The 56,139-nt window shown below is 41.7% G+C and overlaps 1 protein-coding gene across 2 annotated transcripts; it reads right to left on the reverse strand.

Moving 5' to 3' along the window:
* Nucleotides 1-7,123: 7,123 nt before the first annotated feature.
* Nucleotides 7,124-37,117, reverse strand: LOC115655807 (interleukin-5 receptor subunit alpha-like). Of its 2 annotated transcripts, none has more exons than XM_030571701.1 (12): nucleotides 36,699-37,117; nucleotides 35,511-35,672; nucleotides 24,881-25,029; nucleotides 24,568-24,715; nucleotides 23,585-23,693; nucleotides 23,316-23,503; nucleotides 21,846-21,982; nucleotides 15,362-15,506; nucleotides 10,772-10,871; nucleotides 9,927-10,017; nucleotides 8,670-8,736; nucleotides 7,124-8,071 (listed from the first exon to the last, which is right to left on the reverse strand). In XM_030571701.1, exons 2-12 carry the CDS (start codon nucleotides 35,581-35,583, stop codon nucleotides 7,989-7,991), a joined length of 1,290 nt encoding a protein of 429 aa, XP_030427561.1. In that variant the 5' UTR covers nucleotides 35,584-35,672; nucleotides 36,699-37,117; the 3' UTR covers nucleotides 7,124-7,988. The 2 variants fall into 2 exon arrangements, with proteins under 2 accessions (XP_030427561.1, XP_030427552.1); XM_030571692.1 differs by having other exon boundaries at nucleotides 8,670-8,739.
* Between the last annotated feature and the right edge of the window lie 19,022 nt (nucleotides 37,118-56,139).

Genomic DNA, 56,139 nt, shown 5'->3' on the forward strand with positions numbered 1-56,139 from the left:
TTAACTGAGAGTTAGACACATACTTAAGTGTCTTCCTGAATCAGGGCCCAGGAGATGAAAGAGCGAACATGACAATTCCTAATATTTCATAGGGCTTTATAATGTTAAGGATAATTTTTGCATCCACTGCCCAATATCATTAATGGGATTGATGTTTCTGCATAAATGGAGGGAAACATAAATTCTCATATGCTGTGTGCACTACAAAAGCTTTTAAGAAGTCCCTGCCACTTGAGGGCTAGATTTTGGAATCTTTACTCATGCTGGTGACCATTTTACTCACAGGAACATCCTCACTGACTTGACCGAGACTAAACAGATACCTAAATGCTCATCAACGTGAGTAAAGGTTGTACAGGCTGTAAGTAAATTATGTGTTATAATAATGTGGACAACTAAATACATCCCTGCAGCATAACAACAGCTCTGAAGAAACTTTTGTAGGCTCACAGAGTATTAATACTAGAACTGGATGCAATTATTTGGTCAATACATTTTTTTGGCCAAAACAAATGAGTTTTGGTAACACCAAAACAGTTTGCAAACTCCTGTAAATTTTGTAGAATTTTTCATTTTGAAAAAATAAAATAAAATAAAATAATAGATTAATTATTATTTGCTATAAATAAATACATACATAAATTTAAAATGTGTTTTGATGTTTTTGATCTAACCAAAAATTATTTTGTTTACTTTTTGAAATGGGCAACAAACTGAAAAAATCTATTATTCACTTATCTCTAATTAACACCAATTTAATGTATAGCAGAACCACTACTTTCAGATACTAAAAATGTATTGAGTATCTAATGGACATTTTAAAACTATACACATATAAATTGGCCTTCTTGTTTGCAAAATAAATTATACTGTTTTATAACCTTCTAAGAAAAAGTTATTTAAAGGTGTGTTAAACATGCTAGTTTGAAATTGAAATGTTCTATCTCAATAACAGGTACAATGAGCAGAGAAACAGCAGCAGGAAAATAGCCCTTACACAGTCCTGCCAATGTCCCTCAGCCCTGGACTGGGCTTTTTGGCTGAGAATGCCATAGAGGGTGCTGATGTGACTAAGTAAATGTCTCACAGAGTACAGGCGGTGCTCTACAAGTTTCCTTTACAAAGCTTTTTGCACCTATTTGAACAAAATAGGCTTAAAATGAGACCATTCAAGACAGAGTAACTTTGATTTTACAAACTGGTCATTCAGTTTATTGTCCAGTAATGATGACACACTATTTTCACTTGTATAAACACCATGTGTCACTTTAAATCGCAACACCAGTTGTGAGCTAAGGCCATGGCTACACTAGAGAGTTGCAGCGCTGGTGAGGGGGTTACAGCGCTGCAAATTAGGATGTGGCCACACTTGCAAAGCACGGCCAGCGCTGCAACTCCCTGGTTGCAGCGCTGGCTGTACACCCGGTCGAGCCTCGGGTGTAGGGATTCCAGTGCTGGTGATCCAGCGCTGGTCAGCAAGTGTGGACGCCCACCAGCGCTTTTATTGACCTCCGAGGTATAAGGAGGTATCCCAGAATTCCTGTCCACAACAAACTGGAAGAAAGGGAGAGCTCGGAGTTCAGCCAAACTGCTTATTTAAAAAACAAACACAGCTCCTGTTTGCTGAGCGAGCGGAGGCAGGCAGGGGAATTACTTTGGAATGTTCACAGCTGTTTGCTTGAAGAGAGAAACAGCACTCTCACACGGCAGAGGGGGAGGGGGAAGTCCGTGCTGAGCAGTTGCTTATCTGGTCTGACGGGTATTTAGCAGTACATAATTTGCATTTAGTGAATGAGAGAGGAGTGGGGGAAGGGAGTTAGAACTTTTAAAATGATTGAAGGTAGGCACTGTGTATCTTCCAGTCCTTAGAACTTGCAAGGCAGGGAGCTGAGAACAGTGTCAACTCCAAAAATCCATTCTGTCTGTCTCCTCCACGCTCCCTGTCACATTCCACCCCACTCCCCTCTTTTGAAAAGCATGTTGCAGCCACTTGAATGCTGGGATAGCTGCCCACAATGCACCACTCCCAACAGCGCTGCAAGTGCTGCAAATGTGGCCATACTGCAGCCCTGGTAGCTGTCAGTGTGCCCACACTGCAGCGCTGGCCCTACACAGCTGTACGAACACAGCTGTAACTACCAGCGCTGCAAAACTGTAAGTGTAGACATGGCCTAAGACTCTTTCAGGCCAAAAAATATTATTCCATGCTCACTGTTGCCTGATTCACCGTTTGAAGTCTGGACTCCAGAAGTCCTTCGCTATTGTGTAGTATTTGTTTACTTCAGCTGCATTCCTGCTATTTTAACACTTCCACCTTATCAACTCTATATCTTCAACTGCAGAGAAAGCCTGTGAATTAAGGGCTCTTGTTTCTAAAATACCTCCTCTGGTGGTTTGAGTTGGAGAAGTGACACCTTCACCTCATGCCGTGTAGCACTGAAAGTGTAGAATGGCTGCCATGTCCAGCCACAGAGTTAGCCACATTTCTGAGCTATCGCTAGGACTACACCCAGTAGAGTACTTTGGGTGTCTGACCTTCTGAGTGAAAGATAAATGTGTTGGTAATGGTACCTTTCATTTACAATTAAGAAACAAAAGCAGTTGCAATGACGATCTGAAACAGGATTTGATGTGTAATAACTAATGGGCATTTCATAGAGTACAGGTTGATAGCTGCAGGTGGGGGAGCACTGGCATGCTTACCTGACACAAAAACTTCATGCCATAGAGACAAGTAACAATAGCCAGGATGCTGTAGATCATTTGCCACTCTCAGCGGTTGCTATGGGCCTGACCCTGTGCTTACCAAAGTCAGTGGGAATCTTTTATTTATTTCATTGGGCACTGGATCAGGCTTTATGGTTGTCAGCACCCATTCTTAGTATTCTTTGTGGAGAAAGACTGCAGCCTTCTCGATGACTGTTCACACAAACTATTACCTGACTTTGCAAGTCCAGGGTATTTTGTTCCCTCTCAAGGATCAGCCAGTGACTGCCCCAGCTAGCTGTTCAGAGAGCCGACTTACTATGTTTTCCTCAGAATAAACTCTTACTGCTGCCAATTGTATGGAAATGGAGAGAAAAAGCTCTTTAAAAGATAGGAAAAAATAAACAGCCCTAGATGGACAGCATAGAACTGCCACTCAGTTATAAAAATATTGAAAAATAACCTACAGGATAGCAGAAAATATCCTCCTTTCTCCTCTTACTCCCTAAAGCTGTCTCCCTTTGCTAGCACTTTGTTCTGGCAATTCAGAAAATTGCATGACTAGAAACTCTTTGCTCCAAAATCTGCTCAGCTTTGATGTGTAACCTTCTACCAGGTGGATTCGGCAGCAACTAGGGCCAGGTTCAATATCTAGGGGTTCCTTTTCAATGATACTACACAGAACCGATTGAGCCCCCACCCAGTAACTTGGGACAATTTCACACCACCCCTGGCACGTCTGAGAGGCAATACTTCCCCACTCCCAAGCACAGAGTCTGAGTGTAGAAAACAAACTTTTAATGAAAGGACAGAAGACAACTGATATTAATTAGGGAAAATGCCACAAGCAGGATTCATAATCATAAAACTCTGAGCTGGACACCCACCCCAGCGTGCATGGGGCAGAGTCATCTGTCTCATGTTTTTGAGTTCTACAACTAGCAGTTGCTTTTCTGTGCCCCTCTCTGCTTCCTCACCATGCCCCACTCACTCCATGAGGACGCAGGGTTGAGAGGTGCATCTGTGTGAGTTCACCTCCCACCTTGGGAAGAAGGCATCTGGCTTACTCCGTCATCTGAACACTTGCTCTGGTTGGCTACCCTGCCAGCCATGGTTCCTCATCGCTGGTGGCCTCGCCAGCCACTTGTTCGGCTTGCCACCTGTCTCTCTGTTGTGACCTATGAACATCAGTCTCTTAGTGATATTCAGCTCTTTGCAGGCTGGGAAGAAACACTGCCTTACCATAAATTGTTTCAGCTCTCATCTGAGCTTGTTAACATTACAAAAGGCTCTTAATAAAGCCTATTTAGCTCTCTCTTTGAACAGTGGGGAAGAGCAGATTAAACCAGACTGGGGACTGTCCATGCCTCATAGTTGGGATACCTGTTCCCACCCCTTTTACTGTCCCAGAGGTCTGGCATTCAAGCCCCTGGCTTAGCAAGTTCCTTTCAGCTGAGGGTGACCACTCAGTTGCGACAAGTTCAGCACAGTTCTGCTCCTCTTTAGTCATACAATGAAGATAACATTTTTCACTACCCCTGCATTCAATGCTAAAGTGATTTGTAACCCAACACCAGCCAAAGCTGATCACTTGGAGCTACACAACTCCTGTCTGCTAGATACCTATGCAGAGTAGGTGTTCCTGTAAATACAGTTTGCTCCTGAAGTCTCTCCCCCTCCCAAACTAGCTGTCAGGGCATAGTTCATTCAGACTTTGCTTACAGATGTCTGTAAGTGGACATGCCTGTTCTGTAGTGCCCCTTTCCGGTTAAGTAAATATAGCTCTTCTGCCACGTGGAGTTGGCAGCAACCAGTGCTGGGTTCAATATCTAGGGGTTCTTTTCCAACAGTACAACACAGAAGTGGCTCGAGCCCCCTCCCAGTAACCTGCGACAATTACACACCACCCCTCAGTGCCTCTAAGAGGCAATATTTCCCCACACGCAAGCACAGAGCATGAGTATAGAAGATAAAATTTTAATGAAAGGAGGGCAGTTACCCAACATTAATTAGGGAAAATGCCAGAATCAGGTTTAATAAGCATAAATCTGTGAGCAAAACATCCACCCCAGATGCATGGGGCAGTGTCTTCTGTCTCGAGATCTTAAGTTCTACACCAAAAGTTCCCTTTCCATGCCCCTCTCTGCTCTCTCACCACACCTCACTCACAGTGGTTGTCCTTGGTCAGTGTGCACCCAGAGTTCAGAGGTGCATCTATTTGAGGTCACCTCCTACTGGTTATGGGGGGTGAAGGGCACCTTGCTTGCTCCACCATCCTAGCATTTGGTCTGGTTTCACTTCCTTGCTGGCCAACCACTGCTCCGCTGGCCGCCTCGCCAGCCGCTCCCTGTTATGCTGGCTGCTCCACCAGCTGCCACTTCACTGGCCGGCTGTCACTCCACCAGTCGCTGCTCTGTCAGCCACCTTCCTGCAAGCTACAGTTCTACTCCACTGGCCACCTTTCCAGCTGCTGCACTACACACAGTCACCTTCTGCTGCCCGCTACCTCTCTGTTGTGATCGCTGCAGGTCAATCTCTTGAGGTTCACCTCAGTGATTGTCATCTCTTAATGGGGGAGTTTGGCTGCTGAAGCAAGCTGGACAGAAATGCTGTCCCAGAACAAGTGATTTAAGCTCTAGTGATCACTTAACAAAACAAAAGACTCACTTAGCTCTATGGTTGAACAGTGGAGAGAGGCAGATTAAACTGTGCCTGGGGCTTTGAAATAGAGTCTACACCTTCTGGCAGGGACACCTATCCCCACCTCCTCCTACTTTCACACTGGTCTGGCATTCAAGTCCCTGGCTTAGTGAGTTCATGTCATTTGAGGGTGACCTTAGCACAGTTCTGCTGCCCTTTACTCATACAATAAAGATAACAACATTTAACTATCCCTGAATTACGTACTAAAGACATTTGTAACCCAACACCAGCCAAAGTTGATCACTTGAAGCTACATAGCTCCGGTCCGCTGGATACCTAGGTAGAGTGGATGTGTTCACGTAAATACAGTCTGGTCCTGAAGTCTTTTCCCTTCCCCAGCTAGCTATCAGTGGAAAGCTCATTCAGACCCTCCTTTCATAAGTCTCTGCTGCAGCCTGCCTCGGTTTTCCCTTTTGATGAGGTAACAATGAGGTCACTTTAACAGCCCCATCAAAAAGAAGCCAAACTCTCTAATTAATGTCAGCGTATCTCCATTTAATAAAGTAATCTGAAAGGAACAGTGGAAATGAGTTAAAAGGTCTACCCTCTGAGCCCAGACAAAACATAAGAGTCCCCACACAAAAGTTTCTGGATTCCAGCAACAGATTCTTCTGCTGTAAGGCCTTAGCTTCTCCCCTGCCTGGAGAGCCCTGCATTCCTTCTCCTGCTTGCTCAGGGTTTCTCTCTGCCTGGAGAGCCCTGCATTCCTTCTCTCGCTTGCTCAGTGACTCTCCCTGCCTGGAGAACTTTGAAGTCCCAGCTTTCTGTTTCTTCAGAGTCTCTCTGACTTTACGGCTTCCTGCTGCTCTTTTATAGATAGGCTTAGTAGAACTCCATTTTTTTCCCTCTCTCATGTGTGACCCATAAACTATCTAGCTGGGTGTTATAAACAGATAGCTAAGGGTTAATGTCTCTTTCACCTGAAAAAAAAAGTAACCTGAAGCACCTGACCAGAGGACCAATCAGGAAACAGGATTTTTTCAACTCTGGGTGGAGGGAAGTTTGTGTGGGAGTCCTTTGTTCTTTGGTCTTCTGCTTGTATGCTCTCTCGGCTATGAGGAGTGATTTCTATTTCCTGCTTTCTAATCTTCTGTTTCCAAGTTGTGAGTACAAAGATCAGATAGTAATTTATATATTTTCTTTTGTATTTACATAGGTATAGTTGCTGGCGTGCTTTAAATTGTATTCTTTTTTAATAATATTCAAATATTCAATATTCTTTTAAGCAAATGACCCTGTATGTGTCACTTTAATACAGAGAGACCATTTTGATGTATTTTTCTTTCTTTTTATATAAAGCTTTCTTTTTAAGACCTGTTGGAGTTTTTCTTTAGTGGGGAATTCCAGGGAAATTGAGTCTGTACTCACCAGGGAATTGGTGGGAGGAAGAAGTCGGGGGAAATCTGTGTGTGTTAGATTAACTAGCCTGACTTTGCATACCCTCTGGGTGAAGAGGGAAGTAATTCTGTTTTCCAGGACTGTGAACGGGGAGGGTGGAGTCCCTCTGTTTAGACTCATGGAGTTTGCTTCTGTGTATCTCTCCAGGAACACCTGGAGGGGGGAAGGGAAAAGGTTTATTTCCGTTTGTTGTGAGACTCAAGGGATTTGGGTCTTGGGGTCCCCAGGGAAGGTTTTTGTGGGGACCAGAGTGCCCCAAAACACTCTAATTTTTTGGGTGGTGGCAACTTTACCAGGTCCAAGCTGGTAACTAAGCTTGGAGGTTTTCATGCTAACCCACATATTTTGGACGCTAAGGTCCAAATCTGGGACTAGGTTACTGACACTGGGACTGGCCACCTCCAGGTCTTTGGCTTCTAAATGGGCAGGCTACCCCGTTATAATGTCCAAAAGCCAGCTCTTCATTAGCATTAACGGATCTTACATCTTTATACAAGGCTATTATTTCTTTGCTGATGTCTGCTTATCAACAATATGATTGCTTATACAGGTTATCAGATTATACATGTCTCAAAGTTCTATATAGTTGTTACCTCCAGGAATGTTATAAGAAACAGTCATCGCCCACAATTCATCTTGCCCATAAATCAGTCAGGTGTTTAACAACTACCCATTGATCTTGTAAAAACAGCTGATCTTGTTCTTCTGGCCACAATCTCATGTGATAACAGTGCTATGAAATGAAAACCCAAATACTATCCCTGATTTGACTTTCAACTCTAATCCAAAATCCTAGTTTAATTTGCATCCAAAAACCATCTCATGTTATTTCACCTGAACAGGCTCTAACTCTCTATTATGTCATTATAATAGTGTTGTGGTTAAGAGGAGGAGGATGAGTAAAAGACAAACTGCAAGCTGTCTCTGGTGTCTGCTTTTGTGACCCAAATACACATTTCAGGAATCTCATAATGTCACTGTTAGAACCTTTTTGAGATCTGTCAAATTGCTGGGCTCATACTGGTTCCTGGCTCAGACCTATTTGGATTCAGCAGGAGTATCTCCACAAGATAATTCAGCACAGAAAACATAACCCACTCACACAGCAATGAGGATTATCATCCCTCAGGATATATATGCCAGTACATGTAGGCTGTTTTCCAGATGCTTAAGAATCTTCATTAGCTAATCCTCTTGTGTTTGTTCTTTTCCAGAGGGACCAACATGATCTCGGAGTTCACTTCACTTGTGTCGAAACTTAGTTCTGTTGAGTAAAATTTTATTACACACAAATGCATTCACTCAGTGGTGTAGCAAACGAGATCAGATTCTGAGTTCTGTTACCTATGTGCAAATCATGTGTCATGTACAGGGTTGGGATAGATTACTGGAGCAAAGTGGGAAACAGAGATTACATTTTCAGAGTGGTAGCCATGTTAATCTGTATCACCAAAAACAACAAGGAGTCCTTGTGGAACCTTAGAGACTAACAAATTTACTCCTTGCCCCAGCCAACTCCCTCTCTGAATCCCAATATGGTCTGTGGTCTGCTCCTGGGGTAGTGTAACTATGCAACGTGGGCTTGTGGCACAGTCACACTCTAGCCCCAAGATAAGGGGATAGGTTTATTTGTGGATAAAACAGATTGGGTCTGGGCAAGTCTCTCCAGGCATCTTGACACTAATAGCCATTTTTCTGTGTCTCACTCCCATCTCTGTGCAGAACCATTATTTTGTATACAGGATCTGCCAAGTACTCTTTATTCCATATACCTATCTCCCTCTTCTGTCAGCGACATCAACATTCACCCCTGCCATTTGTTGTCACCAGGTCAGCAAACGCATGGGTTTCCTTGGACCTACCTGTGACAGGTGTGCTCAGATCGCTGATAAACAGCATGTCGGGCGTTTGGAGAACCAGGCCATACTCCTGCTGTGTTAATAACATACAACGTCAGTAACTGCTTGTTCTGATCTTCCATTCACATAATGAATAAACAAGGTTGCCGAAGTAAGAAGCGGCTGTGTGCCTTCTGAAAGAAACGTCTTACAGATGCTAAAGGACATGCTTAACATAGACACAACCACCATGGCTTGGTCCTTACAGTTTGGCAGGCCACAGCAAAGTGCTGGACAGAAATATCAGTTTAATTTGCACTGCTCTATTGAGGAAAGCGATAAGGCAATCCTTTTTAGCTGAGAAAAGGTGGCAAATGAATTTGTCCAATCACAGAAGGAAGTAGAGACAGATATTGTGTCTTGAGAAGAGAAGGCTCATCTTCCCCTGAGTTCTGGCTGGGTTTTTCGTCTCCTGAAAGAGAGGGTGGTGTGACCTTTTTCCCAGTTACTCCTCGGGACCAAGAAATCGACAAAGCTTTCTGAGAAGCTGCCCGAGACTATGGAAAGAAATCCCACAGAAACCAAGGAGTATCACAAATCTCACCACCTTATGCTCTAAGCGCAGGGTGCATTTCTTTGACCTCATAAAAAAATCCCAAACGAAGCCCTCCATTCCACACACTGCTACCTCTCAGGAGTGGATGAGAAAACAAACACCTGGCAGATGTTAGTCATCTTGCTTAGTCAGACACTACAGCTATGAGCATGGTATAAGAACCTATCTGGAATGGAATGAAATTCAATAGGAGAATGAGGATCCTGTGGCATTGTCAAAGACAGGTGTTATTAGTGGATAGGGAAGAGGAGATCCACTATTAACATCTTCTTTCAACAGTGTCTCAAAAGGGGAATGGCAGGGTCACATACACTCCCACACACCACATACACCAAGCCATCCAGCTAGGAGATGGCCATGGTTGTCCCGGAGGCACAATCACCCTCCGAGCTCCTCTGGAGCATGGGGTTCTGAACTGGCACCAATGCAAATGGCTGCCCCTAATTTTTCTCCAGTTCAAACATTCAAACATTCAGCTCAAACAATCAAGGGTGTGGAAAATTAGATCCCAGCTGCTCTATCAGCTAGAGATAGAAGAATACTCCAGAATATTTCTTTGCTATTATTTGCCCAGCTGACTAAGTTTCTTCAGCCATACCATCCTGACCCTCTGTGTACAACATACATAGCACTGTATGGGTGGAAAAGATCAGCATGTACTGTACCTGAGACAGAGCAGCATCAGAAGCTAACCAGATTCTGATTCTGTCTGAAGGGTGTGGGATAGGTGTGAGTATAGGATCAATGCATTTATACCTAGAAGAGAGAGAGAGAGAAAGAGATGAAAATACAGGGTTGTTATTGCTGTTAAATTTCTGCAGGAGCAGATTGTTCATGCCAGGGTATTTTTATCTTGTTTGTAAGCACATGTAAAATAACATGTTAAGTAAACCAGCAGTATACACAGAGAGGAAACATCAGTCTAAAGGCAACAAGGTCTATTGGTCTGAGGCTAGGACAATGTATCAGGATTGTATAAGTTCTAACCTTGTCTCTGTCCCTGGCTTGCTCTATTGTGTGGTCTTGGGCAAGTCACTAGAGGCTTGATCCTACCAGCTGTGCATGCTGAACGCTGTCTGTTAGCACAGAAAAAGGTCAGCTTCTTCTAGCACTTATCAAGTGACTGTTAGCAAAGGAAAAACAACATTGTACCAAAAGCTCATCTACCTGCCTCTCTCTGCTTCACTATAGAACTTCTACCTAGCACTTTCCCAGGTTCCCCTCCAGCCAGGCTTCCTGCTACAGCTTTTAAGGAACAGTACACATATGCTCCCAGCATCCCTAGTGAAGTCAGCAGCTGTTATGGGCCCTCAGCCTCTCCTCAGATTAGTCTTCAGAATTGTAGCCCCCTAATTCACAATGACCTGATTATTCTAAGTATAATGAACCCCCTATGAAAAGGAAGATCTATTTTTGATTGAACATTGATTCATCAAAGTGTTTGTTTATCCTCAGAAAGACAACTCCCCCTTTCCCTCCCCATCTGCCCCTCCCCAAAAATGTATATTACCTTCTACAAAGAAATATCAGCAATCCTCCAGTGAAGATCATGGAGGGAAACAAAATTAGTATGAGCAGCTTCCAGGTGTTCATTTTATAATCTTTATATTCTTAAAAAGAAGAGGGAAAGTTAGTTTTAGTAAAGTGAAGCAAATATAGAATCTTCAGAAGGTACAACCATAAATGGGTGCATTATACACTCTAGGGCAGGGGTGGGTAAACTGTTTGGCCCAAGGGCCACATCTGGATATGGAAATTGTATGGCAGACTGTGAATGCTCACGAAATTGGGGTTGGGGGCTGGAGGGGGTGAGGGCTCTGGCTTGGGGTGCGGGCTATGAGGAGAGGCTGGGGATGAGGAGTTTGAGGTGTAGGAGGGTGCTCTGGCCTGGGACCAGGGGGTTCAGAGGGCAGGAGGGGGATCAGGGCTGGGGTGATGGCTCCAGCCGGGGGGTGGGCTCTGGGGTGGGGCTGGGGATGAGGGGTTTAAGGTGAAGGAGGGTACTCTGGGCTGGGACTGAGGGGTTCGGAGGGTGAGAGGGGGATCAGGGCTGGGGCAGAGGGTTGGAGAGTGGGGCAGTGGCTCAAGGGTGCAGGCTCTGGGTGGCGCTTACCTCAATCAGCTCCTGGAAGCAGCGGCATGTCCTCCCCTCTGGCTCTCACATGGAGGTGCAGTCAGGCAGCTCTGCTGCGTGCTGCTCCATCTGCAGGCACCACCCCTGCATCTCCCACTGGTCGCAGCTCCTGGACAATGGGAGCTGTGGAGGCGGTGCTTTGGGCAGGGGCAGTGTGCTGAGCGGAGCCCCCTGTCTGCCTCTACACATAAGAGCCAGAGGAAAGACATGCCACTGCTTCTAGGAGCTATCCAGAGCAGCCCCCAGCCCGGCTGGAGTGCTGGAGCAGAACAAGCCCCAGACCCTGCTCCCCAGTGGGAGTTGAGGGCTGAATTAAAATGGCTGGCAGGTTGGATGCAACCCACAGGACGTAGTTTGCCCATCCCTTCTCTATGGCCTCTTTTCTATAAATTATTGAATCAAATGATATTATGCTTCTTTTTGTAATGCTATAAATCCAAAGAACACTTCTCTGAGATTTTATGAGAGGTAGTGGATAGAGCATTGGAATGGAATGAAGGAAACCTTGGGTGTATACCTAGTTCTGCAACTGACTGGCTGGGTGACCTTGGGCAAGTCACTTTGCCGCTCTATGCCTCAGTTTTTTCCATCTGCAAAATGGGGATAATGATACCGAACTCTTTTGTAAAGCACTTTGAGATTTGCTGATGAAATGTGCTATATATGAGATAGATGTTAATTTATTTATTTTTTATTATTATTATTACTATTTATTATAGCTTTCAGAAGTGTTACTGTTATGCTGCTATTCTATGCACAATAGAATTATAGTAGGGACATCTGCTTTTGATGTAAATATTGCATAGGTTCAGGTTTTATAGCACAGAACTTGCTCATACATTATGTAGTTCTTTCAGTGTGGTTTATATTGAGTACATTGTAACCTTGTGACTAAAGTTGTTCCAATTCTTTGCACTCAAAGCTGAAACCATGCAAAACGTGCCTGAATCAAGGTTCCTTGTGTATTCAAAACTGACTCCCAGACTCAGCAGAAAGTGTCATTACATTTCTGATTAGATTGTAAAATCTTTAGGGCAGGAATTGTCTTCATGTGTGTTTATACAAGACCTATTGTGCTAGACACTGCTACAATACAAATAATAATAACCATCTTTGAGTGAAGTCTAGCTATTTCATGGTTTTAGCTCAGACTGGATGTGGGCTGAGGAGGCTGTATTTCAAAGGTGAAAGGATAGCTCAGTGGTTTTGCGCATTGGCCTGTAAACCCAAGGTTGTGAATTCAATCCTTGAGGGGGGCCACTGAGGGATCTGGGGCAAAAATTGGTTCTGCTAGTGAAGAAGGGAGCTGGACTCAATGACCTTTCAAGGTGCCTTCCAGTTCTAGGAGATGGGTATATCTCTTATTATTATTAATGTGGATTTATTTTAAATTAGGGTTGGGGCTCAAAGCTGAACCAAAGCTTAGGTTCAGATTCCTTTGAACAACACACCTCACAGAATGTAACTCAAAATGGCAGAAACCAGGTAAGGTTAGCACTCAGGTTTTTCATCATTTTGTGCTCCAGTCAGGCTAGATGTGTAACTGGTTTTAGATCCAAACCAGAGCAATTTCAGAGCATGAAGGGCTTGAATATGGGCTTCCAGTTTGAGCCTAACTACATATATTTCACATTGCTCTATTGTGAAATCAGGAGAAACCAAGCAATTTACAAACTGGTAGGCAGAGTTGTATGTAAGAATGGCCTTTAACAAACCTTTATACACCTTAAGATGAACTAGGTATTTTTCTCAAATGTATGTTCCAGAGATCAGTTCAGAGCAGGGTCTGCTGCTTTCCATTTTAGCAGCTGGTTTTATGCTGAGTGAACAACTCAGCTAACTCTAGGTCTCCTTAGACAGACCAGAGAGAAAGAGCTCAGAGCACACCTTACCCCAGCCAAAACATCAGGTCTACTCTCCTTCTGACCACACTCTTTGGGGACCCACGAATAAAAAACAGCACACATTTCCCTGTCCTCCAGGGCCCTGGTTCAGGAAGATATCAGACTGGCTGAAGTCAGGGACTGCTCGCATGCTTCAGGTTAGGCATATGTTTAAGTACTTTGTTCAACAGGGATCTAGGGATGGCTAAAGGAAGGCGATGCTCCTGGCAACCTCCCCACCCTAGCACACAAACCATACAAACTCCTGAGGGAAGGAAGGGAAAAAGAGGACCTGAAGTATTTGTAGAGTGGAATGCAGGAAGGAGGGCCTAGCGAACAGGCTTTTGAGGGGGAGGAAGCAGTGGAACATATTCCCCAAATATCCAAGGATGCTGTTATTGGATCATATGGGTAATTCTCAGATTCTGTGCTTATCCCCAGGGTATATCAGAAGTTTACAGTAAACCATGTCTGTTTTTAATATGATCACCTTTGCAATTTCTTTTAGATTTGCTCATATCTGAAGAGCAGGAAACCAGCTACTCATATGAGGGAAATCTGCTATTCAATTTCTGTTTCTTTTTTCTTAGTGGTTATGGGTGGAGGGTAAATAAACCCATTTTCTCTTCTCAAAGGATCAAGTCTTGTTCACATATTTTACCTCCCCTGAGCCATCCCTGATTCATGTCCAAGATGAAGATGATGCCTGGGTTACAGGGCTGAGTGACTGGCAGGATGGTGGTGTTGTCCATAGTGATCAAGGAAGGAGGCAGCAAGAAGGGTTTGGGAGGAAAGATTAAAAGCTTTTTTTTAGCCATGGTAAGTTTTAGGTGTTGGCTAGGTGTTCACAAGAAGACATCAGAAAGACAGGCAAAGATCTTCATTTGGACAGGAGTCAGGTCTGGAGCAGACAGGTAGATCTGTGAGTCACCAGCATAGAGATGGTAGTTGAATTTGTGTTTATGGATTAGTTTGGGCAGAGATACGGTGGAAAGATGGAGAAGAAAAGGGGAAAGAAAAGGACAGAGCCCTGAAGAAGCCCCACAGAAATCTGGATGGCAGATGAGGAGGGTCATCTAAAGGACACACTGAAGGAATGATTAGATATGTGTAGGATTTTGTGCGCAGGCGCACGCGTGCGCGCACACACACACACACACATATATATTTCCATATATATGCATTTAGGGCTAAGTGCTCTGTTGCTCTGTGGCTCCTTTACACCAGTCTGACACCATCAAGATTCCAGAAAGGCAGCATATTCTCTCATCAGGAATACCCCAGCATACAGGTTTCCCTGGATAGCAAAGAGGTGGCATAACCCTGGCATAGTGGGTGTAGCCAAGTATCCGTGTGCTCCATTTCTGCTTGGCTGTTGCAATGTCCCCTTGGGGCCATGGGCAAGGAAGTATAAATGTGGAGAGATGAAAAGGTGGTATAAACCTAACTTCCTATTCCCTCCCATTCCTAGCTCTGCCAGAATGAAAAATTGTCCCCATGATCTATTAACAGGGCTGAATATATTAGGCCAACACCTTTGAGGGCAATATGGCTGCTTTGCATTTGTGCCATTGATGGATTTTGTTCATAGGGCCAGTGTTTCTGCTCTCAGAAGGATCACTCCAGTTCAGGGGGATGTTCTCCGATAATGCAGAGCCAATGAAGAGGCCACTAAGCTAGCTCTGTGCTTTAGAGTGAGGGAAGTGGCTGGAGGAAATGAGTCAGATCTGGGATGGTCCTACACTGTGCTAACCCCCAGTCGAAGTTTTCCCTCTTGGAACAATTAGCAGTCAGCCAAGAGAAGAGCCCTGCACACAATGGCCCCAGAATCAGGGGAGTGGGATCTTTGGGGGCAAGGACTGTCTTTCTATCCTGTGTTTGTACAGTGCCTAGCACAACGTGGTTCTGGTCCATGACTAGGGCACTTCACTCCATCTTTGCACCCCTTCTCCCAGCCTGCACTGCATGAAGTCTGGCAGGCCCCAAGACGTGGACCATTATTTCTATTTATTCTGGCATTCCCTTTCGGCAGCTAAAGTTCTTCCCTTTATATATTAAAAGTAATAGAAGTCTGGTAACTTACCATCATTAATAAAAACTGGTTCACTCCATTCACTCCAAAACTTGTTACTTATACATGTTGTTTTCTTTGCTCTGACTTGAATAACATATTTTTTTGCTGGATCATGAATTGGATGCACATATTCCTCTTCAGAAACATCTACGGGCTAGCACAGTTTTTGTTTCAGTGATTTAGCAATACAACTCAGAAACATATAATACTAGAGACCTCAAATATCATTGTCTCTCTTTCAAACCTAATATAGATATATTTTAGTTACAGTGTTTATGGTAAATCACAGTCTGATTACTAGCTGGGGTATATGAAAAGCCAGATTCCAAAACAAAAGAGCAAAGCCTGGGAGCTGATAAGATGAGAAGCTACAAAATAGGAGAATTTTGATATACAAAGAGTAATGACTCCTTTTTAATTTTCTATTAGCGTGAGCCTGAAAAACATTAAGGCCACGCTCGTTTGTTTTTATTAGTGTTTGGTTTTGGTTTTGTTTGTTTAGGGTTCTGTTTGTTTTGGCTTGGTTTTGTCACAGATTTGTATTTGTTTCCCCAAAGAAATAGCCTACATTTTCAAAAATAACTAGCAATTCTGGGTGCCACAATTTTGGGGTAAGTAACCTTAAAAGGGACCTCAGAGTGGCTGTTCAGCATTTGTGAAAGTCAGGGCCCATTAAGATCTCTCAAGTTGGACACTGAAAAATTGAGGTACCTAAAATAATTAGTTATTTATGAAAATTGAGGCCAACTATCATACATGTGCAATAATACATGCTTTACAAGAGGCAGGAAAAAAGGAGGGGAGGGGACTGTTACTGACAAGGAGAAGCAATAGTGGAAGGAATAAACTAAGAGGCAGAGAGCTGTGCAGGGAGGTTGTGATAACATAAGCAATGAGGTCTGGAATCATTATAATTTTGCAAGGCAGAATGACTCCAGTGGTGTTGGGGAAGCATGTGAGGTGCTGGCTACACTACACCTTTAAAAAGATTTAGCATGCTGTCTTCTCAGCATGGTGCACAGAATAGTTGTGACCCTATGCACCATGTGACTTTACTCTCCTCCTGCAAATCCTTCCTGACCTCCATCTCAGCCTTCGCTCCAGAAATGCCACAAAGGTTAATATGCTAAAACATCTCCGGGGGAGGGGGGGGCGGAGGCGGGGAGGGTGTTCAAAGGCACACACGGCAGTTAGATGACCAACTCCCACTGACTTCAAAAGGAAGTTAAGCACCTAACTGTCCTTTGGGCTTTGACAAATCTTCCTCTAAAATACCAAACTTAGCCTGTTTAACAACCTTTCACTGATATAACCTTCATCCTTCTCTGCCCTCACCTCCAGGCTTTATTCATTGTTGTCCTTTGTTGCATGATACTTAGATTAGATCCTGACAATGTGTTTCATGTGAGCCCTCCTTATGCACAGAGCTAGTCACATGTTGACTTCAGCAAAGGCTACAGGTGCTCAGCACCTCACACACTCAGCGTACTTGTTTGTACATGTCTAACCACAGACTTGGCTAAAACCTAACTTTTTGCACTGAATTTGAAAATGCTGAGGAATGCACGTGGGTTTTTTTTGAAGAGGAAAAAGTACAGTTCTAATAGTTCATGTGGGTTACAAAGGCAACAATATCCAACTAGCACACTTCCACTTTATATTGTGATTTTCAAAGAATGGGTCTATAACAATTTAATAGGGCTGTCAAGCAATTAAAAAAATGAATCGCGATTAATTTCACTGTTAAACAATAATAGAACACTATTTATTTAAATATCTGTGGATGTTTTCTACATTTTCAAATCTATTGATTTCAATTACAACACAGAGTACAAAGTGTACAGTGCTCACTTTATTTTTATTTTTTCTTACAAATATTTGCACTGTAAAAAACAAAAAACAAAAAATTTCAATTCACCTCATACAAGCACTGTAGTGCAATCTGTTTATCATGAAATCTGAACTTATAAATGTAGAATTATGTACAAAAAAACTGCATTCAAAAGCAAAACAGTGTAAAATTTTAGATCCTACAAGTCCACTCAGTCCTACTTCTTGGTTAGCCAATCACTCAGACAAACAAGATTGATTACAATTTGCAGGAGATACAGCTGCCTGCTTCTTGTCACCTGAAAGTGAGACAGAGGTTTGCCTGGCACTGTTGTAGCTGGCATTGCAAGATATTTATGTGCCAGATGAGCTAAAGATTCTCATGTCCCTTCATGCTTCAACCACCGTTCCAGAGGACATGCTTCCATGCTGACGATGGGTTCTGCTTGATAACGATCCAAAGCAGTGTGGACTGATGCATGTTCATTTTCATTATCTGAGTCAGATGCCACCAGCAGAAGGTTGATTTACTTTTTTTGTCATTTGAGTTCTGTAATTTCTGCATCTGAATGTTGATCTTTTAAGATTTCTAAAAACATGCTCCACACCTTGTCCCTCTCAGATTTTGGACGGCACTTGAGATTCTTAAACCTTGGGTTGGGTGCTGTAGTTATTTTTAGAAATCTCACATTGGTACCTTCTTTGTGTTTTGTCAAATCTACTGTGAAAGTGTCCTTAAAACAAACGTGCTGGGTCATCATCTGAGACTGCTATAACATGAAATATATGCAGAATGCAGGTAAAACAGAGCAGGAGACATATAATTCTCCCCCCAAGGGGTACAGTTAAAAATTTAATTGACGCATTTTTTTTTAACAAGCATCTTAAGCGTGGAAGCGTGTCCTCTGGAATGGTGGCTGAAGCATGAAGGGTCATACAAATGTTTAGCATATCTGGCATATAAATATCTTGCAACGCTGCCTACAAAAGTGCCATGTGAACACCTGTTCTCATTTTCAGGTGACATTGTAAATAAGAAGCAGGCAGCAGTATCTCCTGTCAATGTAAACAAACTTGTTTGACTTAGCAATTGGCAGAATAAGAAGTAGGACTGAGTGGACTTGTAGGCTCTAAAGTTTTACACTGTTTTGTTTTTGAGTGCAGTAATATAACCAAAAAACTCTACATTTGTAAGTTACACTTTCACGATAAAGGGATTGCACTTCAGTACTTGTATGAGATGAACTGAAAAATACTATTTCTTTTGTTTATCATTTTTACAGTGCATATATTTGTAATAAAAAATAACAATATAAAGTGAGCACTGAGCACTTTGTATTCTGTGTTGTAATGGAAATCAATATTGAAAATGAAGAAAAACATCCAAAAATATTTAATAAATTTCAATTGGTATTCTATTGTTATAAGTGCGATTAATAATCGTGATTAATTTTTGAGTTAACTGACATTAATTGACAGCCTTACAATTTAGCTGTCCATATAAATTGAACATAACTTTTCAGTTCAGCTGCTTACATTTTATAGAGTCAGGTGCTTTAAAAAACACTAAGGCAGATGAGGTCTCTGTCTAAAGTAAATATTACAAAATTTTAATATTACACTGTATTCATTAGTAAAACTAATTTAGATGCTTGAGCTATACAGTGAAGTTTTTTTCAGATCTTCACAACGTTCATAAAAAAACAAGACTGGATGTTTTATTGTAGGATTTTTGCCATCACGTACATATTATGGCATTTGAAATTCACAGGTTATAATCTCAGTCCTGTAAAGACCTACATATATATTTTATGCAGGTGAATACTGCCACTGAGTTCAATGTGTGTAACATTAAGTGCACTGGTAAATCTTTGCAGGACTTTGCAGAATCTTTGTAAATCTATATTTTGAGAGTGAACTACATATTTAGTTTATCTTTCCAATACCTTTTTATTTTGAAGGGAGAAAAATATCTGATGGAAAGGTGGCAAGTCTTAATTAAATTCATGCTGAAATTTTTATGTTCAACTAATTTCCTGTTAAAATGCAACATTGTGCTTTAAGGCCCTGGTTCAAGAAAGCACCTAAACACATCTTTAAGTGCTTTTCTGAGTAGGGATGGTTCCTTCTTGGAGTTCAAAAATACTCCAGTCTATTGTCCAGAGTTTTCCAATGTTATTGTAGTCCTAGGTTTTAGCTTCGATTGGACCCAGCTCACCAGTAGCTCAGTGAAGGGCACTCTCTCTGTTCTGAGCACAGACAAAATTCAGAATTCCCACAACTTGCTTCCTGTGCACCTGGTGTTCTGTCTACACTTAGCTTTGCAAGCATTAATTGTGGAGGCCTTTCTCTGTTTTTAGCTTCCAGTGTCTTTTGTTTCAAAGCTTATCTACAGGGCCAGCTATAGGTCTTTTGCCGCCAGCCCTGGGCTCTCCCCCCCCCCGCACCGTCTGCCGCCCTAGTTCTAGGCCTCCCCTGCCCTGCACCCCGCTGCTGTCCCAGCCCTGGGCTCTCCCCCACAACACATCCCGTGCCACCCCAGCTCTGGGATTCTCCCTCCCCTCTGACCAGTGCCCCTCACCCACACACCCCTTGCCACCCCAGTCCTGGGCTCTGCCTCCTCCACCCGCACCCTCTGCTGTCCCAGCCCCAGGCTCTCCCCGCCACCACCTGCACCCTCCTTCTGCCCCAGCCCTGGGTCATTGGTAACTTGCTCCCAGGGCGGGTCATTCAGCGGGAATTTTGGATGTGCACAGAACACAGACAGGATTGGATCCCATATGGTTACAGAATTGCAGTAAAATTGAACAATTTTCAGCTTGTGTGATTGGAGGATATCTGAATGCATATTATAAGACTGTCCTCCATAAATGAGGAAAAGTTGAGGTGCCTTTTATATTGAAATTCCAGTCCTAAAAATCACTGGGAAGCATTTCTTGCTCAATTTTATCCTACTTTTTCTACAGCAAGTTACAGTGGATCAGTATATTTGATTTGGGAGAATGAGGTAACAGCTACCCAAACTGACCTTGAGCACTCCTGAATTTTGAGAGTGTTCAAATCTGGAAGGCAGGTTCTAGATTCCCTTTCTGAATATTAGCTAAATCTGGAAAGGAAAAGTCAATTTCTGCTTCCATGGCTCAGAAGTGGAAATCCTCCTATGTGCCTGGTACTGTATCTAAAGCTGCCCAGGTCCAGACCTCCCCTCCCTTACTTTTCATTTTAAATTCTAGTGGGATCCACATACCTCCCTTGCTAGGCTTCAGATAGAGAGCGGCACTGTTCATTTAGTCTACCCAATTCCTTCTTTGGGGGCTGCAAGGTGAAGTCACACCAGTATCCCAAATCCAGTCTGGGGATGTCTTCTGAAGGCGATATCTGGGCCAAAGCCTTCTACTCCTTGGGCACACTTCTTCCCCATTCACAGTGCCATCCCGCTTTAGTGGTGAGCTCTCCATTCACAGCAAGCTGCAGCTTGAAGTTTCAGCTACCATACTACCTCCCTCTCCCTTTCCTGTTGATAGCAGCCAAGGGAATGCCGGTAAATATAGTTCTTTCCCTGCTCCAGTTCTGGCTCTATAGGCAGGGAGCTAACCAAGGAACTACAGCTCACAGGGCCCCCTGTTGGTTCTCAGCTTCCAGGCTGGATCCCTGCTGGCTGCTGCCCCTGAAAATGGGCTGCCCCAAGCAGCTGCTTCCTTTGCTGGTGCCTAGAGCGGCCCCTGCTTATCTATATGTATATGAATTTAAAACTGTAGCAAGAACTACAAAAAACACATTTAGCAAGCATTCTTAAGGGAAGATATGCATAAGGCCTAGAGCTTAGGATATGTGCTCTTTCACAATTTCAACTAAATATTGCAATGATGACAACATTTGCATGCATATAACACCCCCATACACTCAAGCACTCAAAATGCCTATGCCAAGGCCTATGGAGATCAGTTACTTCTATTCATCAGTTTCAGAAATACTGAAACTGTAAAAGAAATTTGGGAAAGGAGTATAGTAAAATAGCAAATCTTTAATTTGACCAGGACATACTCATCCTCTTGCAAAACATATAACAAGCTCTTAAATGACAAGTGAGTCTTCATTTTAATACCTCATCTCAAAGACAGCCTCTCTAACACCCCAGTATTTGCTAAGGAAGTTTTTATCAGCAATGACTCAGAAGTAGAGTCTGCACAAAAGAGAGAGACTGCACAAAGATTCAGAGTCAAACTGGTCTTTTCAATCAACATTTCTCATGGAAATTTGTCAGTGTTGTAGATTTTTTTTTCATTTTTCACAATTAATGAATGCCTATATTTTTAAAATTGAAAATATTGAGATGGTTAACAAGATTTTTCTTTTACCAAAAAATCTGCTGCTGAGTAAATGAAAAATATCAGTAATTATTTTATAGTGCTTTCAGCAAACAAAACAAATGAAAACCTGGTTCCTTTCAAAATGAAGAAAACTTTCTACATCTTCATGAAAATAGGTTTTCACTTTTTGACCAGCTCCACTGAGAAGAAAGAATGGTAAATGCTAGGTCATTTGCTGCAGGGCTTGGGATTTCTCAGAAGTTCAGCCAAGACTTGATTCTGTTTAACTGAGCAGGGAATAAGTTGGTATAGAGCTGAGGTTATATTGGTTAAGAAAGATTACCATATATTACCTCTAGATCTGTAATTTTCACTTGGTATGTAAAGCATTTTTTTTTTGCTGAACCAATAGTAGGTGGTGGTTTCCAGTTAATTTTAATACTTCTGTTTTCAAGTGATATAGACACATTGATTGGAGGGTTCAGTTTCTCTGACAATAAACAAAAACAGAATATTTCATGTTCTTTCAGCAAGCAGGCATGTGAATGGAATGCAGTATACTGGCAGACTGCAGCTTCTGTTTGGCAGTTTCAGTCAAAGTACGCTGTTCACCTTTTGGTTAGGTAATCACAGTAGTCTAGTGTAGCTTAAAGCTAAACTAAAATGTATTTCTGCACAAGTTTTCCTACGGTCTGAACAAAGAATTCACACCAGAAATAAGTTCAAAGGTCCACATAATGATCTCAGTTACAGTATAAATCTGAGGTGAAGCCAGTAAATCCCGGTGATGTAAATCTGTGTAAATAAATTCAGAATCTGGGTCAGAGTGTAGATGAGTGTAAACATGGTGGGCCATCTTCTGAAATAAATTATAGTGGTGTAAATCTGGAATGCCTGTACCAATAATTCTGTTGCTCGGTTATCAATTGAGTTCATAAATTCTCAGAGTTAAAGGCCTCTAGAGGGACCATCAGATCATCTAGAGTTATTCCAGATTTATGGCAGTGTAACTGATGTTTGAATACAACCCTTTAGGTTCATAATGTAAAAGGTGGCTACGTATTTATTGTAACTGAGATGTGAACTAGAACCAATCAGGAAACTACCCAGACCTTTTATGAGAAGCTTTTCCTCCTCTTCTTCAGGTTTAATTCATTGAAGTAAATTAATAAAAAACTTATTGGATCAGCCATAATTATCAACAGAGTTACAAATAGCACTCACTGAAACTCTTCAACTAAAACATTTTGCATCAAAAGGTTTCAATGAAAATTCATTTTAAAAAAATGAATATTGCCAATAAGTATAGTTTAAAATCTTCCTTTTTTATTTTAACCCCAACATGAAAATTTTATGGATTTGGTTTTTAGTTTTTGTTTTTATTTCCCCTTTTGTGGTTGCAAAAAGGGGAGAAAAGAAATAAAGAGAATTAAAATAGGGGGAATGCAGGGATAGGGGAAGAAATTAGGAGAAATGAAAACTTCAAAAACAAAAAATGTTCTATGAAAATGTTCATAAAATGTTCTAAACTAAAAATCATTATTTTTCAAATTGTGCAGGACAGAAATGATTTTGAAACAACTGCATTTTTTTTACAAAACAATCGTTACCATTTTTCAAACAGCCTTAATTAAAAAGTGATTTATATAAGAGATTCTTTGATTTTTGATCTTTATGTCAAACTCCTACAAATGTCAATGCATTATAAAAGCAGAATATACCCCTTTGAATGTAGTGAGTCATGCTTTTTCCCCTCTCTCCCCTGTAGGAAATCACAAGCAATTGAACATTTCACAATGCTAGACAATAATGAAAACACCTACCTAGTCTTTGAGGTGTAAATTTTTTGTAATAGGAATGGTTTTCTGAACTGTTGCTTAGTTCCTTTACAGTTATATTAAATCTGATTTTATTAGCGTGATTAAAATATACTTCTTTCATGTGACATCCAATGTTTTTGTTCTTTGCATTTGTGAAATATAGTTGGCATTGAAACTCTTCTCTACTGTGCCTGTAGGTAGCAAATAGAAGTAATGTAAAATTCAGATGATTTTTTAATAATATTTTGTGCTTGTTTTAACAGGATCCTTACCTGTAGGAAAGAAAATACTGAGCATCCTCAGGAGCTTCTGTTTTAATGTCCCAGGTACAATTTAAATTGGAAATGTTATATATGACGCATGAGAAATTTTGGATATATACTGCAACCAAAAAATAAAGAAAGAAAAGAGAAGGATATTAGCATGTTGCTTGTTTTACATTGATTCTTGAAGTGATTGGTGCCAGTACAAATCCAGGAGAGAGACAGAGAGGGAGAGAGGGATCCAAGTTTCTAGAATTGAGTTAAAGGATGTGCCTGCCTTTGCCTTATAGGGCATTGAGAACATTTCTATTCCTATTGCCAGAGGTCCCTTTTGAGACATTTGCATAAACATTCAATAATTCCTATTCCAGTAGCTTAAGGAGCCCTCCTGGGATTTCCCAGGAACCATGTGCTATGGGACTTTCATAATCCATTCAGTTGCTAGGGAAGTCCAATAGGATTGTGGGGTGCTTCTGTGTCTGAGTCAATAGAATAGAGGTGGTAATTTTGTAACTGTAGCATGCTTCCACCCATCTCTCCCATTATGCCTATAGCATGGGGTTGTGTCCCTGACTATCTTGGCTATTAGCCATTTATGGACCTGTCCTCTATGAACGTATCTAATTTTTTTTTTATTAACCCCGTTATATTTTTGGCCTTCACAACATCCCTGGCAACGAATTCCACAGGCTGACTGTGCGTCGTGTGAAGAAGTGCTTCCTTTGTTTGTTTTAAACCTGCTGCCTATTCATTGAATTGGGTGACTGCTGGTTCTCATGATATGTGAAGGGGTGAATAACACTTCCTTATTTACACCAGTCACGATTTTATAGACATCTATCATTATCCTTCCTTAGTGTTTTACAAAAATGCATACCAAAAAATAGCCAGCACAAGAAAGAGCTATTAGTCAGGACTTCAGAACTGGTGCATTTCTAACTTTTTTATAGGATACTTTTAATATCCTAATGCTATGCAGAAAACTAGCTGACCTGGTGGTGCCTTGTAAGTAAATTCAGTCCAGTTACTCTCCTTTATAATGTCTTCTGATTCTTTTGAAAGAAGCTGTGTTTTAACTTTAGCATGGAAACCAGAGTGTAACCCAAGTCTTATCATCTTTTCCTTTTCTTGAAGTCTTTCCTGGAAGAAGAAAACATAGAACTGCATTATAATGATGAGTTCTATGCAATAGCCAATTATTATTATTATTATTATTATTAAAGGAAAGCTCTGCAAATTACCAGACATTAAATAAGGCATTATCGTATTTTACCAAAACTGTGTGTAAAGTGTGTTGCGACTTACTGTTATTTCCTTAGCTGTATCGAACTTATAAATCAAAACATACTTCACATAATATGTCTTAATTTCTTCCGTAATGTTACTGTTCCAGGACAGAATAACTCCAAAGTCATGCTTAACAATGTGCAGATCACTGGGTGCCATAATAGAAGCTGTAAATATAGTAAGATGAATGATAATTATTATATTATAGGTGGGGCTGATGGTACAGCCCATTCTTGAGGTTGCCCAACACTTCTTATTCTAAGACCCTGTTTTCAGTAGCTTCTAACTTTACCAGACTTTAACTGTTTGTGTTAAAACTTTTCACGTCCAATGTTTGCCTAAAGCTGAAGTGTTGTGCCATTTCTGAGAACAAGGCTAGCAAAGATTTCATTGTTTGACCTGCTTAAAAAAGTATTGAGACCTTTTATTTGAAATACTATAGAGCGCCAATGCTTTGAAGCAGGGACTTGACATTTGGCAGGCGGGATGGCCTTTGTGTCAGATATTCCTTATGCTGTCCTCATGAAAATCTACCCAAATTTGGCCAATTTATAAGCCTTTTGAAAAACTGCAGTTTGCACAGGTTCAGCTGAGAGTTCTTAGATTTTAGCAGTTAAAGGCTGTCATAAACAGATAGTTAAGGGTTAATATCTCTTTTACCTGTAAAGGGTTAACAAACAGGGAACCAAAAACACCTGACCAGAGGACCAATCAGGAAACAAGATACTTTCAAATCTCGGTGGAGGGAAGCCTTTGTTTCTGTTTTTTGGGTTTTGCTTTGTTCTCTCTGGGTCCTGAAAGGGACTAGACGTGCAACCAGGTTTCTAGCCAATCTCCCTGCTACAGTCTCTTATATATTCAGAATAGTGAATATTAAGTAGAAAGGCGGTTATAGTCTTTTGATTGTTTTCTATATTTGCAAATGTGTATTTTGCTGGAAGTATTTTAAATTGCGGTTTGCTGGGAGTATTTTAAATTGTATTTTGCTGGGGGGAGGCTTCTCTCTAGTGTCTATAAGCTGAAAGACCCTGTTACTTTTACCATCTAAATTACAGAGACAACTTTTACTTTTTTTTCTTTCTTTTTATTAAAAGTTTTGCTTTTTAAGACCTGTTTGATTTTTTCCCCCTTGTTGAGGCTCAAGGGAATTGAGTCTGTACTTACCAGGAAATTGATGAGAGACAGGGAGAGAGAAGGGAGGGAACGCCTGGGAGGGGGAGAGAATGGGGGGGAAACAAACCTGATTTCTCTGTTTTGAGATTCAAGGAGTTTGAATCACAGTAATCTTCCAGGGTAACCCAGGGAGGGGAAGCCTGGGAGAGGCAACGGTGAGGGAAAGGGTTTACTTTCCTTGTGTTAAGATCCAGAGGGTCTGGGTCTTGGGGGTCCCCGGGCAAGGTTTTGGGGGGACCAGAGTGTACCAGGCACTGGAATTCCTGGTTGGTGGCAGCGCTACAAGTACTAAGCTGGTAATTGAGCTTAGAGAAATTCATGCTGGTACCCCAACTTTTGAACTCTAAGGTTCAGATTGGGGATAGAATATCATGACAAAGGCCCCAAAGATTCTTTCCACACTGAGCAAGCTCCAGCCCTGTGCAATTGCCACTCCAGACTACTACAGGCTGTGCAAGGTCTGGGCACTAAAACTGAGAGCAGAGAGCTTGTCTCTCCTGTGCTCTCAATGTCCCATCTGCTGGGCCCAAGCAGCCTGGAGGAGGAAGCTGCCTGATTCAAATTCAGATGGGATGAGAGCAGTGGCATAGCTAGGACAGGAAAACTGGGTGGGCCCAGCTTTCGGGTGGGCGGGCAATGATGGGGAGGGGAACAGGAAGGATGGAGGCCTTGGTGAGGGGTGAGTCAGGAAGGATTGGGGATTGCAGGTGCCCAGGGGAATGGCTTGAGGTAGGAGGGAAGGATGGGGGCCAACTTTTCCCCACCCCCATTTACTGCTCAGCAGGCACCCGGGGCAGACAGGTTGTGGGGAGCACCCATGGGATAGATGGAGGTATCACTGGGGCTTGAGCTCTGGCCACCCCTCCCAAAGCAGTGTCAGTGTCTGTCAGCCCAGCATTGTGCCCCTCCTGCCTGTGCCATGCCCTACTGCCCTGGTCTCTGCCTCCAATGCTCAATGATAGCCCCACCTAGACCTACCCCCATGAGGCGCAACCCCTGTGGGGCTAATGCTGGGGCCAGAGACCAGGGCAGCAGTGCACAGTGCCAGCAAAATGGAGATGCGGCCAGGCTGAAAGACACTGAGCCAGGGTCAGGAGTCCCAGCCTGTAAATTCAGAGGATTACGGCCCCAATTTGGGAGGGCCTGGATGCTAAGTGTGTGGGCTGCAGCCACTCAGGCTCACCCAGGGCTATGCCCCGTATAAGAGTCAAACCTATGGGTGGGAGGTGGCAGGGCAGAATAGATTTGGACAAGGATCTTGTAAGGGGGCAGCAGATTCAGAATAAAGGCTCATGGTGGGGAGAGGAAAACTGGGACTGGAAGTTAAGGTTGAGGGGTGACTGGGATTCCTGAGCAAGAACACTAGCTCTTGGAGCTGTTGGTAGAGGAAATTGGAACTGGATGTACCGGGGGCAATTTTAGTAATAGGTAATGTTATAAGCCCCATCAATGTTAATGACAGACAAAAACCTACACTAAGAGACCATTATTAAGGATACAAGGAAAAGCAGTCCAAAATTCATCATCATCATCATCGTCATTCCCATAACCACATTGGTTGTTGGGGCACCATCACTGATGAGCAATCAACCAATTGTCTCCACCCCTGATGCTTGTGTGTCAGTGCTTGAGTCTCTGCGAAGTCCATTCCTGTCCATTCTTTTAGTTGTCAGTCCATCTCTTCTTCTGTCTACCTCTTCTTCTCTTATCCTGTACTGTCCCTTGGAGGATGATCTTGGATAGGCCAGATGATCTTATTACATGGCCAAACCACTTCAGCTTATGCTTTTTCACAGTCATCAGGAGGACTTTGTATGATCCAGCCAGCGCACTGGATGATGATGTTGCAGACCTCTTCATTAGCGACATGGCTGAAGTAGGAGAAGCCCAGGATTTTACGGAAGTATTTCATCTCTACTTCCTGTATTTTCCAGTCAAGTTCTGACGTAAGAGTCCATATCTCACACACATACAGAAAAATAGAGATGACCAACGCATGCAGCAGTTTCAGTTTGGATTCCAGGGAGATGTTCTTATTCCTCCAAATTGGCTTTAGCTTTGCCACTGCTGCTGTTGTTTGCACAGTTCTTGCCAGAATTTCTGTCTTGGATCCTTCATCAGTGATGATTGCCTCCATAAAGTTGAACCGCGTCACTGTCTCCAGCTCTTGTCCACTGACAGTGATATGTGAGCTGATCCCATCACATTTGTTTGTCATCAGCTTGGTTTTCTCTGCACTGATTTCCATGCCATATTTTGCAGAGGTTTCATCCAATCATTTCACGAGCTGGCAAGTTCATCTTTGCTGCCTGCCAGGCCGTCAATGTCACCAGCAAACCAAAGATTTGAGATTGATCACCCCCCAATTCTGACTGTGCATATGTGATCTCCTAGGGCATCAGTCATTATGTGCTCCAAGTAGATGTTGAATGCTGTGGGCAAAAGAAGGCAGCCCTACCAGATTCCAAATGTGGTGCGAAATCAGTCTCCTATTATGCCACTGACACTGCTGGCCTTGGCCTATAGTTGTTTAATGGCAAGAATAAACTTACAACCAATATTGTACTTCATGGTTGCCCAGAAAGCTTTGTGCCATACTCTGTCAAACGCCTTCTTGAAGTCAACAAAGATGTGATAGATGTCCTGCTGGTGTTGTAAGTACTTCTCACACAAGACATGAAGGATGAAAATCTGTTCTTTGGTACTTCTTCCAGCACGAAAGCCAGCCTGTTCTTCAGCGATGATACTCTCTGCTTGTGGCTTCAATCTGTTTAATATGACTTTGAACATCACTTTGCTGGGATGGCTAATTAAGCATATAGTTCGGTAATTCTGACACAATTGCAGGTTGTCTTTCTCTGGCAGAGTGATGATTAGTGACTGTATGCATGTGGAGGGCCACTCACTGGTCTGCCATGTCTTGTTCAGATCTTGGTGAGTACATCTATTACTATTTCTCCTCCGAATTTCATCAGTTCGGCTGAGATGTTGGTAATACCTGTAGCCTTTCTGTTCCTGAGTGATTTCACAGCTGTCTCCACTTCTTCACATAGTATTGGAAAGTTATCCTCCTTCGTTGAATCTGGGCTGTCTAAAACACTAGGATCTCCATTTCTCTGGTGGTTGAATAGATAAGAGCAGTAATTTGTCGACTTATTGATGATGTCCCTTTCTTCTGTAAGACTGTTCCCTTCTTTGTCTTGAATTGCATTAGTTTTGGTCCATCTTTCCTTCTTCAGATCTTTTACAATCTGGAAGGCTCGTTTGCTATTTTTATTATTGATACACTTTTCAATTTTAGAGCATTGTTTTACAATACATATCTCCTTGGCCACCTTCATTCCTTTCTTGATCTTTCTGCCAATTAACTCCCTCAGTGTATTGATCAACTCCCGCAGTGCTGTTCTTGTCTCTCTTAAATTCTCTTCTAATGTCACACATTTGTAGTATTTAATTTGTGACCCATGGTTTTGTCTTCTTACAATGTTTCCCAAGAATGTCCATTGCTGCCTCATTCATTACAGCGTTGAAATTGTTGGTCATTGTTTCTACATCTTCCTCTAGAGCAAGCAGTGGTGCAAATTTTCTGCTGATCATTGATTGGAATGACTCTGGAATGTTTTGGTCTCTGAGTCTTTCTAAGTCAAACTTGGTTCTGGTGAACTTTGGTCTGATGATTTTCCTTAGCAAGAGCCAAAAATTTAGCAGCACAAAGTTGTGATCACTTCCAATATCAGCACTGGGGAAGCTCCCTGCTTTCCTTCTGTTAATCCCAGAATGATATTGGTTTTGCACCATGATGTAGTCCATCTGGCTGTGATATAGACTATTAGGTGCATGCCACATTGATCATTTGGCTGCTTTATGTGCTCCTAAAATGTTTGCAAGACCCAGATTGTTATAGCTGGCAAACTCCAAAAGTCTCAATCCTCTCTCTTTGGTTACTGCATTACAAAAAGGGCCATAATAATCTCACCAATCTGCCTGTGTGTCAGTACCCACTTTAGCATTTCAGTATCCCTGTACAATCAGGATATCTTTCTTGTGTACCTTATCGATGGTCTCCTGGAGCTCATTGTAAAAATCTTCAATTTGCTCATTATCATAGTCTGTTGTAGGGTTGTAGACTTGTATCACTGTGATATTAAACAGTACTGCCTTTAGACAGATGGAAATAAGCCTGCTGGACATCGAGTGGCATCCTAATACTGAATTCTTGATAGCTTTATGCACAACAAATCCTACATTGTTGACATGTTTGTCCTCTCCACTGTAATAGAGCACATGGCCTTCTTCTGTTAGTATCTCTCCAAAGTTCTTCCATCTGACCTCAGAAATTCCTAGGAGGTGCCAGGTGTATTTTGCATGGCTATGGTGATATCTCTTCCATGGATCCTCTTTGTTGGGTTTACGCCAGTAGTATACTTGTTGTGTCCACTCTGGTGGGAGATGGTTTAACCTGGGCTGCGATCAATCTGTATGGACATTGTTGACTTGCTCATCATATGGTGTGTCTTGGGCAAATTTCTAACCTGGCAGAGCCTATTCCTCTCCAGACAGCCCCCTTTTAGTTGCAGGACATAGAATCATAGACTTTAAGGTCACAAGGGACCATTATGATCATCTAATCTGACCTCCTGCACAGCGCAGGCCACAGAATCTCACCCACCCACTCCTGTATCAAACCCCTAACCTACGTCTGAGCTACTGAAGTCCTCAAATCATGATTTAAAGACTTCAAGGTGCAGAGAATCCTCCAGCTACTGACCCATGCCCCACATTGCAGGGGAAGGCGAAACTCTCCCAGAACCTCTGCCAATCTGTCCTGGAGGAAAATTCCTTCCCAACCCTAAATATGGCGATCAGCTGAACCTTGAGCATGTGGACAAGACTCACCAGCCAGACACCCAGGAAAGAATTCTCTGTAGTAACTCAGATCACACCCCATCTAACATACCATTACAGGCCACTGGGCATATTTACCGCTAATGATCAAAGATCAATTAATTGCAAAAATTAGGCTTTCTCATCATACTATACCCTCCATAAACTTATCAAGGTTAGTCTTGAAGCCAGATATGTCTTTTGCCCCTACTGCTCCCCTTGGAAGGATGTTCAAGAACTTCACTCCTCTGATGGTTAGAAACCTTCGTCTAATTTCAATTTTAAACTTCCTGATGGCCAGTTTATACCTATTTGTTCTTGTGTCCACATTGGTACTGAGCTTAAATAATTCTTCTCCCTCCCTGGTATTTATTCCTCTGATATATTTATAAAGAGTAATCATATCTCCCCTCAGCCTTCTTTTGATTAGGCTAAATAAGCCAAGCTTTTTGACTCTCCTTTCATAAGACAGGTTTTCCATTCCTCGGAACATCCTAGTAGCCCTTCTCTGTACCTGTTCCAGTTTGAATTCATCCTTCTTAAACATGGGAGACCAGAACTGCACACGGAATTCCAGATGAGATCTCACCAGTGCCTTGTATAATGCTACTAACGCCTCCTTATCTCTACTGGAAATACCTCGCCTGATGCATCCCAAGACCACATTATCTTTTTTCACAGCCATATCACACTGGCGACTCACAGTCATTCTGTGATCAACCAATACTCCAAGGTCCTTCTTCTCCTATGTTACTTCCAACTGATGCATCACCATCTTAAACAAAAATTCTTGTTATTAATCCCTAAATGCGTGACCTTGCACTTTTCACTATTAAATTTAATCCTATTACTATTACTCCAGTTTACAAGGTCATCCAGATCTTCCTGTATGATATCCCAGTCCTTCTCTGTATTGGCAGAACCTCCCAGCTTTGTGTCATCCGCAAACTTTATTAGCACATTCCCACTTTTTGTGCCAAGGTCAGTAATAAAAAGATTAAATAAAATTGGTCCCAAAACTGATCCCTGAGGAACTCCACTAGTAACCTCCCTTCGGCCTGACAGTTCACCTTTCAGTACAACCCATTGTAGTCTCCCCTTTAACCAGTTTCTTATCCACTTTTCAATTTTCATATTGATCCCCATTTTTTCCAATTTAGCTAATAATTCCCCATGTGGAACCATATCAAATGCCTTAGTGAAATGAGGTAAATTAGATCCATTGCATTTCCTTTGTCTAAAAAATCTGTTACCTTCTCAAAGAAGGAGATCAGGTTGGTTTGGCAAGATTTACCTTTTGTAAAACCATGTTGTATTTTGTCCCAATTACCTCAATGTCCTTAACTACTTTCTCCTTCAAATTTTTTCCCAAGACCTTGCATACTACAGATGTCAAACTAACAGGCCTGTAGTTAGCTGGATCACTTTTTTTCCTTTCTTAAAAATGGGAACTATGTTAGCAATTCTCCAGTCATATGATACAACCCCTGAGTTTATTAAACTTTATTCATTAAAAATTCTTGCTAATGGGCTTGCAATTTCATGTGCCAGTTCCTTTAATATTCTTGGATGAAGATTATTTGGGCCCATTAAGATGTTTGAGTTTGGCTTCTACCTCGGATGTAGTAATATCTACCTCCATATCCTCATTCCTGTTTGTCATCCTACCATTATCCCTAACCGCCTCATTAAAGACTGAGGCAAATATTTGTTTAGATATTGGGCCATGCCTAGATTATCCTTAACCTCCACTCCAGCCTCAGTGTTTAGCAGTCCTACTTCTTCTTTCTTTGTTTTCTTCTTATTTATATGGCTATAGAACCTTTTACTATTAGTTTTAATTCCCTTTGCAAGGTCCAACTCTACATGGCTTTTGGCCATTCTCTCTTTATCTCTACATGTTCTGACCTCACTAAGGTAGCTTTTCTTGCTGATCACACCTATCTTTCACTCTTTGCAGGCTTTCTGCTTTTTCTTAATCACCTCTCTGAGATGCTTGCTCTTCCATTTTGGTCTGCAATTCCTGCCTATGAATTTTTTCCTACATCTTGGGATGCAGGCTTCTGATAGTTTCTGCAACTTTGACTTGAAGTAATTCCAGGCCCCTGCCGCCTTTAGATCCACAAAGTCTTCAGTCCAATCCACTTTCCTAACTAATTTCCTTAATTCTTTAAAGTTAGTCCTTTTGAAATAAAAAACCTAGTCACAGATCTATTTTTGTTTATCCTTCCATTTAGTTTAAACTGACTTAGCTCATAATCGCTCGAACCAAGGTAGTCTCCTACAACCATTTCTTCTATGAAATCCTCACTACTCACCAAAACCAAATCTAAAATGGCATCCCCTCTTGTTGGTTCAGCAATTGCTTGGTGAAGCAATCCATCAGCTATCACATCCAGGAAAATCTGATCCCTATTATTATTACTAGCACATGTCCTCCAGTCTATATCTGGGAAGTAAAACTCTCCCATGAACACACAATTCCCATTAGTATTTACTTCATTAAAAACATTAACAAGGTTTCTATCCATATCCAGATCAGATTCTGGTGGTCTATAGCACACCCCAAGCACTATCCCAGGGGAGGCTCTAGTAGCTTTCTTCCCCAATGTGATTTTTGCTCAGACAGACTCTGTCTTATCCATTCCATCCCTTCTTATTTCTTTACAGTCTACCTCATCATTGAAATACAATGCTACTCCACCACCTTTGCCTTTATTTCTGTCTTTCCTAAACAGCACATACCCTTCAATACCTGTAATCCAGTCATGACTACTATTCCATCATATTTCTGTTATACCTATAATATCTGATTTCACTTCCTGCACCAGTAGCTCTAGTTCCTCCATTTTGTTACCTAACCTCCTCACATTGGTGTGCAAACATCTTAAGTTTTGCTGTTTGGCTTTGCTCACATTCTTTACCCGATGAGGCCCAGAAATTCTACCACTAATATACCAGTCTAATATTAGACTGGTATCTACACTACCCTTCCTCCTTATGTCCATTCTCCTACCCATGGCTGTATCCTTTCTTACTTCATTTCCTTCCCTCTCAATGTTAAAATCTGGCATGGAGATTACCTGGACATCTCCCAACCATCTTACCCCAATTCCTAGTTTAAAGCTCTCTTAATCAGTTGTGCCAGCCTCCATCCTAGAAGTCTATTTCCCTCCCTACTCAGGTGAAGTCCATCCTGAGAGAACAGTCTTCTGTCTATGAATGCTCCCAGTGGCCACACATCCCAAAGACATCTTGTCACACCTTTGTTGCCCTTCTCTAGGAACAATGAGAATCCCGCTGAAGATCACCTGAGCCTCGATTTTCTCATCTTCCCCAGCCTGGCATAGTCTCCCTTGATACATTCCAGTGAGAATCTAACCATATCATTTGTTCCCAGATGAAGGACAGTTAGTGGATTCTTTCCCGCTCCCATTAGGATCCTCTTCAGGTCCATATGCCGTATCTTAGCACCTGCCAGACAGCACATCCTTCTGTTCTGTGGATCAGCTCTGTTTAGAGGCCGGTCTATTCTTCTCAGTAAGGAGTCCCCAGTCACGTTGACTTGCCTTTTACCAGTGATGGTGCGATTCTCTGGCCTATCCCTTGCTCCCTCTGGCTGCAAGTTCTCTCAATTTCTATTCTCCTTTGCAATCCTCCACAACCCATGCAAGAGGACAGGGGCCCTATTCTATCCCAGGACCCATAAGGGAAATTAGGAAATGGCAGAATTGAGGTTGCCTATATTAACACCCATTGTGCGTATGCATTGTGATACAATCTTTAACTGTATGATCACATATTATTTTTCCCATAGGATCCCTGCCACTTTCAGTGCTCCTTTCCTATCCAACCACAGCATTTTTAAATGTTTTCTCTGAAAAGGTGAGCATTTCACTACAGAAATAACCTGGACATTTCTAGTGCCAGATTTGGAAACTAAATTCAATCTTAAAGAGGTGAAACATGGAGATTTTATTACTATTTTAAATGCAAATCTTAAAGCAATCTAAATTGTGGCGTCACTACCAACATCTGCATAATTAGAACATGACTAGCACTTGCACTGTATTTAAGGTTGAGGACAAAGGTTTTTCTAACCCTACTTGCAGTGAAGTTATATTATGCTATGTAATGTTCTGAAATATTTAGGAACAATTAAATAACCAACATAGATAACGTTACATTTTTAAGATGTGGGCTCATACGATATAAAAGAGCAACTCTTAGTCACGTATATTTTCAAAGTTATACTTAACATTGTGGCAGGACATTTTCCAGCCTGGGAGCCTGCCTATCACTTGGGATTTGGCCCCAGCACCTCCATAAGATACCCCAATCCTAGAGAGGTCATGTTGTGAGGCTATGTATTGACAACCGGAGGAATTAATGTATGAGAGTCCCCTCTTCTCAAGACAAAACTGCAGATGGCAGTGATTGCAGCCTCTCACTACCTGCATGGGATCAAATTCAAAACTAATCCCTAAAGATTTGGGAGTGTGGCTACATACCAGAACTTTATCAGGCTGTTTTGAGTTTCATCTTCTTTGTATCATTTTAAATGTATCACTTTAAATGTCACAAAACTTACCAGTTATTGCTGGTTCTCCATTTGCCAGGCTAACAGAAATCATCTCATACCAGGTAAGGCTAAGCAGAAGCATGATCGAAGGGGTAATTGTAGCATGTGCCCTTACAAATACTTTGCACTTCAATTGAATTTGAAACTAAAATACTTCAGTTCTGTTTGAGGCTGAAAAGAGAGTTAGGATGTTACTGTTATTTTCAAGCTGTGAAAAAAAAACTTTTAAACATTTTAAGTGGTTTCTTAAAAAGATATAAACCATGAATACAAAATGTCATTCTGGACTTTGTTGTAAAAGAAATAACAGTCCCAATTCTCAGGTCTGATTGAGCTATATTTAGTCCAAGTGGTGGTGGTAGTGGGGAGGGGCAAGCCACTGTATGCCACTCATGTTTAACACCTGCCGATCCTCAGGGCTGCCAAGGGCTGAACCATTGCCTCAGCCCTGAGATTTGCAGGATTTGTGCAGAGCACATCTGGTGAGTTAAGGAAGCAGGAAGTCTGTGTCGGAATATGAAAGTAACAGATCTCAGGAGTTCTGACAGCTAAACTTTGTATGGTTTAAAGCAATTACTCAAGAGACCTATATATAAGATATTCTCTTAAACTATGTGTATGTGAGGGTGTAATAGAGAGACAGTTTACTGTGGGTGGGAACTCTGATTATTTTGCTAGAGGACACACAGAAATTAGGAAAAGAGGATAACATTTTAAAAAGCAGCATTTTTAAATATTTTCTCTGAAGAAGTGAGCATTTCACTACAGAAATAACCTGGACATTTCTAGTGCCAGATTTGGAAACTAAATTCAATCCTAAAAAGCTGAAATATGGAGATTTTATTGCTTCTTTTAATGCAAATCTCAAAGCAATCTAAATTGTGTAGGCACTAAAACAGCTGCATAATTAGATCATGACTAGCACTTGCACTGTATTTAAGGTTGAGGACAAAGGTTTTTCTAACTTTATTTGCAGTGATATTATATTATGCTATGTAATGTTCTGAAATATTTAGGAACAATTAAATAACCAACATAGATAACGTTACATTTTTAAGGTGTGGACTCCTACGATTTAAAATAGCAACTCTTAGTCATGTGTATTTTCAAAGTTATACTTGACATTGTGGCTGGACATTTTCTATGGGATCAAATTAAAAAACAAATCCCTAAAGACTTGGCGGTGTGGATACATACCAGAACTTTATCTTAAGTCTTCAGACTGCTTTGAGTTTCATCTTCTTTGAAATGCCAACAGTCAGTTGTTACCATCTCTTCCCTTGACTTCATTGGAAGAGAAAGTTTTCAAACCACTCTGTATCTTGCTATCAGCTCTTGTCTTTAAAGAAACTTCCAGGACTTAAATGAAATTAAATGAATCAACACCTACTGTAATTTCAAAAATAAAAGTTCTGATTCTAGGAAAGATTGTACAGAACTTACTACAGCCTCATGCGTCTTGCTGTATGCAACAAATAAAAAGGAAACAGATCAGCAAAAGAGCTCCAGCCCTAACTGAAGGGGAAAGAATGACCAGCCTCCTCTTGACAAAAGGAACTTGACTTTTGCTACCAATTTCACTTCTGATATCAGATCTACTTAACTTAGTTCCTGGAATCGTCCAGCTTTCGTCTTGTTTATTCTGTAAATTATATTTTTTAAAGTATTTTTAAAATTGTAATTAAATTGTGTGAGAATACTGACCTTTGATTGGTGATTGTTCAGGACTTCCTCTCCAGGGGCCTGGTTATAGGCTGGGTAGGTAGTTGTTTATAACTTTGTCAAATTTAAACTGTTCAAGCTGATATTTTCCATCCTGAGTGTCTGGTATATTGGAAGAAAGGTTCAGCTAAAATGGTTCAGACGTATCTGACTATCAGATTAAGGAAAAATACATTGCTTTTCCCATGTTTAAAAAGTGCTTACATCTGTTTCATGACAATCTCTACACCTCCATGTATTGGAGTAGGGATTTAAAATTTGACTATGGGGGAGAGGTAGGCCTGATATCAGGAATGTGCCTTTTGCCACTTCTGTGAAAAGCTTCCCAAATTTGGTAAATTATAAGCCTCTGCAAAATCTCATTTTACACATGCTCAATGGAGACTTGTCAGAGTTTGGCAGCTAAATTCTCCGAAGACTCACAGTGCTGCAAGGGCCAAGCAGGACTTTCTCTGCTATTGCAGCTACTGGCTGCTAGGGAGCAACTGTGGTGCCAGGTGCCAGAAATGAGATCAGGGAGCCTGCCTGCCCTGAGTGTTTTCAATGCTCCTTCTGCCAGAGCCCAGCATGCAGGCAAAGGAGGAAAGTGTCCGACTCAAATGCAGAGGGGTAAGTAATGGGATTGAGATGCAGAGTGGGAAAGGGGAAATAGAAGCATGTGGAGGAGCAAGGTTCGGAGCAGGAGCTGGGAGTGGGCATAGGGGCAGGAGTAAATGAGTGCTGAAAATACAAGAATGAAGATATGAACAAAGTGCAGCTTAAGATGACAGGAGCCAGTGACTAGGGGGAAATAGGAACAAGGAGGGGAAGGAAATTTTCACCTGGTCTCAACATTTCTGTGTTGTCTAGTAAATAGCTGTGAAAACTACTGGCAAAATATGTGTCTCCATCCCCCTCTAGTGGCAGGGCCACATGCACAAATACAACCTTCTCTTGCTGTTAGTTACTTCATTAGCTACAGTGGTAGAGAACTGTGCTATGAAGCAAAAGATCTCAACCCTGCTGAGGAACCATGTCAGAGGTCTATACAGGTCCACATGTGGAAATTTTTGAGGTTTTTTTTTCTTTTTAGTTTTTGAAAATGTAGGAAATTATATTTAAAATCTACCTTACAGAATGTTAAGGTTGCAAAGTCAAGTACTGAAAAGTTAGGAAATGCCAGAATTAAGGTTGCCCAGGTATTCTTGATTCACCCCCTTCTGCACATTCCTTATGACACCATCTTTAATTACATGATCACATTGTATTTTTCCAAAGAATCCCTGCCTCATTCAGTACATCTACCGCAACTCCTCTGAGGATGAATATGGATTGTGCAGAGAAGGAAGCTGTTGAATGTAGTACCCCTGCTTCATTTGCTGAAGACATTGGAAGGTGTGCAGTGCATGAGGCAGAAATGGAAAGGATGGTCTCGGGGTTAAGGCAGTTGAATGCTGCCCTAGAGAGCTGGATTCTATCCCTGCCTCTGCCACAGATTCCCTGTGTAATGCTGAGCAAGTCACTTAAATCAACTGCTTCTTTGTCTGTATTTCAGATTTACTTTTAAAAGAACAATACTTAGTTTTTTGTGCTGATGGGTCCTACAATGGCAAACACCCAGTATTGTAATGTATATGATTCAATACTTTACCATAGTTTCAAAAAAAAAAAAAAGTACCCTGAGCTAAATGTATCTATGGCCACACACACAGAATACAATTAAATGTGTGGGGCTGAGGTTGACATTGAGGTCTTTTTCTCATGTCATGGTGATTCTAATTGCTTCACTAAAGAATTTTTTTTCAGTGCTGGCCATGGACTTGAGCAGGATGCATGGATCCAAACACTCAAAAGTAATTTCTCTCCAGTATGCATCTTTTAACAGTTATATTCAGTAGAATAGACTCATAAGAGTAAATTTATTATACCTGTGCAGCCCCATTTAGATCAATTGAGCTGCATGTGTTTAACTGAAAACATGGCCCATAATCATAGATCAAGTACTAATAATGCAAATTTAAGCCTGGTTCAGTGCTTTATCTATTAGACGCACGGCAAAATTTTCTTATGAGTGTCTTTCATTTATTAGAAAAATGAACCATTTTGTAGGATTTAAACATGTTATGTTCACAGCACACAGATGGAGAAGGTTGATAAAACATTAAATACTCTTGCTGGAAGGTTGCAACTTAACACTACTTTATTTCTTAGATGATAGCACACAAGAATGCAAAAACAGAGAGAGACAAAGCAAACCGCTCCTTCAAATAGCAAGGCACAACTAACTTTACTCTAAGCTATCTGGGTGCAGACTGACTGCTTCTAGGTCCAAATCACATGCATCCCCACAGACAACCCCACCCCCCAGCCTGGAAGCCGGACCAAGAAAAATGTACATTAATTGTACATTGAATTAAAAGCTGTGTATTAATATTACTTTCCTTTCTGTCTTCTGCTCTGCAACCACTCAATGTTATCATTGCTGAACACCCAGATAGCCGTTTCAAACAATTTTCTCTCACGGGGGTTTCTTTTCCTTACAATATTTTCAGATAAGTGAAAAAGGAAATGAAACTTATGTTTACTGGAGATAGTAGATGTATTTGACTGGGAGTCACAAACTGACAATGTTTCCAGCAACTCAAGAGCCATAGTAATTCAGCATTGTTCTATCTGTCTTCTATCCTTAATATATCATCATTTTGAACAGAAATATGTATCCAGTTCAGCAAGGTACTTCAGTGGAACTACTTGTGCATGTCAAGTGGCACATAAGTACCTTTCTGATTCAGAACTTGTATAACTAATTATTTAGAACTAAATTTAGGTCGACTGAGCTATGTTGCTCAGGGGTGTGAAAAGTCACACCTTAAGACATGTAATTAAGGCAACCGAAGGTCCAGTATAGACATCTCCTTTCAAGGGGATGGATTTATTACAGTGATAGAAAACCCCTTTCTGTCACTGTAGCAAGTTGTCTACACTACAGTAACGTAGCTGCAGTACTGCAGCTCTGCCGCTGTAGCGCTTGTAGTGTAGACATACCCTAAGCACTGCAAAGTTCCATTTCACATCACTTCTGGTAGAAGAAAGAGAAACTGGTGTCACGTTTCTGACATTCCATTTTCTCCTGGATCTGTTTCTTCTCCTAAGGTACATTTGTGGGAGAAGGGGTGTCTTTCTTTGTTTTGCTTATATTTACATCAGCAGAGTAAGATGAGAAAATCACATCCTTAAAGTTTTATTGGTGTGAAAATCACATTATAATGGTCCAAACAGTTGAAAATGAAATGTTTTACTGCTGTGGGACAGCTAGTTGAGCTTTAAAGAGAGCAGTGTGGGAAAGATAGGAGAGGAAGTGGATACTAATTACTCACTGTACTGCTATATGCGTAGAATCTAAATTAGAGCCTAACTTAACCTTTCCACTACACCCCAGATTTGAAGTGTTTACAGAAACTGACACAGCATCTGCTTTTAGGAGAAAATGTTCTCTGTGTCTATCTCAACAACATGTTGAATTTGGATCCTCAACTTAATTTTCAAAATTTTGGGGGGAAATATTAATTCTGATTTTTTAAAAAATAAACACATTTACTACTAAGCTGCAATGAATACATTGACAGCCTTCTATAGACAGGAAGTTCCTGGCAGCCATTAGATTGATGGCATTTAGTAAATCCCTAGTGTGAATTCAGCTAGGTGGCTACAATACTAGAACTGCTGCAACTTGTTCAGGTCGGGTCTACCCTTAAAAACAACTCAGAAGCTGCTACTAGTGAGGAATGCAGAAATCCACCTTCCTGGTGAATTGGGTGGGTGAGCTCCTATTACAGTGTGACCTAGTCGATAGGGAACTGGGGTGAGACTCAGAAGAGCTGGATATCGGCTTCTTGGGTGACCTCAGGCAAATTATTTCATCTCTCCGTGCATCAGTTTCCCCATCTGTAAAAAGAAAATAATGATTCTGGCCCCTTTCGTAAAGTGTTTAAAGGTCTATGAATGAAAAATTAAGAGCTAAGTATTATTCACTGGTGCTCTGCATGCTTCATGGCTTCTCCGTTCCCAGTAGCTATGAAGTTGGACTTGATCTACATTGTCTCAGACCTGACTACCTAAGGGTAGGTCTATACTGCAATCAGAAGATGTGTCTGCAGCTCATACAAATGTAGCTAGCTGGAGTACTGAAGTTATGACACCATGACAGCGTGCAGTTCAGTGCAGACTGGCCACCTCAGTTATTACCCAGTAATTTTAAGACCCATACTGAAGCACTTGCTGCTGCAGCTTCACTGTTTTGGTGCCCAAGTGAGCTAGACTAATCTCTCTCGGGCGTGTCAGCATTAAATGCAGTCACACTCCATGGCTGCAGGATAGACATCCGCTAAGAGAGTATTTTCCTGCATGCATTACTGTGATTGCTGAGTCAACCTCTTACTCCTAGACTTGAATTCTTGGAGACTGAGGGAAGAACCCTTTGGATGGAGGGTCCATGACTGGGGAATTAGCTTCCCCAGGTAGCATCATAGGTTGAGGGACCAGAGAGATCTTTCTGGCCAATCACCAGACTATGGCTCATCACTGGGCACATTTTTCTCCTGACTGGGGCAATACAAGGAGTGGTGCTGTTTATGCTGTCTGCTCTGTGCCATGTAATTTAATACACACAATGCAATCAGATGCTGTGATTATGGAAAAAAAAATACATTAAAGTAATAAATAACCACATATGAATACATTTCCCACTCCAAAAATAACTTCATTTTTCACAAGGTAGCAATTTAGAAATCTAAATCAGGAATGTTTTTTCTCCTGTGCATCACTAGTTGTGCAACAACTCAGATGTGGGTACTCCCTTGCTCCATTTACTCCACACTAATCCCAGAGGCCTACAAGAATGAATTTCTCTAAACAGTCATGGAGTGAGCTTGAGGGAGAGGAGTGAGAAAGAATACGTGGGGTTTTACAGCCCAACCCAGTTCCCAGTAAAGCCAATGGAAAGACTCCCAATGGCTTAAAGCAGAGTTTGATCAGGTTCACAGAGTCCAATTCTTCTCCAAATTGAATCAGTGGGAGTTTTGCCATTGATTTAATGGGAATTGGTTTGGACTGTAAAACCCAGGTTGAGTCCAGTCAGATAGAGCTGGGACAGATGCAGAGGGCACTGACAGGCACCTGTTTCTTCCATTTCTCCATTCCATTCAGCAGAGCTTTGGGGAACCTGGGCATGTTTCCCAAGTTACATACTGGGTCTCTAGAAAGAATCCAATGTAACTTCAAAACATATTTGTTTACCCTTTCTGTGGTTTACCGTTGTACTACTTCCTGGAGAGGGTATGTGCTAGAGAAGGGCAAGATACTACACAAACCTATTTCTTGGAAATTATGCATCACCCTCCTTCCCCAAATTTTCAACCACCCCTCCCACAGTATCTAAGCTTTTTCTCCAGGCGGGTCAGCTAGGCTAGTACAGATTACAGCAAGTCAGCTATGCTAGTACAGGTTACATAGTCCAGGTTACAGCATAGCAACAAAGTCACTGATTCTTGTGGACTAGAACACAACTCCTGAGAGGGACGATGACACCTTGGAGTGGCTGTATGTCATTTTGGAGAGAAACCCAACTCTATTGGAGTCCTAAGACTAGAATACCCAGAGTAAAGTGGCTAGAACACTCTCTTGCCTCAGTGATGAGAGATTGCTGAGAAATACGGTTTCCTAGCAGCCCATGGAAGTCCTGGGTTAAGGTAGGTATGCTTAAAAAAGGGCCATATAAATTCTGCCTTCTTCCACCAGAAAGAGGCTTGGAGCAACCTAGACAGGCTGAGGAGAATCTTCCAGAAGAAGGGGCAAGCTTCCCATTGTTTCTTTGATTTCTTTGTTTTCATGGACTGGATTTTTCCATTTAAAAAAGGACTTTGAAGTAAAACCTTCTGGGAGGAAGTTATGCTAGCTTCAGCACTAGGAATGGAAAGCCCCAGGTAGGGGAAGTTTGGGTATGTGTTTGTTTTGTATAAAGGAACTCCATGGGTGTGGCTATTTGATTTGTTCTGCTGCAGCATGTTACTGCTCAGAGAAGGGAAGTCAGACTCCTTATTCATTATAGAATCATACATTATAGAACAGTTATAGAATCAGAAATGTCAAGCTGGAAGGGACCTCAAGAGATCACCTAGTCCAGCTTGTTCCAGGACCAAGCATACCTAGAACATCTCTGGTATTTGTCTAACCTGTTCCACATCCTCCCCTTCATAACTGTTCTAGCGCTTAACTATTCTAAAGCCAGGTCTACACTACAAACTTACATTGGTATAACTAATGTAATGAAAAATCCACACCCCCTGAGAGATATAGTAATACGGCCCTAACTCCTGGTGTAGGCAGTGCTATGTTGGCAGATGAGTTTCTCCTAACAACATAGCAACCACCTCTCTCAGAAAAGGCTTAACTATGTTGATGGGAGAGGAGAAGCTCTATCATCGATGTAGTAACATCTTCATTCACTAAAGTGCCAGCTCAGTATTATTACTATTACTATTTATATTACAAATGCACCAACAGGTCCCAGCTAAAATTGGGGCCCCAATGGGCATTGCATACATGCATAGTAATAAGCAATCCCTGCCGTAAAAAGTTCATAATTTAACTAGACAAGACAAAAAAAGTGGGAGAAATAGCATGCTATTATCCCCCATTTTAGTGATGAGAACTGAAGAAGGGAGATTAAGTGAGTTACCCAAGGCCATGCAGGGTCTGTCTACACTGCAATTGGAGGTGCGATTACAGAATAGATTGGCATTCTCCTGCTAGCTTTGTTCAAACTACTGCAGCTAAAAGTAGTGGGAGGATGCAGCAGCCTGCACTGTATTAGCCTGCCTGGAGCCCCACGTCTTGTTCATGTTCCTAGCCTACTGTCCATGCTGCTGTGTCTTCACTGCTATTTTTGAGCCAGGCTAGCTAGATTAACACCAGCAAGGGAATGCTGACCTGTTCTGTAATCACATCTCCAATTGCAGCGCAGACAGACTTATAGAATATCTATGGCATACCAAGGAATTAAATCCAGATCTCCCAAACCATTATCTAGCCGCAGGACCCTCCTTCCTCTCTTCAGGGTAAAAAGTAGCTTATGGTTAAAAATTTCTTCTACTGCTTTAGCACTTTATCTGTTTAGAATAAATATGAACAAGGAAGGAAGGAATATGATTGTGCAGTGTAGGAGAACAAGGAAAGTTTTTATGATATGCTCAGTTTTTTCTCTGTATTATCATACATGTCCCATACCTGAAGTCCTAACTCAGTCAAAACTCCCAGTTACTTTGCCAGAGTAAGACATTTAGGAATGGGCCCTTTGTAAACAATTGAATTCTGAAGAAAGATCATTTATTCATTTAGTAAATCTCTTCCTTTGACAGGACACCATTCTCTTTTACTTTACACTTCATTCCTACTATTGATTCAGTGGGTATTCTTTCAAAATGGCTTCATTATATCTTAGCTTCCATTTGGTATACAGCAATGTATCCTTTTAACAGGCTTGTAAATTATTTCACCTTATGAAATCATTAAAACCTCTGGCCTTAATTCTCACAGTAGTTCTTGGGCATAAGCTTCAGAATTTGGGCATAATTTGGGCATAAACTTCAGAAACAGACTTCAGAGAGAAACTGCAGAACTAAAATTCATTTACAAATTTAACACCATTAATTTAGGAGTGGCTGGTTCACTACAGAAGCAGCTTTGCCTCTCCTGGAATTGACACTTCCTCATCAATTTTTGAGAGTGGACTACATCCACGCTGATCAAATTAGCCCTATCAGCACTGGTTCTACACTTGTGAGGTAACTCCCTTCTCTTCATGTGTCTTTACAATAATGCCTGCATCTGTAATTTTCACTCCATGCACCTGAAGAAGTGAGTTTTTTACCCATGAAAGCCTATGCCCAAATAAATCTGTTAGTCTTTAAGGTGCCACCAGACTCCTTGTTGTTTTCATAGAATTATAGAATCATCGAAGATTAGGGTTGGAAGAGACCTCAGGAGGTCATCTACTCCAATCCCCTGCTCAAAGCAAGACCAATACCAACAAAATCATCCCAGCCAGGGCTTTGTCAAGCTGGGCCTTAAAAACTTGTAAGGATGGAGATTCCACTACCTCACTATGTAACCCATTCCAGTGCTTCACTATTCTCCTAGTGAAATAGTGTTTCCTAATATACAACCTAGACCTCCACCACTGCAACTTGAGACCATTGCTTCTTGGTTTGTCATCTGCCACCACTGAGAACAGCCAAGCTCCATCCTCTTTGGAGTCTCCTTCCAGGTAGTTGAAGGCTGCTATCAAATCTCCCCTCACTCTTCTCTTCTGCAGACTAAATAACCCCAGTTTCCTCAGCCTCCCCGCATAAGTTATGTGCTCCAGCACCCTAATAATTTTTGTTGCCCTCCACTGGACTCTCTCCAATTTGTCCAGATCCCTTCTGTAGTGCAGGGACTAAAACTGGACACAATACTCAGGTGTGGCCTCACCAGTGCCCAATATAGAGGAAAAATCATTGCGCCTACTAATGCTCCTACTAATACAGCCCAATATGCTTTTGGCCTTCTTGGCAACAAAGACACACTGTTGACTCATATCCAGCTTCCCATCCACTGTAATCCCCAAGTCCTTTTCTTCAGAACTGCTTAGCCAGTAGGTCTCCAGCCTGTAGTGGTACATAGGATTCTTCCTTCCTAAGTGCAGGACTCTGCACTTGTCCTTGTTGGACTTCATTTCCTCCAGGAGTTTTTGGATTCCCTGCTAGACTGGGTTTATTTTCCTTCTGTGATTTTCTTTTCCTGAACTCTGCTGAAGTTATTTGGTAACTTCTCCTCCACAATAAATTGTTTAAATTTTGTCTGCTGCTGTTTCTGTTTCCATTGAGTTTCAGTGTCTGACAACAATTGAAAGTTTATATGCTCAACACCTCTGAAAATCAGGCCCTAAATGGCTAAAATGACTTGCCAAATGTCATTCTGTAGCAGAGTGGAGAGCAGAATCTAGATCTCCTGACTCTCAGTCTATTCCTTGAACTACTCCAGTGGTGAGCAACCTGTGGCCTGCAGGGCATGTGCAGCCCATCAGGGTAATCTGATTGCGGGCCATGAGACATTTTGTTTACATTGATCATCTGCAGGCACAGCCCCCCTCAGCTGCCAGTGGCTTCAGTTCGCCATTCCCAGCCAATGGGAGCTGTGGGAAGCAGTGGCCAGCACGTCCTCGTGGGCCGCAGGTTGCCCATCACTGTCCTAGACCATGCTGCTTGTCTCAGATAACTCTTGGAGTGGTTCCAAGCAAACCTATTAAAGTGCTTCAAAAGGGTTAGAGCCGAAGGCTATATCCCTCTGTCAGCACAAGGCACATTTTCTTTTGTCCATCTCATACTGCAGTGAAATAGAGCATCATTCTTCTGACCTCTTTGACTAGGGAAAGGGATGGTTCCAGAAATTCTAACAAGAAGTTACGCATGAAATAGGTTAACAGAGTCAAGTTTCCTAGACCCCAGTACCTTTGTATTGCTCATGAGTAAATTTCTCTGTTTGACAGAGCACTATGGGAAACATCTTTCATGGGGAGATATGACTAGCTCTCCTTAACCTGGAGAATAAAGACTCTCCCCAGTACGCATACACACACAGCCAGACAAAAAGAAATGAATAAGTGAAAAATTCACTTAATATACAATAATGTGACTTCACTATCCATATGAGTACAGTAGCTAGAAACTCCCTTGGTTTCCCAGCCTTTCTGAACTATACGTGAAACTAACAATTCTGAAGAAACAGATTCCTGTCTACTCCAAGCATCATCTGCATACTGCTGATTAATAGCTAAAATCCTCCTTTCTCTTTCAGTGGAGAAATGATAATAATGAGAGCAGTCTGAATATTCAAAAATGCCAAATTAGCATAAGAAGAACATTTAGCACAGCAATGGGACAGACATCACAGGACAGGGAGAAAGTTAAATTCAAATGCCTTCCAGAGCAAAAAATAAAATAAAATAAAATAATAAAAGAGGACATTGAAAGAGGATATTCTCAGAGTATTAAAAACACTGGCTAGACTGCTTCCATGTTGATGAGGAGTTCTTTTTTACAACAATCCAAAGCAATGTGGACTGACACAAGTTCATTTTCATCATTGCAGTCAGGTGCCACCAGCAGAAGGTTGATTTTCTTTTTTAGTGGTTCGGGTTCTGTATTTTCCGAATTGGAATGTTGTTCTTTTAAGACTTCTAACAGGATGTTCCACTCCTCGTCCCTCTCAGATTTTGGAAGGCCCTTCAAATTATTAAAGTTGGTTTGAGTGCTGTAGCTAGTTTTAGAAATCTCACATTGGTACCTTCTTTGCGTTTTTGTCAGATCTGAAGTGAAAGTGTTCTTAAATTGAACAACATATGTTGGGTGGTCATCTGAGATTGCCATAACATGAAATATATGGCAGAATGCAGGTAAAATTATGGAGCAGGAGGTATGCAGTTCTCCTTCAAGGAGTTCTGTCACAAATTTAATTAAAACATTTTTTAGTCTATATTATCAGCACAGAAGAATGTCCTCTGGAATGACGGTCGAAGCATGAAAGGTCATACGAATGTTTAGCATATCTGGCACATAAGTACCTTGCAACACTGGCTACCACAGTGCCATGTGAACACCTGTTCTCACCTTCAGGTAACATTGTAAATATGAAGTGGGCAGCATTATCTCCCGTAAATGTGAACAAAGTAGTTTGTCTTAGCAATTAACAGAACAAGAAGCAGGACTGAATGGACTTGTAGGCTTTAAATTTTACATTGTTTTGGTTTTGAGTGCAGTTCTGTGAACCAATGAAAATCTACATTTTGTAAGGTGCATTTTCACAATAAAGAGATTGCACTACAGAGGTGAATTGAAAAATATTATTTCTTTGTTTATCTTTTTCCCGTGCAAATATTTATAATAAAAAATAATAATACAAAGTGAGCACTGTACCCTTTGTATTGTGTTGTGATTGAAATCAAATTATATATTTTAAATTAATTTTAATTACTTTTTTAATCATTTGACAGCCCTAATTCTTATAATTCTAATATGTATTTTAACGACAGTAACACACAGGTGAGCCAAACTGAATTCCACTATGTATTTGTCAGCATTCTGTTGAGGCTTGGGGACCTTGCCATAAGCTGGCATCTGGTCTGCTTCCCCAACATTTGCCTCCCCCAATTCTGGGACTGGCCAGGGACTGAAATGCTCCCCAGGGGGCCTCTAATTTGTATTGCCTGGAAGCATCTCCCTAGTGGCCATGCCACCTGACCAGAATTGCCAGACTAGCTCTGATCCCTCCCATGCCAGCATGCCCTGGCCCTGGGTCCTCAACATCGAGGAGGGTAGAACAGGAGTAATAAAGCCAGCACAGAGGGATCAGGGAGAGAAACTTTAGCCCTGAGAAATGCAATGAATAAAATAAAAATGATTGGGTGGCTGACTAATTCATCTCTCCTTTTCCCCTCCCAATGTAAGTGTCATTCCCTTGGTATAATAATAATAGTAACAACGAATTAATACTGCACTCTCAGATAGCATTTTTCATTGTACTTCTCAAAGGAGATAATTTCATTCCCTCCATTTTATAGGTGGGGAAGGTGAGGCACAGAGATGGGAACTGACTTGCCCAAGTTAACCCACCAGATCAGAGGCAGAGCCAGACAGACAACCCGGGTCTCCTGAGTCCCACTCCAGTGCTCTTTCCACTGGATCACACTGCCTCCCATTGTCAATTCTCATGACAGCGGGAACTAGTCATGACTAGAGGCATTGGTATTGTATTTCCATGTACATTCTATTGCTGGAAGCAGTCCTTTCATTTCCATATCTTCTTATATCCCACATACAGGGAAACATGATATGGGGCAGATCCTTAGTTGGATTAAAGCAGCAGAGCTCCATTAAGGTCAGTTGAGCTATGCTGATTTACTGCTGGTGAGGTGCTGACCTGATATCTTTCCTATGTGGCTTATTTAGACTTTTCTTCTTTTGTGACTGCCCGCTTATGATGTTCTTCATACTTTCTGGATGATTTTCTGAAAGAGCAATGCTCTATGAAATAGTTTGGGGAAATTCTATGGCTAGGTTTATGCAGGAGGTTAGACTAGATGATCACAGTGCTCTCTGCTGATCTTGGAATCTATTAATCTGTGATAAAATTTGCCAAGTCTGCCACAGCTCCTGCTCATTAACATTCTCAACTTCAGCTGCACTTTATATACGAGCTATAAAGTGTTTGGGGTTGGAAGTTTAGGCCATTTGGTTTTGTCCTAGTAGACAACTCGGAGTGGACCTATGAAAGGAGAATAAATAAGAGTGGAAAGGATTTACATTTACTTGTGAAGCTTATGATTCAGGAAAAGTAATGTGCCAAATGAGAACAAATCTGTATTTCCCCATTACACTGTGTTGTGTGTATTGTATGGTCATGGTTTTCTCAGTTGCAGGAGAGAGTCCTCCACCTGGTGGGAAGCCTTGTTCACAGCTTGTTTCAGTGTATGTCTGCATGAAAGCACTATATGAGCTCTAAAAAGCTAGATGGTGGTGTTATTATTGTTTTGATTATTATATAACTACAAAGTTTGACAAAAACTGGGCTTTTCTTGAATTTAATGTAAATTTCATTTCTTTTCTCCTTTAACAAAAAAGAGACAATACTTCTTCACTGTCTAGTAATATGTTCTTTTTCTTTTGCAGTCATTTCTTCTAAAACAATTGGGAGCTGTTACATTTTGTATGTGTTGAATTAAGCATAATTTGTTTTCTTTAAAGTACATGATGCTAGTTATCCATTATTCCCCTCCCCCCCACACACAAATGACATTGAGAAACATTCTTTGAAATGTCCACTAAGAACCCTCACAGCACTGAATTCTTTTAAGTCTGCCCTTAGGAACACGACTCACCTGCTGTACTCCCCTTTGAGCCATCTCTGGTGGCTTATAAAAGCAGATAGCAGCGTAATCCAGATAAGGCCCCTAAGAAATTTTCTCTAGGTTATGGATAGCAGTCGCACCTCTCTGGCCAGATGGAGCTCAGACTCCTGTGGAATCTCATTGTCAGTCAACCTAGCTAATGGTAAGAGACTCAGAGGTGCTGGCTGGCTCCTTTCCCTCAGAGGGGATTAAAGAGGTTTCTACTACACAATAATGAGGGTTTCTTTTTCAGGGCCACAGTACTAGAACACTGAATAAAGCTGTTGCTATTTCTGGCTGAGTAGCCCATAACATCATGTTAGATAGGGAAGTTCACTAATAGACAAAGATATAGATCCACAAAGATACAGAGGCATCTAACTGCCCTATAGGAGCATCAGTTCAATATTTAGGCACCACTGACATCTTCAAAACCTTCCCTCAGCGACTGCTAACGTTACTGGTATATAAAGTATCTTAGGTGACTAAGTTTCTGCTAGTGGGCATGGACAAAACTGCCTAAGTCCTGATGCTGCCCCACAGCCAAGGAGCAGGCAGGATTTTCAGACTAGGTGTTCCCCTGCCTATCACCCCAGCGACGCCTGATCTGTTAGGTGTTTTCAAAGCACACCTACAGGATCAGGCCCCACACACAGAAGGCAGCAGAGAGTGAGCAAGTTGGAAATTCAGCTGGCTGTGTGCAGAATGCCCTGCGGTTAGGGCACTCAGCTGAGATGTGTGAGACCCAGCTTCAAATCCTTGCTCTGGTTACTATTTAATTATTTATACAAAGTGGAACAGCTCCAACAGGAGAAAATGAAGGGAACCATGCCCAGAATAGCCAATAGGTAAGAGAACAGGGTGTAAGTTTCTGCTCCAAATCAGGTGGGGCAGGAATTTGAATCTCCCGCATTCCAGCTGAGTGACATAAGCACAGGGCTATTGACTACAATGGGAGGATTTGGGGGAATCTCTCTCTTTTTATTGTAAGGAAGGGCTGGCTTGCCTTAGGCATAAAACTCCAGGCAAACATGTATAACACCAACAGACCCTGGTGGGTGGGATTGAACCTGGCACCTCTGTAGCTAAGTGCATGAGCTAAAACCCAACTAGCTATCAGTGAAGACTGTAAAGCCAGATCATTTTTATATATATATCTCCCTCTCCCTAGTGCCACTAGATGGGACAGAACCCCACACCCAGGAAGTGTGTGGGTTACATGGGCACAGCTCTGAATCCTGAGCCAAGATAGGTGCTTCCCTCCAGCCCATCAGTCAGGTGCCTGCAGACTAAATCAACAGAGTTAGGTGCCTAAGGACCTTTGTGAATCTGGGCCATAAGCCCCACCCCTTTCCTCTGCTTTTCACTCATTGCTAGTTTAGACTGCTGCTCACTCAACATGCAGACTTCTGAGGATCACTTTCTTAGGTGACTAACCCTCCCCAGGTGTTGTCCTGGAAGCCTGGGCTGAGGCTTCTACCAGAAGGCAAAGTACCTAGAAGTTGGATGTTGCCACACATACGCCTCTTTGTGGCTCTAGCCCAAAACGATTGCAGACTGTAAAACAAGAAGAGCTTTTAAGTAGCTCTATTAAGGCAGTTCCTGAGCTCAAAGTTTCAACAAGCATCTGCTGGAGGCAAAGTCTAAATGGTGAGTTGATCAACACCCAGAAAATTATAATTAAATTGAATCAAAGAAAATGTGATATTTCAAATGAGAAACATGTTGGCCCTGTGTTTACTTGCATGCTCCTTGGTGGACTAATGTTGTAAAGACTTCCCAGTCACAACAGGCATATTACAAATTATCACTCCACTACTATTCTATTGGGTTAGCTCTAAGGTTGGAAACCTCAACAAGGAAAAGGGAAGTTAATTCTCCAGCAGCATGTGGAAGGGTGCAGGACGGCACATGTAGCTTTCCAAAGTCCCATACAACAGGAGATCTGCTGCATGGAGGTAACAGATAAACTCCTGGCCAAATCTTCTCTCTCATGAGTGTATGGTCACAGCAGTCAGGCAACTGAGGGGCATAAAGGAAACACAATATCGTAAATTTTAGAGAATTCCATATTTAAAATCCTAAGAAATTGGCTGCTTTGGGATTAATTTAACATTTCAAATAGAAGTGGCTTTTCTGTGGTTTGGGACATTTTTGGAGGGAGTACTCCGAACTTTCCGAAAAATCAGGCCCTGAAAAGGTATCTCAGGTTGGGCGTCCAAAATCATTTTTGATCCTTTAAGCCAGTGGTACCCAACCTTTTCGTCTGGTGGGCACCAGACGAAGGACCATGGCTGCAGTTGAGCATCCGCCGAAATGCCGCTGAAATTCAGAGGAAGGGACCATTTGAGGACCAGTGCGTCAGTGGCCGAGGTCAGTGAAGAATGGCAATGATTCACCAGGTCTTGGTGATCCAGGTATATTGGGTACTTAATTTCCGATGAAGTCATGTATTGTTTATTCTTTGCAGCAGATCTTGCATTGTTCAGCCTCAGCTTTAGTTTGTGTTGCTTTGTGCTGTCTGCTTCTGACCTGTGCCTAGACAGTGGTCCTGTGCAGTGTATAGGTATCAGATGTCTGGAAACTGGTTTCTGATGTCTACTTTTCTATTTCTTTAGACAGGTCCTCCCACTTTGAACTATGACAGGTGATGAACTGGACGGTGCCATGTGATGATCCGAGTGGAGGAAAACTTGTCTAGTTGCCAGATGCCATGGGAAAGGCGGGTCTGTTGGATACCTTTTGGAGCTATAACCTGATAAATCCTGGAAACAGGGAAAGTTGAGGCAATGTGCTCCTGGGGTAGAGTTGCTGTGCTGGAAGCATGGTGGCATAACAGCAATGGAAACAGTAATAATAGTGACTGTTGGTAACTTTCCTCTACATCTGAACTCTGAGATTCTGGAAGAGAGCCTCATTGCTTGTATTTGAAACCAAGATCTCTTGTGGCTTTCTGTTGCAGCATCATGTGAAAGGTGGTTGACACACAAACTTGGCCTGAAATAACTGTCACCTTTAATTCACACCATTTGTTATTTCAGTGAGAGTCAGAATAAAAGTACTATAGACTGAGAAGCAGCAAAGAGTCCTGTGGCACCTTAAAGACTAACAGACGTATTGGAGCATGAGCTTTCGTGAGTGAATACCCACTTCGTTGGATGCATGTAGTGGAAATTTCCAAGGGAAGGTATATATATGCAAACAAGAAGCAGGCTAGAGATAACGAGGTTAGTTCAATCAGGGAGGATGAGGCCCTCTTCTAGCAGTTGAGGTGTGAACACCAAGGGAGGAGAAACTGCTTTTGTAGTTGGCTAGCCATTCACAGTCTTTGTTTAATCTTGAGCTGATGGTGTCAAATTTGCAGAAGAACTGAAGCTCAGCAGTTTCTCTTTGAAGTCTAGTCCTGAAGTTTTTTTGCTGCAGGATGGCTACCTTTAAATCTGCTATTGTGTGTCCAGGGAGATTGAAGTGTTCTCCTACAGGTTTTTGCATATTGCCATTCCTAATATCTGATTTGTGTCCATTTATCCTTTTCCATACGGACTGTCCAGTTTGGCCGATGCACATAGCAGAGGGGCATTGTTGGCATATGATGGCATATATTACATTGTTGGACATGCAGGTGAATGAACCAGTGATGGTGTGGCTAATCTTGTTAGGTCCTGTGATGGTGTCGCTGGTCTAGATATGTGGGCAGAGTTGGCATCGAGGTTTGTTGCTTGGATTGGTTCCTGAGTTAGAGTTATTATGGTGCAGTGTGAAGTTACTGGTGAGAATATGCTCCAGGTTGACAGGTTGTCTGTGGACAAGGACTGGCCTGCCACCCAAGGCCTGTGAAAGTGAGAGATCATTGTCCATGATGGGTTGTAGATCCCTGATGATGCGTTGGAGGGGTTTTAGCTGGGGACTGTATGTGATGGCCAGTGGAGTTCTGTTGGTTTCTTTCTTGGGTTTGTCTTGCAGTAGGAGGCTTCTGGGTACACTAAGACTGAGAAGCAAAGTCAAAATAGGACACTTTTATTCCAAACTTTCACACAGACTTGCACCAAAATAATACAAGCTGAGAACTAAACCTGATTTAGTTCTTTAGATGCAGATTGGTGTTTAAATAAGCCCCCAGGATATACACTTCTACCCGACATTACGCAACCCAATATAACACAAATTTGGATATAACGCGGTAAAGCAGTGCTCCAGGGTGTGGGGCTGTGCATTCCGGTGAATCAAAGCAAGTTCGATATAACACGTTTTCACCTATAATGCGGTAAGATTTTTTGGCTACTGAGGACAGTGTTATATTGAGGTAGAGGTGTACTTGTAGCTCCTGTTGTTAGGCTGTAGTTCAAGTGGTAATAGCTTGTACTGTGGTACTGAAAAATTAGTGTTCAGTCCTCATGATAATTTATGAGGGGATGGTTGGTACATAATATAATTTGATATTCTCTTATTTCCAATTAAAAGAAAAAATACCTAGGAAGTTACATTAAAATACATTAAAAATGTTATTTAGGTTGGACAGTCAAGTACTTGAAAGTTAATAAATGCAAGATTTATGGTTGCCTGTGCAACCTGATTCTGCTCCTTTGTGTGTATGCATTATAATACTGTCTTTAGTTACATGTTCATATGCTACTTTTTTTCCCACAGAACCCGTCTTATTCAGGGCACAGAACTAACACACTGGAGGTCAAGTGGTTGATTTTGCAACTGAAATAATCTTCTTTTAATGTGTGGGGGGAGAGGGGGGCTAGTCTATGTATATATAGGAGCAGATTCTGATTTCAGTTATGCTGGTGTAAAGCCAGAGTAAATCCATTCTGGAGTTACTCCAGATTTACTCCACATGAGATCAGAATCTGTTTCATGCAATCTGTGAAAGACTCAGGATGAGATGATTTGAAAAAGCGAAGGAAAGAGGAGGCGAAAGAATCTTACTTCTGCAGCTGCCATGATGAAGTTTGCTCAGTGAATAATATCCGGCAGGATCCTCGGCGGTGTTGTGGCTGAAAGTGAGGAACTGAAACCCTGAAGAAGAGGAAACATCTGTTTGAATTTGTATAGAGGGAAAAGTTGCTGTTGAGAATCCAGCTGTAGGAGATCCAAGCAGCCAAAAGCACTGCAGGTTTGAGGAGACTGATGTTTGTATTTTTTCCTATTAGATATAACATGCAATGTAGATATGTGAGTTACCTGTAAATATATGGGTTTTTTTTATTATTATGGTCATAGTCCCCAGGAAATTAAAGACTAAAAACCATGTACAAACAAAATTAAGGTTGAGGAGACTTAGAAGTGACAAAAGCAGAGAAATGCAGAGATATGGTATACATTGTAAGCTCTTTGGGGCAGTGATGGTATTATTGTTATTATATGTGTGTACAGCACCTGGCATAATAGGGCCTTGACTCCTGATTGAGGCCTCTACGTCCTATAATAATAAAATAATAGTAATAATGAATAATAAATAGGCTGTCCTCGACTCATTAATTTTGCCTGTAGTAAGATTTGTAGGACACAAGTATGAAATATTATGAACTGTTCTAAATCCCCTGAAAGGAATGGGCACTGAATGGAGAATAAAGATCGTATTTATGATCATACTTATGACAGTATGTTTCAAATCAATTTTTTTCTCTTATTAAACTGAGTTTTATGATTATGAATAGATACAGCACACATCCTGAACTGTGGCACAACTCCTAATAAACCAATGTTCATTTTTACTTCTAGATATTTGTGTAAGTTAGTATTTCAAGTTGTTGGGCCTGGTTCTCCTCATGTGTACATGGAAGAGTAATTCTATTCAGGAGTGACTCAAATGAAAGGTAATGCAATTTCACATGTGTGAAATCCATGTGAGAGAGGAAGCAGTCCCAGGAATGCATATTTAAAGTTCAGCTATCTATACTATTGTTTACTTGTTATCCAAGCAATATTTTATATTTGATAAGGTAA

The sequence above is a fragment of the Gopherus evgoodei genome, chromosome 1 (assembly GCF_007399415.2).
Source record: "Gopherus evgoodei ecotype Sinaloan lineage chromosome 1, rGopEvg1_v1.p, whole genome shotgun sequence".
Lineage (NCBI taxonomy): Eukaryota > Metazoa > Chordata > Testudines > Testudinidae > Gopherus > Gopherus evgoodei.

Bases quoted from the DNA above. Each gene is read 5' to 3' on its own strand.
- LOC115655807 (XM_030571692.1), bottom strand. From the start codon at position 35,583: ATGCTTCTGCTTAGCCTTACCTGGTATGAGATGATTTCTGTTAGCCTG. The intron at 8,740-9,926 runs GTACAGTACATG...TTATTAACACAG, and splicing joins CTGATGCTGCTCTGTCTCAG to CAGGAGTATGGCCTGGTTCT. The intron at 8,072-8,669 runs GTAGGTCCAAGG...TTTACTCAACAG, and splicing joins TCTGAGCACACCTGTCACAG to AACTAAGTTTCGACACAAGT.